The 61784-nt window shown below is 42.4% G+C and overlaps 3 protein-coding genes across 3 annotated transcripts in view; all 3 read right to left on the reverse strand.

Moving 5' to 3' along the window:
• Positions 1-3176: 3176 nt before the first annotated feature.
• LOC104036858 (ovalbumin-related protein X) lies at positions 3177-11594 on the reverse strand. Its single transcript, XM_075706009.1, has 7 exons — positions 11427-11594; positions 10719-10769; positions 9262-9390; positions 8366-8483; positions 7477-7619; positions 7003-7158; positions 3177-3578 (listed from the first exon to the last, which is right to left on the reverse strand). Exons 1-7 carry the CDS (start codon positions 11592-11594, stop codon positions 3177-3179), a joined length of 1167 nt encoding a protein of 388 aa, XP_075562124.1.
• Positions 11595-20061: 8467 nt separating this feature from the next.
• On the reverse strand, positions 20062-24782 carry LOC104036859 (serpin B4). The gene is made up of 7 exons (XM_075706008.1): positions 24615-24782; positions 24117-24179; positions 23417-23545; positions 22021-22138; positions 21545-21687; positions 20625-20792; positions 20062-20466 (listed from the first exon to the last, which is right to left on the reverse strand). Exons 1-7 carry the CDS (start codon positions 24780-24782, stop codon positions 20062-20064), a joined length of 1194 nt encoding a protein of 397 aa, XP_075562123.1.
• A 27199-nt stretch (positions 24783-51981) lies between these two features.
• Positions 51982-61784, reverse strand: part of LOC104036856 (serpin B12) — an 11154-nt gene continuing 1351 nt past the window's right edge. The window contains exons 2-8 of the mRNA XM_009490608.2: positions 58713-58893; positions 56954-57067; positions 56476-56607; positions 55501-55618; positions 54104-54246; positions 52509-52679; positions 51982-52386 (exon numbers count right to left, since the gene is read on the reverse strand). Of these exons, the coding sequence (XP_009488883.2) occupies positions 51982-52386; positions 52509-52679; positions 54104-54246; positions 55501-55618; positions 56476-56607; positions 56954-57067; positions 58713-58893 (1264 nt within the window). The remainder of the gene's footprint in view (positions 52387-52508; positions 52680-54103; positions 54247-55500; positions 55619-56475; positions 56608-56953; positions 57068-58712; positions 58894-61784) is intronic.

A 61784-nucleotide genomic window follows, 5' to 3' on the forward strand; every position in this document is an offset into this window, starting at 1 on the left:
GTTATTGCACATTGATGTGCAAACTACTGTGGTGTACATGAGGCACTTGGAATGGGAGTGTATGGCAAGTCCCACAGAGGAGTACTGTTCCCATGTTATATGGGGAGCAATGTCACCTCATGCTGGGAAGCCCTCGGACCTCTCTTTGTGCTTTCTGGAGGTGTGTTAGTTGCATCAAGAAGAGCAGAAGGTTTCAGACTCTGTCTTGCCCCCCATGTGTTACCTGCCAAATCTTCCGTCTGGTGCTGCACAGCAGTCTGTCAGAGAAACAGGGTCTCAATTCTTCAGAAAACAAAAATGCCAGAAGCCTTTGGAAGGCTATGACAAAAATGCCAGTAGCTATAAGGAGGTTTTCAAGGTTTATTTATTTTTTTCTTTTTTCAAATAAAAAATTTTGGAGCATTTTAATATTGTTAAAATTTTGGCGGTTTTTTTTGTTTGTTTGTTTGTTTTTTTTTTTTTTTTTTGTTTCCCCAAAGCAAATACACTCAGCTGCCTATTGGCGTGAGAGCCAGAACTGTGCCTGGGAAATGAAACCTGCCAGGTGAAAGCACAGAGGTGCTTAGGCAGAGCATGGTGTCCAGCCGTGTTCCTGGAGCACCTGCACATTTCCACTGCATGCTTGCTTGGTGAGCGAGAGCACAGAGAGGCTGAACCACAGACCCTGTCTCTCTGGGGCACAGGAAGGGCTGCTTCTCCCAAATGTCCCCAGGGTTTTGGAGAGCTCAGAGGCCACAGCAGGCATTCATCATCCCACTGGCCAGGTCTACCACCCCCTTCATGGGAAATACTTTTCCACTGCCCTTTAAATATTGTGCCTCCTACCTGGTCTGTGGTGGCCAGGGCCAGGTCCCAGCCATTGCTACGCTGTTGCAGGTTTGGTCCAGTATTTCTGAATTTGCACTTTTTGCTGCCTCCTGTTTCCCCTTTTGAGAAAGGAGAAGCTTTGTACTTGCTTGTAAACCTCACGGCTCCTTTGCTTTTTTTCCATTCCTTCATTTTGACCTTTGTTGTCATTCAGGAAACAACACTGATCACTGAGGCATATCTTTGTACTTTAAGCACTTTCCAGTTTAATAATCATAGGAAGGCTAGTTTGCAAATGTAACCCTTTTCAAGTCTTCTTATTGTTTAAGTGTACAGGCTTTTAAATTTAACAGGCTGGATCAACTGTTTCTGGCCACAAGAGATGCAAAAGGTGAATAAACTGCTTATGATAAACCTTGAGATGTTGAAATTTTTCATCCCTTGGAACTGTTCATATCACTGCTTTCATTTCTAAAGAACAAAAATTAAAGTGTACTTGGTAAAATAGCTGGTTTTACTGCTGAAAACCAGCTGAGTCTGTATCAAAAATATCCTGATGATATTCAAATAATGTGGATGTCAGACCTGTAGCACCAGCTGCTTTCCTCTACAGTTCTGCTTTTATCAATCCACACTATGTGCTAATGTGGAAATAGCTGATATTAATGATAGTTCCTCCTCTCAAGACTCAACAGAGAAATGCTTTGCCTAATAGTTGTCTATCTACTTATTCTTTCTTATGTCTTTTGAGTTATATGATTTTCAGATTATTTCATCATCTAAAATGGCAGAGCTGCTGGAATAGTTGTTCCTTGAAATATTTACCAGAGTAATTGTCAGTGCATCTCTAACACCCATTGGAATTGTATTGAAAAATACATAAGAACAAATTAGTATTCCATTGAGCTATTTCTTGTTAATCTGAAATACAAAGAGGAATCAAACTCTAGCTGTGTGCATTCATCTTCATATCTACATGTTTATTCATTCTAAAAACAGGATTTTGTATAAATCCCATTTTACTCACAACAGTTACCAATGTAATGATATTTTTAAGGGTTTGTGGACCAGAAAATTAATATAATTCTCATGACAAGCATTTGTGATTTTCTTTTATTATGTTAACCAAAAAAACCCCAATTGTATGCATCAAAATCAATAATGTGTGATTAGAAAGAAAACAGGACATAGTATTGAGCCAACATATCCATATTTGCAGATGGCAATGGACACATGGGAAGAAAGAGACAGAGAATATTAGGATTCTCATGTATTTCTTAAAAACAAGGGATGTAGCCTTGAACTATCATAGGAAGGAAGAAGCCCAGCTGCATTAATGGAAGAATAATGTACTCGAGTTTTGAACTTCACCTGAGGGCTTTCCAGGGACTAATTGGAGTTTACTTGCTAACCAAGCTCAACAGAGGCAGGGGTTATTCTGAAAGCTGTGTTTTTTCACAGAACTTCCATGGAGAAATCAGAGTCTTTAATACCACTTGCAGGATTTTTCACAAAAATCAAAATGTTCTCAAATTTGAAGTGTCTTCCAATGTTTTAAACAAGAATTCAGACAGCTTTTTTGCCTGGTGGTTCTCACTGAGTTCTGGATCATCTGGATCATCTGGATCATCCGGATCATCCATGTTTTAGTCTTTGAATCTGCACTCTGTGAGAAGGCATAACTGCACCTACACAAAGTTAGATCTCTTTGCGCTCTCTGAAGGGGAAGGGAGACTCCCCGTGACTTTGGAGAACCTCTGCAAGAAATTCAGAATTAGGTGAGGAACTCATGGTGAGAGGATGACTCTGGTGATAGTGGACACGTACACCATTTCCCAACAGGTAAGTAAAAAAATAAAAATTTACATGGGCACCACTCAATAACCTGCATAACAGAATCTTATCCACAAGCATCTCCTCCAGACTGGAGATCTCAAAACACGTGTTTCAGGAACAACAACATGGGTTTGTCAGCAGGATGCTACCCAGGAATGCAATGAGCACAGCCCATGGCTTTCTATGTGATGGACTCCCAAAGACTTGGAGTCATGCCTGCAACTTGTTCCTCGAGTGAAAATCATTTGGCCCCTTCCTGGCTGGTGGATGCCTCTGTTCTCTGTTGGCTCAGTCTTTGCTCAGCCCAAGCAATGCTGAAACCAGTATGAGAAGGGAAAGGAGTAAACGTGCTTGCTGCTGCTTCCTCACCTGCAGGAGTGTCTTTGCTATGGAAGCTTCCCAAATGGGCATTTCTTAGATTAGGCTTTCCACTTGGAGAAAGTACTGAAGAGATGAGATTATGCTACAGTGTTATGGTAAAGGAGGTCTGTTTCTGAGGGAAAGGCAAGGATTATTTCCAGCTCTTTCTTTCTTTAGGGGGAACAATATCTACCAAAGAAGAGGATGCTGTTGGTTGGATTGTGTTTGATCAAGAAGAGGAAAGGATGGTCAGCCCTAAACTCTGCAAACTCAGGGGAATGTTTGATGTCTCCCATCACCTCCACTGAGCTTGCTATTTCAGTGCCCTCTTCATTGACTTCCATGTACACCTCATGGATGGCCTCAGATATCTTCAGGCTCTCCACTGAAGAGATGCCAGACAGATTGGCCGAAGGACTGAACAGGTCGGTCATACCCAAGGCCATCAAGACAGATGTGAGGTTATATTTTTCCTCAATCTTCATGCGCGGGAGGTACACTTTCACTCTCTTCTTTTCCATCACATTAGGACTGGTCCACTCTGTAAGTTTTTCAAAGCTGATTTTGTTCTCAAGCTGCAAAGAGAGTCAGGGAATTAAATGCCTGGGATGCGAATACAACTTCTTCTTACCATTCATTTTAATCAAGGCTCTCATGAAAAAAAACCAAACCAGAATGGTACCTGAAGTGCATCCTATCAACATCCTTCTTGTAGTTTATTATTTGCCTCTCCAGTACTGCCTGTGTCACTGTCCTTTTATTCCATTCCTTACCCACCTGACACATTCCCTTCTGTTCAACTAATTTTGTGTCTCATGAGGCACAACCCAACAGTTTCACAGCCTAGCAAATTAGTCAGCTTGTCAAAGAGATTGCAAAAAAAGGCCATGAAAATTTACCTACAGTTGATAGTACCTAAAAAATGCAGACTTTTCTACATCTTTAATAACTCTATAACATAATTCCAAAATATTGCTGAAATAAGAATAATGGGTTATATAATGCAGGCTGCCTCACTTTTTCCCTTTCTTGAGTACAGATAGGTAATTTGATAACACATTGCTAACTTTATTTTAAATGACTGAAATTTTAATTCTGATTTTTTTGCTACTTCTTTCAGAAATCCTGCATGAGGATAATCCAGTCCACCTGACTGAAGGAAATTAAGGTTTCCAGTTTTGTTTCTTCCTTGCATCTGTCCATTTTTATGTCCTCTTTGCCATTAGCATCCTGCATTCTCTCAGTTGTTTAGCTTCATTTTCTTCCAAGACCAAGACAAAAGTTTCATTTAATTTTGCACAGTCAATAGACTATATCTGTGTTCTTGCCTCACCGCATACTGTTCTCTTTTTTTCTTTAAAGGAAAAAAACTTTTTTTTAACTAGTTCTCATGCATCTGGCAAAAACTGACTCAACCTGGCTTAAAGCAATTTTGATGCTTTCTTTTACTTTCTATGCTGTTCTCATTTTCTGTCCTTGTATGTTCATGGATTCTTTCTGCTGTTGATGTTCATCCCATTAGACCCAAACCTCTTCTGTTTTCTTTGTTTGATGTGTAATTTCCAAATATCTTCCATGCATTCCCTTTTCATCTCTATATTTAAGAATCTCTGAAGTCTTAACTGATGACGTGTTAATGATCAGGTAGTTGGGCTGGATTGGTTTCACCATTTCAAAATTAATAATATTTTATTAAGAACATGTTTTATCTAACTTTTTCATTCCATGATGACATAGTGTCATGGTTTAGCCCCAGCCAGCAACTAAGCACCACGCAGCCGCTCACTCACTCCCCCTACCCCGATGGGATGAGGGAGAGAATCAGAGGAGTAAGAGTGAGAAAAACTCCTGGGTTAAGATAAGAGCAGTTTAATAATTGAAATAAGGTAAAATATTGGCTGGATGGCCGAGCCCAGAGAGTAGTGGTGAATGGAGTTAAGTCCAGTTGGCAGCCGGTCATGAGCGGTGTTCCCCAGGGCTCTGTTTTGGGGGCAGTCCTGTTTAATATCTTTATCGATGATCTGGATGAGGGGATTGAGCGGATCGAGCAAACTCAGTAAGTTTGCACATGACACCAAATTGGGCAAGATTGTTGATCTGCGCACGGGTAGGATGGCCCTGCAGAGGGACCTGGACAGGCTGGATTGATGGGCCGTGGCCAACTGTATGAGGTTTAACAAGACCAAGTGCTGGGTCCTGCACTTCAGTCACAACAACCCCATGCAACACTACAGGCTTGGGGAAGAGTGGCTGGAAAGCTGCCTGGCAGAAAAGGACCTGGGGGTGTTGGTTGACAGCCGGCTGAACATGAGCCAGCAGTGTGCCCAGGTGGCCAAGAAGGCCAACAGCATCCTGGCTTGTATCAGGAATAGTATGGCCAGCAGGAGCAGGGAGGTGACACTTGGCACTGGTGAGGCCGCATCTTGAATACTGTGTGCAGTTTTGGGCCCCTCAATACAAGGAAGACATTGAGGTGCTGGAGCGTGTCCAGAGAAGGGCAACGAAGCTGGTGAAAGGTCTAGAACACAGGTCTTATGAGGAGCGGCTGAGGGAACTGGGGTTGTTTAGTCTGGAGAAGGGGAGACCTTATCGCTCTCTACAACTACCTGAAAGGAGTTTGTAGTGAGGTGGGTGTTGGTCTCTTCTCCCAAGTAGCTAGCAGTAGGACAAGAGGGAATGGACTCAAGCTGCATCAGGGGAGGTTTAGATTGGATATTAGAAAAAAATTCTTCATGGAAAGGGATTGGAGCATTCAAGCTCAAGGGATTCAAGCATTGGAACAGGCTGCCCAGAGAGGTGGTGGAGTCACCACCCCTGGAAGTGTTCAAAAACCGGGTAGACGTGGCACTTGGGGACATGGTTTTAGTGGGCATGGTGGTGTTGGGTTGACAGTTGGACTGATGATCTTAGAGATCCTTTCCAACCTTAATGATTCCTAGTTTTTACTTTCATTAAAAAATAATCCAGCCACCAAGCCAGGAAACATGAAATTGCTACTCTACCCTGAATTGGTTTGGTGGTGGACTTGGTAATGTTAGGTTAATGGTTGGACTGGATGATCTTAAAGGTCTTTTCCAACCTAAACAATTCTATGATTCTATGATTCTATGAAAACAGTAATGATAATAATAACAAAATAATAATAATAATAATAATAATAATAATAATAATAATAATAAAAAATAATATACAAAGCAAGTGATGCACAATGCAATTGCTCACCACCTGCTGACCAATACCCAGACAGTTCCTGAGCAGCAATTGCTTGTCCCTGGCCAACTCCCCCAGTTTATATACTGAGCATGACGTCATATGGTATGGAATAGCCCTTCAGTCAGTTTGCATCAACCATTCTGGCTGTGCCCTCTCCCAGTTTCTTGTGCACCTGGCAGCGCATGGGAAGCTGAAAAGTCCTTGACTAGCATAAGCAGTACTTAGCAACAACTAAAACATCAGTGTGTTATCATCAACATTATTGTCATACGAAATCCAAAACACAGCACTATGCCTGCTACTAGGAAGAAAATTAACTCTATCCCAGCTGAAACCAGGACACATAGCAATTTTTGAAAGCAGCTCATTTATGATGTTTAATCAGGATTTTCTTAAAAAAAATCATTAGTGATTCCTGCAAAGAATGCCAAATTCTCATTAATTTTAGCAACATTTCCTCAACAGTTTATATGGGGGTGTGGGTGAAATTAACTCTCAAAGAAAAAAAATATCTGCCCATACGTATGTCCTCTTGTGCAGGGCTACAGCAGCACTACGCTCCTCTGCCTTTGTTTTATTAGACTGAGTCCAGAGCTCTCCTAAGAGGCGCGTCTCTGCCTGAGCACCCGGTAGCACCTTGGGGGGGGTGGGGTGGGGTGTGCTCCCCTGCCTGCCCAGCACAGCCTTGGTGTGGGCAGCTGGGGTGTAAATGGACAGCAAAAGGTCTGATGGCAGCCAAGTCCCACTGAAGCGGTAACTCTTCTGCTTCCCCTGCCAGGGCCGTACCTGCTCCAGGCCAGAGATGTCATCAGGCAACAATACCAACATGCTCAGCTCCCCGCTGGCGTACGGAAGCTCCAGGATCTTCATCTTCTCTGCAGCCACCGCTGCCACTTTGAAGGTACTGTTCTGACACATCATTTGCACAGGTCTGCTTTCTTGCTGCAAAAACAGGAACGTGAGACAACGTGACCGGGGAGCAATTTTTCGTTTAGGCAGGCAAATGTATGATCCCTTTGAAAGGGACAGCACTCGATCTTCAGGCGTGTTGCCTTTGAAGAAGAGCTGTGTCTCCATTTTCCTCTCTTGCCTGGTGCTGTGCTCTGGTCAGACACAGGTCTTGCAAACCTGACAGTGAGGGACCCAGCTAAATCACCCAGCCAGTGACCACAGCATATTGTATGTGTAACACCCAGACTGCTGGCTATGTAAGCCAACAGCCTGGCTTCCTGTCCAGAAGCTGTGTCTGTGCCCCCCTACCTTTGTCATGCTGAAGGGAAATTCCCGAGTGTCTTCCTCTTTAAATGCCGTCTTCCATATCCCTTTGAAGTAAATGGCATTCACAAGGACCAGCACAGTATTGAGATCAACAGAACCTGACACAAGGAAATCTTGGATCTGTCCTTTAAGAAAGAAGCAGGGCAGAGAGTGGTGAGTTTCACAGCAGTAGTCTTGCATTTTAGAGGTCAATCGACATGCTGCTGCTTGACTTCCTCTTCTTCAAAGGTCTGCATGTGGAATTCAGGTTCATGAGGATGACTTAATACAGAACAACTGGCACGCGGCCAGACATTTCTGCAAGGTAGGTTCAAGAGTGGTATACATCCCCGGGAATATTTCTAACCAGTGCTTGGAAAAAGCTTTATATAGAAAACAAGGAACAGAAGAGGGAAGCAGCAATATAGATTTTCTGTTTCTCACTGTGCTTTTTTCTCACACTTCACTCTTGTTTTTCCTCCCACCTCAGCATGATAAATGTACACAAGCTCCTGAATCATTCCTTTCCCACCATGAGTCTAGTGTGGGCATCACTTTCTCCCCTGGAAGCCCAATTCTTACCTATCCAGCACATCCTTGTAAAATTATGCCAGTATTCTAGAGAAGCTGGGACTAACCTTGCATGAATTAAGCTCTCCAGACACAAGTGTGCATCTAAAGTGTGCATATGCTGGCACCTCTGCCTTTGGCAGATACGTTTAAAATGCACTGTCACTGCCACACAGGTGAAACAGAGTCATCCCTTTCCACAGGCAATATCCACTAATGGGACAGGAGGAGCGAATTTCTCCTCTAACGTTTAGTCTTTCCAGAAGTTGTTCAAATACAGTAGTGAGAGGGAAGTATATTTCAAAATCTTGTCTGACCTTACCATTTGTCTGATTTTCCACCCAGGAATTAATGAGCTGTCTGGCTTGATCTGATGCTGTCTTGAAGTTGACCATTTCCAGACCTGCTCTGTACAGTTTCTTCACACATTTTAAGTAGATCTGTAAAGACAGAAATTGTAGCCACCAAACTAGTCATATTTTAAAAACAGTATGAAGGTGAAACAAAATATGGCTAAAAGGATTTTTATAGTGATGCCATGGTTAGGCTGTCCTTATTGCTTACTTCCTGGAAGAACCTGCTAAAACTGTGGCAGAAAAATTATTCTGATCCATGACATTTTCAGGTCTGACATTTTTATTACTTGACCAGTTAAGGGTATATGTTGGAAATGTTCAAATATTTTCGTGAAGAAAGCCTGATCCAAAAACACTGTTTCAGGTTCATTTTGGAGTGTTTTATTATCATTATGTCCACTCCTTTTTAAAAAAAAAACATTTTTCCTTATTTTTAAAGAAAAGAAGCTTCTTTGTATATTTGTATGTTTTGTTTTGAAAATGTCAAATGAAAGATTTTGACACTTTCAAAAGTTGTTTTTGAGGTGAGGTTTTAAAGTGAAGAAATGTGCTGAAGTCAAATTATTTCCTGAAAATAAACAAACAACCTATTAAAATGAAAAGGCTTTGGGGGAGCAGGTGGGGAGGGGAGAATTACATTGCCAGTTTTGTTTATTACTCCATTCATTTGTGAATAGGGCCACCTTTTTGCCTGGAATTGCTTTCCATTCAGGCTATTGTCAGGGCTGTGGCAAAGGGAAAAGCTGTGGATGTCCACACCAGTGGGGACCACTGGATGAACACATCACCTACTCTGGGCAGTCCTCCTGGATTACAGGTTTATACAGGGTTTAGCAAGAAATCACTTTAATATGCAACTCACCGGTAGGATTGGACATGTCTTTTCAGCATAGAGTCTGTTGGCAATGTGGAGTGAATAATTGGCTTTTGGTGCAGTGATATCAGAGAGAAGTTCTTTAAACAGTATGTGGATATTCACAGACTTGCCACACTGAGTTGTTGATAAGAAGATAAAAAGATATAGCTGTTAGCTTATTTTACTAGGAAGAGAAGCTTATTTTACTAGGAAGAGAATTATTTAGAAGGTACACATAATATGGGGAAACACAGTGTTTGGACATTTGCAAATGAGCATGTACTACAGTCTAAAAGCTCCATGGGAGACATGTTCAATATAAGCAACTAATGATGTACAATTAATTCATAGCATGTGATGACATTCATTCTAGGTGATAACAAGCAGAAAACCTCAGTGATGAATCTGAAACTGTATGGCTCAGGAGTGAGGTGACAAAAAGAAAAATTCAGGTGTCAATGACTGCAATTGGTGAGTTGTCATAGATATAGAGCCTCTAGTTCCCAGCTTCTTCTTGCATTTTCATGGCACCTTTCTGCTGAAGCTGCAGATGGGAGAAGAGTGCTAGATGACAAGGGAATCAGGAAGTGTCTCATAATATAGTGAAAATATGGATCAACTGTCTAATGCCCCAAGAATAGTGTTCCAGGTGACACAGGCTAGGAGCCTGTAAGAAAAATGCACAATGATACACAGTGGCTGGGACTTCATTTTATGAAAAGGAGAATTAATTGTGTTGAACTGCTCCTTTCTAAATGCTTAACCAGTCACTAAATGCTCTAGCTGATATTACCTTTATTTTTCTTTATTTAAAAAAAAAAAAAAAAAAAAAGTCCTCTTGTTCTTTGAAAGTCCCACCTTGTGCTTGTGGATCCCAAGTGGGTGGGGACAGGCCAGGGAGCATGGCTTGTGTTATCTTTACAGAGGCAGCAGATTAACATGGAGGAAAGCACGCAGGTTGTATCAAGGTACTGGGACCCCCTCATGGTGCTCTTGGGGTAGCAGTGGGAACTGGAGGCTGGAAAAGTCCCTGTAGCTTTTGGAAGAACATGGTTACTTTCCAGCCTTTGAGGCTTCTGGGCTCTTTCCTGCTGAAGCATCTTCCTGCCCCACTTTGGAGTGTCAGCTGCAAGTCTAACTGCTGTACCCTCGCTCCAGGTGCTGAGCCCCTTTCAAGTGCTGTCCTCAAGCAGCACTTGCAGGTGTGCGCACGCTCATCTACACAAGGTGGCCTGGTGCCCAAAGGATCCTATCCTGTCCTGTCACTTGTTCTGGTGCAACATGTGCAGCCTGTCTTCTTTTTCTGGTTTGGGTTGTTTGGTTTTTTTTAACTTACATCTCTTAATTTAAGAGCATTAGCAAAGGTTTGGGAAGGTGTTGAACCTACTTGAAGCACAGTCAGAACAGTCTATTCTCAGGAGAAAAATGTGAAAGAGAAATAAATGTACCTTAGATTTCTGTACCTTGGTCTGAATAGTTCCTCCAAGTCCTGCAATTTTGTCAAAGTGAAGAACCTGCAATTGAAAGTAGCAATGGAAGAAATTAAGTAGGTGAAGTCCACTGAGAGCCACTGATGTTTGTGTTGAAACTATAGGTTTGGACTAACCAGGTCTGATTAGCACATAGATGAACTGAGAAGTTTCATGTGAGCTTTAAATCGTCTTTTTTACTTCATGTGCCACACTGAAAATTTGTGACTGAGATTCTCAGCTTAGATCCCTTCTTTTCCAGTTAATGGTATTCAGTCTATAAACCAGCTACAACCTTACTGTATTGTATTTATAACTGTGAATCTTGTTTTCTGAATATTTCATCTTTTGCATATTGCAAGTTGTTCTTTCTACCTGGAAGGAATCAGGTCTGTGAGATAATATAAGCTGAAGCAAGAGACCTGCCTTAACCATTCTTCAGGACTGCTCTTTCTTAACGGAAATCAAAGGCTGTTCTTGCCCTTCATGGTGAAAAGCAATTGTAAGTGAAAACTCAGCTCCAGATCTAAACCTCACGGTTTAGAATGCCATTCTTTTTCTAGGCAGGTTTGAATCCAGTGCCAAAATATGACTATGTGACTTTCTCCCCTCAGCTGGAGAAATTCCCAAAGATGTAAATGGGTAATCTGTTGCTGTGTTGGATGGGACCAAAAGGAGTTTGTATCCATTTATGTAACTTACCTTCTCCATCTGATACTCAGTGTTACCTCTTGCTCCCAGATAAACCATGGCCAAGGCTGCAATGATGCTCAGGGGAGAATAAAAGATGTTGTCGTTGGCATGGTGGACTTTCAGCTCTTTGAATACATCAAAACAAAATTCTGCATTTGCTGCACTGATGGAGCCCATTGTGAAATCAGTGTTGTCTGAAGCAAACAGAAATATGACTGTATAGTGATGATATGTAGCACTTGTTTTAAAAAGTACTGTCAGTAGCCCAGAAACCGCTAGTTCATTGCTGGTTTTGTGATGCTGAACCAAGGAATGATGTGAAGCCTACAAATTCTGTGATCATTAGAAATATTATAACGCCTGACCCATTTATCTCTGAATGCGTGTTTGGTTTCTTTCAGCAAGATACTAACTCATCATCAAGATGGTATCTTGTACTTGCCTTTTAGGAAATAGATAGTTTCATCCATGCTTCAATATGATAAATATAACACTGAATGGGTGAGTTTCTCTATGGCCATCCAGAGGACTCTGACTGATGTTTGGGCCAATGCAAACTTCATATTTCATTTCTTCTGTGGCTGCTCTGGACCATGTTCTGGATCTTTAAATCAAATCTAGTCAACTCACTATACTCTTAGTGTACTTCTTGCTGTTGCTTAGTACAACCAGCCACAGATTTGGAGGTTGCTCTCTAGTAGTTTATAGGAATAATGGGAGTAAGTTGCTCTGTAAACCCAACCAGTTGCTTAGATGCTGAACCCAACCAGATACTTAGATTTACGGGGGTTCTTTCCTGTAGTCCCATTTTGGACACTTAATCTCTGCTGATGCTTTTTTGTTGAGAAAAAGCACAAGCATATGTATCATAAATACGGGTTTTGCCGGTACAGCTTGAAATAGTGGAGAGCTGCATTCAGTCAGTCAGGTGCAAGTCCTGTACAGGCAAATTAATGTGACATGTTAAGGATATTTATTGAAACCTGCAGTAATTCTCTCTTTTGAATCTGAGACCAAGAAAGTTGCATACTGTTCTTGTATCTCTAAAACAGTTGAAGTTGGAGGAATAGCAGCATATCCATAGTTTGGAGCAGATCTGGTTGATTATGCGACCTGAGAGGCATCTGGTGCTAATGACTGTGGAACCACAGACTCTGTGAATCATCATACTGTACATCACCTATGTTCTTCAGGGACTGAGGCTGAGAAAAGAGAAATGCCTTTATTCCCAAAATAATTACTAACATTTTAAAAGAACAAGTTTTAATGTGACACCAGATTTTCAATGAAAAAGAGGTATTTCTGTTCAAAGATATGGTGTGCAAACATTCATATTTTGCACACCTAAAAGTATTTGGCAGTCAGACAGTATAAGATATATTGATAAGGCAAGGTAAAATTATTATATATGCTGTCTTTTTACATATCTGTCTTATACTTACCTTAAAGTCCTTAAACATAATATAACGGTTTTTTTCCCATATTAAAGAATGCAAATCAGAAACTACATTTTACTTAGGAGAAATACTTACCCCACAAACTTCAAAGATGCACGTAATAATCCAGCTTGCCACGTGAACCCAAACAGATTCTCTGAGCTCTTGGTGATATATATTGTACCACTTGAGACACTCCCACTGTTAGCCTTCAAGGAGTCATCTTCTGAGTCACTACCTTTCATCATGACCTTTTGATTCATTGCACTTTGAAACATTGAGTAGACCAATGTTACACTGGTACTTTATCCGCAGCAAGTCTACCTTTATTTATTGTAGTAAAACCTAACAAAGAAACCTAGTTTTTTAAGCTTTTGCTGTAACTTATAAGACTGTTCCAAAACAATTGGAGTTCAAATCTAGAATTATGTTTCATGCAGTTCTTTTGAACCTACACATTAATGTGATTGAGTCATATTAGGTAACTAGAGTCAAGTGAAAAACAAACACAAAAAGCTGAGGAAAACCAATGTTGAAACTACATCCAGTGAAACATAATACATTTTTAATAAAACTAGCTGTAACATCAGATCAGGTGATTGTCACAGTCAAGTGAAGCTACAGATCTCAAAATATTACAGGAAAATAAGACCTAGTCATAGTGCAGTGATCTGGGAGTGAGGAAACATTTCCCACCACAGTCCATTGTTAGTGAGCATCCACAGATAGAGGTGAGGAAAGAGTCTTGTATTACCAGGGAGTGCAAAAAAGTGCATCAGTCCCTGGAAACCTAGCTGTTTCTCTTCTTCTCACCTATGAGGCACTGTAAGTACAGAAAGCACTATAACACAGTATTCCCACCAAGCCTGAAGGCAAAAGTGGATACAGGGCTAACTGCTGAAGTTTTGATAAATATGCAACCACTCACTACAGCGTCTGTGCAGTAGAACAGAGGGAAGTTCCTCATGGACAGTGACCACCTGATGTTGCCAAAATAATGCAATTCCAAGCAGAGCCAGCTGGAGGGTAGTCGTTCTATTTGGAGGATTTTGAAATGGATTTTTTCCATGTAAGAACAAACCCAAAATTTTCTGTTTATTTTTCAAGACCAAAATAGTACTGCAAGTTGTTATGGTCTGCCAAAAAGTAGAAGTATGTTCCTGGAGACCAAGGACTGGTGTGGTTTATAGCTTGTACTTGTTAAAACACAGCCACATCTATTTCTGTACCTATGTGAAACCGAAGTTTTTTACCTGAGGTCAAATTATAGGGTCTGCAGCATATATGTGGAGGAGGGGAGAAGGGCTCTGAGGAGAAAGCATGTTTTGCTAAAACTTCATTTCAGTGAAAACATTTGGAGCAGCAGTGTTGAGATGAATTAGAGGTCTGAGGGTGGGCATGGCAGAGGAAAAGATTTGAGGAACAGTCAGGAATTACATATTTGCTGGGCTGTAAGTCTGACCCCAGAGTATTCAGATATTCAGAAATGGATTTTAACCAGCCAGTAGGATTTAAAGGATGATTGAGGGTCAGTTTTAATTTTCATTCTCCGCAGGTCATGGCAACAAGGCCCATGGTACATGCACAGGCCATTCTCATAGATCTTCCATACCTACCTTTTTACTATGGCAGGTGAATAAACCACAGAATCTGTCTGCAGGAACATTCATGGTCTGTTAGACAATCATAATGCACAATATCAAATATAATTCAGTTGTAAAAAGCTATTACTCTTTATTGAATAATAGACTTGATGAGCAGTAAAGAAACAAATCTGGCATCCGTAAAGGCCATAGGGGTGGATAATAGAAATCCCAAATTTGTACATATTAAATCACAGAGCATACAGCAGTAGGTGCACCCTCTGTGAATGGGAGAGAGCTACTTTACCCTTAACAGTGTGTTTTGTTTTGCTGAAGTGCAGGCATGTACGTGCAGAGCCTGATAATTGGGGTGGCTTTTAGCTTCCCAACTCAGAATGACCTTTTCGTCTCAGGATGTTATAGCAGTGATGAGAATGGGAAAATCGAAAGACAGTAAGCAGCTTCCCTCTCACCTTGTTCAATGTTCCTTATCCTGTGAGCTGGGCTGCTGTAGCATTTACTTTATCCTATCAAACCATTACTGCCCAAGAGCACAGGTTTTGTGTGGAAAGAGCTCTAGTGTGTCTTCTCTTATTCTCCCATTTTCACATATTCACATTAGACTTCCAGCTACTGGCCATCAGTTTCTCAAACATGCCTTTGGGGCTTCCATGAAGAGCTTTCCTGGGCAGCCACACTCCTTTGTACGCTCTGGTTCAATGTGTTTGTCCTGTGTGGGTATCTGTGAAGCATGCACCTGAAGGACAAAAACGACCCTGCGCAGATGGCCATCTCTTTGCCTAATGTCCAAGGTTTTCTCAACAAACATTTTGTTGCACCAACTCCTCTAGAAGAGGGCATGTAGGTGGTTCTGGTATGTTCTCCCAGCCAATATATTTGCCTTCTTTGTACACTCTACATATCATACCTCTGCACCAGCAAGATCACCACAACAGTTCACCACGCAAGTAAGCTGGTTGAATGTCTGATAACTGCTCAGTTTCTGAATTATGCTAGCTACCCTGATGTGACAAATTACTTTGTCAAGGCAGGCAAGATAGTTTAAAATACCCAAAGTAAATGAACCCATGGAAGGGAAGAAGTCTGGTTCTGCCACTAATCATGGATGGGGCAGTATAACTTCTCCAGAGAGTAGTCTGTCACTACACACCCTTGGGTTTGTTTTGTATTTTTTTCTACACTGAATGTTAGTGCAAAAGTGGTTGCAGAAGCAGCCTGTGAGTAGCTGAAAATTTTTATCAGAACGGGCTATCCATGTGCAGTCATCAGCAGAAAAATGCTCTTTTGTAACTTTAAATAGGGCATTGGACCTGGGGAAATCAGATGCTACTCCTGAAATTCAAAAGCTAAGTAGCGTAGCACTGAAAAGCAAGACAAACAGGTTAAATTCTGTTCCATATCCATGTTTGTCCCAGGAAAGAGGTCAGCAAGGACTCTGCTGCCCTTTATCTGCCAGGTCCATTGTGGAGCTGTTCCTAAACTAATTCATGGGGTTTGCCATTCTTCCCCAATGTTGGCATAATCAAGGAAATACTAAGCAGCAAAGCTCTTTCCAACATTTCTCTGTTCAGATTTTCACATTTCATTCTTATGGTTGCTCAGCAACTAGTTTGCAGTGTTTGGGAGTAATGTTTGCTTATGCTTTGGATGCCCTGTTTATCTGCATCACATTTATCAGAGACTATACCGGCATCTCACAGTGAACTGAGATGCAGCCAGAGAGGTCCCATTTACAGGATTTCAGGTGCTTTTTATTCAGTCATGGTATTTGCTGTGCTGGAGATGATCAGCTCTGTGTGGTGTGCATGCAGTCTGAGGCAGACTGTCACTGGTATTAGTGCTAGCACTTTTAAGACAACTACCAACCTCTCGGAGAGTCAGTGTGTCAGGCCTGGGGTAAAGTTAATGCCTAACATGTCCTTTCCCCTTCAGAGCTCATAGTAGCTAGTACGTCAATGTGTATTGTGTTTGCACAGCAACTCAAGGTAAAAGGAGGCCAAGCACATCCACCAGTCCTCTATGCCCCTTGATTGCTGGTTGGCTCTAGCAAGAACTCTATTTTTTATAATAAAGCAGCAGTAAAATGGTGACTTTTTTCTGCTGCACATGCTTGCCAAAAGAAAGAAAAAGGCTTGCCCAATTTCCACTCCTCAGGTAGCTGGATCTCACCCACTGCAACTGTGTCATGCTTGTGGTGCACTCTGGCAAGCGGTGCTGCTCTTTGCCTGGTGCACGCAGCTGCTGAGTAGCTCATCTGTGTAGCCTCTGAAGGGACCTAAGTTTATCAATGCTTCCTTCTTTTTCTTTATAGTATTGGCTCAAATAAATGGCATTTGAAGTGATACCTTACAGAGTCTGAGTGCTTTTCTTACTGGCATCATAAGGAAGCAGGGGTTCATGGTATAAAACCTTCTACCAGTTACAGTTTGAAGGAAATAAGCACACATATGGGAAAAAAGTATTACTCAGAACCGCTCTCTTTGACTTTTTCATTGAGAACTTCCTCTGCCCTTGTTGTCCATCCATTGCAAATCTTGTGAAGATATAATAACAATTATGTTAGGTACTAAGAAACAGTTTAAATGAAAGCAAAATATCAGAGAAAACTGGGGAGAACTGAAACCATCAGAGAGATCAGAGTCTAGTGGAAAGGTGAATATGTAAATTGAGACTTACTTAGTAATCAGACCGTGGAAAGACACAGATGTCTCTAGTGTGGGACAAATGGGCGTTATCTTTCCACGGATGCTCATGCAAATAGTATTTGACTTCTTTTGCTTTGCTTTTTGGCAGTGTACGTGTTTGTAGGCTGTGAGGTATGCTGGCGTGGTTCAACAGGCTGTGCAGCAACACTCAGCATCAAGCCTGTCCCTGGGGAAGAGGCAGTGGCATCCCCTTCAGGATCGTGTCTGCTCCAGGCACCATTTGGAGTCTCCAGCTTTTCCCTGCTTTGCAAGCTCTGTTGTTTGGCATTGCACATTTACAAGCTACAGTTCCCCCCAGGAAAAGCACTTGTTGCCAGAGTAGAGGGTTTACCTTCTATTTTTAAGTAAACATCTCTGATTTTGTGGGACCACTGCCCTCTACACTAGGAGCTGCTACCACTACACTAGCAGCAGGAGGCTGCTTTCCAGCTCCTGGTTGTTTTCACCACGTTTCTTAGATGTTTTATAAATTAAGATGGCAATTAGAAAAAAGATTGTGAGAAGAGAAAATAGATTTATTTATTTATTTATTTATACTATATTTTGTTCCTGGTTTCAAAATTATCTCAATATCCCTGGAGCAAGTTTAAAAAAAAAATAATACAAAGATCTTAAGTGACTACTTCTGCTGTAGTAAGCTAAGTGACAATCCTTGTTTGAGCCACACCTTCTCTTTTGCTGACACACAGAATTCCTTCTCTTGTTGTGAGACTCATGCTCTTCAGGATGATATTTTACAGCACTTGCCTTTATCACATATGCCATTAATTGTTTTTCTTTTACATTTTATCTGAAAATACATAGTTCTGATTATGCAAGCTAATACAGTCTAACACTGTTCATTTCACGCTTTTTTTTTTTCAACGTAAGTAATTTACATTTGAGACAAATCAGATACACACAAAATACCGATGGCAGTCAATTAAAAACATGCATGGCTATTTTTTGCATACCATATTCCTCAGAAGAGCCCACAGCCTGTGTTTGGTGTTCTCGTCTCTTACCAGCTAGTTGATGTGAAAACTGTGCCTCTACTGATAATTTTACTATTTCAGGCTCTATTTCACACTGAAATTGCAGCCATGTGAGAGAGCTCCACAGACTATCATGAATCTGCTTTATTTAGCAATTGAATTTCTGTTGCATACTGTAATTTATTGTAATTTTTCCTGCACACCTCAGCATTTGGAAGAGCCCTTTGTATCCGCAGTTCTGAAATGGCACTAGTATGCTCCCAGCATTTATCTTCTTCCCATCGTCAAGCAACAGGAAAAAGAGAGTGAGTAACTAAAGCTGTGGAATATTTTTCTTTTAAAAGCAAGTATTTTTCATGTGTCTATGGATTTTGGACATTGCCTGCTGCCAAACTGGGTGGGCTGCTCTGTTCTCCATAAGCCCTCCCTATGCCTTCCCACCATGTACTCTGCAACATCCAGGAGGTGGTTTAGGTCATCAGGAAGCAGATTAACTTTACCAGAAATTTTCCTCTTGATTTAGGTACAAGAGAGCTGCTCATTACCTAGTAAGGCAAGTAATATTGGTGGCGTAAGGGAGGGAGCAGGAACACATGGAAGGAAGGAGACAAGGGAAGCAGCATCCTCCTTTTCAATGGCATTAGACTGGTTCAGCCATGTCCTAAAACTGCACTCTTAATTCCCTGGTAAAATCAAATGCGCGAGAGAAGCAGTAGGTAAGGCTCAGGGTTTACCTATCTTAATGTGGAGTTGTCTTAGCACAATGGATATTTAAAAATAGGAGGTAGACTTCAGTGTCACTTAGACACTTTTCAAAGGATTACCATTATTTTTACCTGCTATATTAGACTATTATTCTGTCCACTTAATTCTGCAGACTACTACATTTAATATTTAGTTTGCAGTGGTTTTATGATGATAAAAGGAAGAAATACAGGCTACCCATTCAAATACAATCACTATAGATGTTTTTATTAGTTTTTTATGCTGATGAGGAATAAAACGGAACAAGAAACTCGTGGTATCGGAGGCACAAAGAAAGAGAGCTGGGGTTTTTTTAAAGGCAAGAATGGCTGATCACAGCTTAAAGTTTTATGTGGGAATTAGTTGTCTAATTCACAGCCATCACAGAGCAGGCCTTATCAGAAAAGGCCTTCCATTATTCTGAAACCCTGTTTTTGTTACGTGGAAGTTTATGAAGCAGTTAGAGAACTTTTTAGCACATACAGGTTTTCTCACAGGAAAAAATAAGGACTGGGTCTGCCCTGCTTGAGAACAAGCAAGATTACACCAGAAAAGTCTTCTGCTTTCTCTGCTTTCTGAGAATAAATCCTGAGCGCCTCATTCCAGCTTGAAACATGACCCCTGGTCAACACTTGAAGGAGGGTTCCCACAGGAATACTTTGCTACTCCCATACAAAGTGGCATTTTCCTTGAGACCTATACAGAGGTTGGGTAGGTAAAGACAAAAGAGACCAAGTACCTAAGTTTATCCTTTTAACGCAGATCCTTATCCTCCTGTCTCCTTCATATGGGAGAACATATCACTCATCTTTAGGGCACTAAAATCATGGGTTTATTGGAGACATGCTACATTAGGAAAGGATCAAAATAAGATTTTCTATGCAGACATCTCCAGAGGCCTACAGCTCTTTGGCAAATATCACACAGTGTATTTTAAGGTAGATGTCATTTTAGTGAGGCCTCCTGAAAGTAAAACATGCCTGAAGTTGATGTTAGAAAGGAAACAGTTAATTTTTTTCAGGTTTTTAATCTCTAATTTGGCTCTTATCAGATAGTCTTTTTTACAGCAAATTAACAAATTAGGATAAAGCCTAGCGAAAATGTGCTCGCTTTTTGTCCTCGGTGCTTACCAATGCAGATGTTAGTGGGGAGAAAGATCTAATTTCCAAAATAAACTCCACTTAAGGGGAGGAGTATCTTCCAAAGAAGAGAATGGTATTGGTTGGGTTGTGTCTGATGAAGAAGAGGAATGGATGGTCAGCTTTGAACTCATAAGAAATTGGGTGACACAGAGGTAGCACAACAAGTCCCATGGCACCACCTGCTTCAGTGCCCTCTTCATTGACTTCCACAAATGACTTCTGGATGGCCTTGGACACAACTAAACCATCTTTCCTAGAGATTCCTGACAAATCAGCTTTTCCCCAGTCAAAAACATTCATCACTCCCATCTCCTGGAGAGTTTTGTTGAGAACGTAACTTTCCTCCATCTTGAACTGGGGCAGGTACACCTTCACTCTCAGCTGTTGCATCCTAGCCGAGCTGGTCCAATCTGCTAGTTTTTCATACGTGAGGGTGCATTCAAGCTATAAGGTGGTATTGATAATAATGATTGACACCATAATGAACGGAAGGAAAAGATAATAAGGTTCATCTTTTCCCGCTTGTCTTCTGGAGCAATGTTCAAGTATTGCTCTGTTTGCAGCCCCTTATGTATGCTACTAGAAAGAAAAAGAAGTATTACCTGTTCTAGGCCAGTAAAGTCCTCACAGACAACTTCAGGAAGAAGAATGAACATGCTCAGTTCATTCGTAAAGTATGGGAGCTCTATCACTTTCATTTTTACTTCCTCTATGATCGCCATGTTAAAATAACCTTCTTGAAACATCATCTGCACTGTCTTTTTCTCGTTCTGGAACACATGAAACATTAAGCAGAAAATACAGAAATACAGAAATGATCACTCTGGTTGTAACTGGCTTCAATATTGAGACTACAGTTCAGTCCAGAAAACATTACTTACACTGGTCATGGGTTTAATGTACTTGTAGCATTGATGTGTTCCTACCTCTTAACTGTAGCTCCAGTGAAGTTATCCATCTGAGAAGCATAAAACCTACTTTTCCATTTCTACTGGTGCCAGATTACTTTATTCACAACTCCCTTGTTATGTCATTCTTTTTTCTGGCATGTCAGATGAGGAAACTGATACATCTGATGCAACGATGAATCTAAATTCTTCATGAATAATGTATACATTCTCCCGAGACAATTTGTCTTTAGCTCATTTTTTCCTGAAAACAAACACTATTGTGTTGGTAAGTAGTAGCAGAGGAACAGAATCCTCAAATTCAGTCCCAAAAGCAGACTGGTTTTGAAACAGCATCCTTAGTTGCAAAATCCCCAACAAAGTTAGTGCATGTGCTCAGTGACTTTGACTCAGCCAGGATCTCAGCTGCACGAGAACACCTTCTGATAGGAAGTGATAGAAACAATTACATATTTGGTTATCAAACTGCAAAGATGTAGCTTTGCATTGTTATAGCTGAAGACCAGTGTTTCATCTTGGGATAACAGAAAGGAGGAAAGCTCCCATCTGTTGTTATAGGAGACTGACATCTGATTTCCATCCCCCAGATGTTTCAGTTCCTGCCCATACTGTACCTTGTTCAGTTGGAAATACGTTTCATTAGTGTCTTCTTTCTTAAATTCTACTGCCCACTTTCCTTTAAAATATATAGCATTGACCAGGACAAGTACAGTGGAGGGATCAATAAACCCAGCAGCAAATAGGTCTTTGATTTTACCTTTAAAAATAATGAATTAAAAAGAATTATTACTTTGTTTAGGGAATCAAGTGCATTTGGCTATTAATAATTACTCCTATAAATCTGAAAAGTAGTATAATGATGTCAGACAAATAACAAAAAGTTTATGTACAGCTTTTGAAGCCAGGAATACAAGGCACTTTTGTACTTCTACATTTATTTCCTACTGAGCAAAAAAAAAAATGCAGTAAGTGTTTAATATATAAATATATTGCCATCTTTGAAAAAAAAAAGGTGGAAACTGAAATTCAGACATGATACTCCTAACTGGTTGGATTGCAAACCAAACAACCTGCGCATATTCTTCTTTACCTTTTGTCTCATTTTCCACCCAGAAGTTAATCTTCTCCCTGGCTGCTTCTTCAGTGTATTTAAAATTGACTGCTTCCAGTTCTGCTCGATAGAATTTCTTTGTGGAATCCAAGTATTGCTGAAAAGTACAAATGACAGAATTTTATCATAACATGATGATTTTTATAAGATTGATAATTTCATGGCTTCAAGGTAATTCCGTGTGGTAGATCAGCAAGAAAGGAATGAGTAAACCAGACATATATAAAAAAATTCATTGAATTAACTCAAGCATTCAGTTTTTAGAGAGACATTATTGATAACAAATCATATTTGCAAATATATTTTTCTGTATTTTCAAGCTGAAATGTCTCATCACAGTAAAAAATATCTAAGACCAAAACTTAGTACCTTTCTTTATATATCATTGTCATGCTGCCTGTCTTCCCCCAACCACCAAATGAAGAAGGTTGCCTTATTTTGAACAAATAACCAGGACTGATAATATCACAATATGTGGGTGTGTGTGTGTGTATATATATGTATTACTCTGAGTAGATATATGTACTGTAAAATTTATAACTTGTATTAAGTACAAAACTTTTCCAGGCTGCTGGTCACCTTTTTCTGCCTCTGAAAATCTCACTTTACCTAGAGTGCAACGTTTTGGAAGCAAGATGAAATCTTGACTTGAAAAGAGAAAGGTGGTTACAGAGATAAAACAGCACTGTTCCTAGCAATATTCTTACAAACTGCTTATGTCTGGTTTCCTGAAGAAATTATTTGTATGCACTCACATTGCCTGCACTGTCAGTGTTCCACAGGAATGTTCTGAGATGGTCAGTTCCACATAAATTAGACTAATTGACAAAAATCTCAAAGATGCTACTTTCTTCTAAGCCTTGTTTGAAAAGGCAGCAGGAATCAGAGTCCCATATTAGCATAGACTCTGAAGGAAAGGTGGAAGAGTGAGTACAATCATTTTATTAGAAACAGAGAAGACACTGGGGGAAAAGAAGTCTCCTGCTGGTCACAGAGCTTTGTTCTTTGGATAGAAATGACGCAGCAAGAGCCAGCTCTGTTAAACGCTGGGTGTGCGTGTCAAGGATATATTGACGTTGATTAATGCTATCACATTTTCTGGAATGCCCAGAGAGAGCTGTTACCATAGATCTGTTTCTTTATATAAAAGATTTTAAGTCATGGCTTCCCAGTGCTCTGCTGTTCCCAGTGTCTAACCGCTGAGCAATTGAGATGGAAAGGCTCCCTGACTGCAAGGGCTGTGGAGTGCAGTCATGTGGCAGCACACCCTGACAGCACCGTTGTGTTTCATTTCCCTTTGTACTTTATGATGGAAGAAATTCTACTGAGCTCGTAACTCCCAGGAGCTATTAAAATGGACACCACGGCTACTTACCTGGAAGAACGGATAAGTAATTTCTCCGAAGAGCCTGTTGGCAATGGTGAGAGAGCAGCCTGGTCTGGGTTCACTGACTGCAGCTAACAGAGCCTGGAACTGGGAATGGACTCCTCCACCTTCTTCGCACTTCAAATGGGAAACCAGAAGTTTCTTAGTAGGCTTCAGCTTTCCTGTGCAAAGCTGGACCTGAGGGTGAAGTGCAGCCTCCCTCTGCATGAGAAGCCTGAGTCCACCCAGCTGATACCACACCAAGACACCACCTCCAGCTCCCCCTCTACCAGATGTACAGAATGACAAAACAATTCCCCTTCAGGCCCACACCAGCCCACCTCCAAATCACATTATATCCTACAGTGATCGCTCTGCGCACACTAAGCTAAAGTCTGCTGGCTTAGAGCCGGGGAGGAGCAAGCTCTGAGGTGCCTTTGCGGGTAGCAATTTAAGCACTTATCACATCTTAGATTGGTACTGCTGTTTTGGTTAGAAACCTGTAATGAGAAGGCTTAGCTGTTGAAATGTGTGACCTCAAAAGGCCCCTTAGATAACTAATAAAAGAACAGTAATAAGCAGGTCTGCAAATCCAGACAGAAAGGGTGCTCAGCCCTGCTGTGCTTTCTGATTAAGTGATGGTTTGCAAGGAAAAAGGCTGACAAACCAGCACTTGTTGCTTCAACTCAGAGCTGTAACTGTGCCTTACCTTCTCAGAAGGGTATTTGTTTCCCTGGCTTGTACTGCTCAGCACTTCACTGAAATGAAATACCTGCAATGTAAATGCTAGGTGAATGCAGCTGAGTGATGGTACCTCAAAGCTAAAACAAATCATTGCAAGCCTATCCCAAAACACAGTCAGACACAGTAAATGTGGAAAGTCCAGTTGTTCTTTATCATGAGATCCTTGCGAGTGAGCAAGAAGTTTTCATAGAGGGTGAGCTCATGAAATCTTTTAAATCTTTCTTCTTGGAGTGATACCTCCAAAACACTTTCTTTAGCAGTGATGTATTCATTGAATGATGAATTACTGTAATAGCGTTTAGTCTGAAAAAGTTTGGTATTAGGAATAGCATAAGAGAGGGGGCTTTTAAAGGTATGCTGGCACATCAGACCTTTGGATATTTAGGAAATATATCAGACGGTACTGTCAGCCTCTTGGCTCATATCTTGCCACCATCACCTTTTCAGAGCAAAGGAAACCCACCTTCTCAATCTGTTTCAGTGTGTTGCCCCTGGCTCCAAGGACAACCATCCCAAAGGTGGCTGAAAGACTTAGTGGGGAGAAGAAGATGTTTTCATTTCTTTTTATTTTGCTCAGCTCTCTGAAAAAGTCAAGACAGAACTTGGCATTGGCTGCGCTGAGAGAGCACATTGTGGCACTGTGATCGCCTGCAACAAGGCAAACAAAGATTTAGTCTTCTCATCCTTATGCCTGCTAAGCTTAGCATGCCTTGGTAGAGCACAGTAAGGTTTTCTGCAGTAGCATGGCTGAATTGTTCAGCACTTCACGGAAGATTCCTGACTTGCCACATCTGGGATTTCACAGTGAACTTCAGATGGAAACAACTCATCTGAAAACCAGCACCCTGAATGGCAGGAGAAACACATTTTCAGAAACAGTATTCTGAGTTCAGCTGTTTCTCCAGCTCAAGCAATATCTATGGCTTTGTCACTTAGTGCTAACCTTATCCTAAGTACAGTCCCAGCTCACTTTATGTCCCAATCTTTCTTGCCTCGAGTCCTCTAGGCATAGCACTTATCAATTACACCCCTTGATCATACCTCACTCTCTGTGTCTCTCTCTAAAAAGTTTGTGGTATTAATCAGCTGTGCCTCACACAGTGTCCTTCAAAGGCTGGTTGCTTAATGAACATTTGACAGAAAATTGAACTGATAGGCTCACTAAGCAAGATTTTCAACAAAAGCACACTGCATATAGGTGGAAAATTCCAGTCATATTTTTTATTTTATCTACAGCTTTAACATTTTTCCCAGATATACTTCAGTTATGATCACAATTATTACTAGTAGATGATCTTGAATGTTCTGCAAAACTCTTCACATCTTACACCTAGGACAGAGTTCTTTTCTTATTAAAGTCTTTTCCCAGTATCTTCATCCAGTAAATTGATGCAGAGGCATCTGATCCCTTAGAAAGTCAGTTCAGTATTTTAGGGTTTCCACTATTCTAAGTCATTTTTGGTTTGATTCCTACTGAGATTGAATAACTTTCTCCACAGATGTGGAAGATACCTTTTCCCCATTACACAAGAAGAATTAAATTATCTGTATAAATATTTAAAATCTGGAATGGTGTATAAAGATTATGTTCTCATAAATGACCAAGCTGGATCATGCAGAAAAAGTGGGAAAAGGTTTGGTTTTAATCTTCTTTTAGAAACACACCTGGTAAAGCCATTGTGCAACCTAAGCACAGCTTCATCACACAGCCCACACATTTTAATGTATTCCAAACCATTGCCCAGCATCTTGAAAATATTCTCACTTCCTCAAAATATGTTATATACAGTATATATATGCTAAGCAGATATGTACTTCACTAATGCACATAGCAATCTTCAGACATTTCATAGTTATGTCATTTGTAACATAAAGGTTAGAATTAAAGGTCAGGGAGATATTTACCTTCTCAGGACTGATGGTGTCAACTTGACTGTTGAGCTTGATGACAGGGCTTCTGGAGCAATGGGATATAAAGCCATTGCCACTCCCAGTGGCAGCATAATTTTCATTCATGATGAATCACATTCCTGTCTGTTGCAAGCAGTTAGCATAATTAGGGGACCTTTTGTGGAATCTTGAATTTTTCCTTATCCCCAGGAGTTCAGAAAGAAGTCACCATTTCAAATGCATACTGAGATGTAAAATAAATCTACCTAGTTACAAAAAAGAAAGCAAACACCTAGAAACAGCAGAGTTTTCAGGTTTTTTACCTGTAAAAAAAATAAACTCTACAAAATTTGATGTGTGTTCCTGTCAGAAATGGCACCAGAGAATGCAAACACATGTGCTTTTGTAATAGAAATGAATTATTAAAACCTCTGCAGGTGGCACAGTAGCAAGGGGGGAAAAAAAAAAAAAAAAGTACCTATTTGGCCAACTGTGACGTGATGCAGTGGTGCCAGAGTGGAGGTAGGGCAATTCCCTTTGACTGCTCCAGTTCTGTGCTTCTGAAGACTTCTGTCTTAAAGATCCCTTCCAGGGAATTTTCCGTACCTGTTTTTTTCCTCAACTGGAAATTTAGTCCTTAACAGAGAAGAGGAATTTAGCCATTTATTCCAGAGTTTGCTGAATATCCAACACCTTGGACATAACAGTAACTTGCTTTCACTTGCATGACATCCTAGAAGAGCGGGCCTGGTGCATGCACAGCACAACTGTGCCAAGTGTGCGCATTGGGTGTGCTGCAGCTGAGCACTCTGCAGTTATTGCAGTGATGTGGCACAGATTGTGTGCATTCATATCAACCACACAGCATGTGCAGACTAACTCTGGTACACCTGGGATGCTATGCTTCCTGCAGAGACACTGTGGTTAGGGGCTCCCCATGCATCATCTGCATTTCCTTAGGATTTCCAGGTGGAAATATGAGAGTCCTGTTCCTCTCCTGGGGTTTCCTGATATTTCTACTGTAAGTGGGGAAGGCATTTGTGGCACAAGAGACAAGACACAGAAAAGCTATCCCTGTCCACGTAGTCTTCTTTCAAAACCTTGCATTCTGCAGATGTGTTTACAAGAAATCTGGACAAGTTTTGACCAGGCTGGCTTTCCACAGGACACTGATGTGTCAGCAAAGTTTAGCCCAGGACTTCTCATTACTCCTCATTTTTATCATTGACTCTGAGGCAGTCTGGTCCTTGCCTTATATTGCTTCAGCAAGGCATAGGCAGCAGGGACAGAGCAACCTAATTATAAGAAGTAGTAAGTTTCTGGGGTTATTTTCCTGAAAAAAAATCTTCCTTCACTTTAGGTTGATATGGTGTGTGGGTGGGCAAGTATTTGCATGAGTGTATGCAAACACAAACACTTATAACACTGTTTTGTAAGAAGTACTTAGTTAACGCTAGTAACATGTTTACATATCAACCCAATCAGATACTAGGCTTCTCTGGTATTTAGGAAGCTCTGAAGGCAGTTTCATATCAGTCATAAGACACTCAAGAATTTATTTCTTTTCTGGTTAGAATTTTCTCATATCTTTTTCCTGGAGGAACTAGAAATTAAAAATGCGCTGTTCATTCAAGCCCTGAGGATAACAGGGCTAGACCTGCACAGATATTGCCTGAAGGGAAGAAAGCCGTGGAGTCTAGTTTTGCTTGCTTTAATGTTCAGGCAAGAAAACTTCCCAAAAAAGGGTCTGTTTTGCTTTCCTGGTTTCTGCTGAGGAAGTGGCTGCTCTCCACACAGTCACTTCAAAACCCAGCTCCTGAGCCTGTTCCTCATGTTGTCACCTAAAGAAAACTGCAGAGGAGAAGTGGGCAGATGCTGTTCCCTTTCTTGCAGTGGTGGGCTGTTCTCTGCATTCTTATTTTTGGCACTAGGCATAGCACAGCTGGAGGAAAAATGTTGTGGAATATAAGAGGGGAAAGTATGCAAGTAGGAGCAGCAAGATGCAACAGCTCTAAGTCAGAGTAACATTCAGTCATCTCCCAGAACAGAAGAAGGGAGATGGTTTTCAAGCAGCAAGACAAGTTTTGTTCAGCACTGTTTACCTGTTTGCAGTCATTTTGGCTGAAAGTCTCAAACTTTTCCTTCACTTGCCAGGGACATTTCTATTACTGTTTCTGATGGCGTTGGGGCCAGGACCAAGGGAACAAAGATTTCTCTGTATGATTTATAAATTGCAAAGAGTTCTGATGACATGGATGAGATAAGCATAGGAAGGCCAAAAATGAGGAACAAGAGATCCACTCAGTGATGTTAATCAACAGGACACAATTTCACATCAAGAAGCAACAACTCACTCTGTACAGAACAGACCATCAGCATGTCCCTTGTGATTATTCTTTGAGGCAAGTGGACACACTGCAGTAAGCCTGGATGGCTATAGTTCTCCCTTGGCTTTTTTCTCACCATTTGCAGCCATATGCTTCCCTTGCTGTCAGTGTCTGCAGGACGCAGCAGGGAAGCAGATTCTTGTTGAGGAACCAGAGGCTGATCTCAAGCTTGACAGCAAAGGCTCTTCTTGTCCCTTTCATCTGACAAAATGCACGTTCTCCTACCACTCTGAGGTTGCTCGGGTGGTAATTACAGAGTACCTGATGTGTCTGTGGTTGCCTGTGAGTAAAGGTACCATTGGATAAGTAGGGTTGCTGAATAGCAAGAACAAAACAAGGACTCCTTTGATTTTCACTGGGCCAAGGACCAAGAGGGCCCACCCTATTTGCCAGACATCTCCTACGTAAACATCACAAAAAACAACAAACCTTACACCTTGTATCAGAGCAAGTAGATTGATAAAGCATCTGTGGTGATCCGCAGCAACTTTAGCATGACAGAAAAATACCTCTTGAGGTTGATGAAGAAGTGGGAGAGACTCTAGATGCTGCTGATGGTCTCAGCTCATTTGGGAAGCACCCTGTGAGCAAAGTCTGATATTAATTCCTGTGATTTTCAGGCTGTATGAGTCAAGAACCTAGTGAAAAGCAAGTATCACCTTCTAAATTGCACTGCTGTCCACTGACTCTCCAATACTGAATTTATTGGCAATAGAGTGCAGGAATTGATGAGCGCCAACTTTGCAGAGACTTGGGCTGCCTAATGCTGGTCATTCAACTTGCTGGGGAAGAAGTGAGCCCAGCACTGTTTTTTTCCACCCGAACTTCTTTCTGCACCAAAAGTCATCTGGTCATCATTGCAATGGACCCCTTCATTCTCCAGGGAGATTTAGACATGATGCAAATGAGCATCCAAAAATTCTTCATCTTTGTTTCACTTATCGGCATCCAAAAAAAGCTCCAGCAATGCAGCCATTTCTGCCTATTGTACCTTCTCTGCCCACACCCTTTCTCACTTGATCATTAGCAATAACTAACAGGAAATTACATTTGTAAGCAAGGATGTCTGCATGTGTCTTCTTAACTGGCTTCCACAGAGTAAGGGATTATGTCTAGACAGATAAATATTTCTGCATGGTGAGCTTATTTTATAAAGCCAGCTGATCAGGCTTTGTGACTGATCTCATTTACGGTATCTCTGGATACCATTCTTTTGTGGCAGATTAAATCATTTTATAAGCCAGGTCTTCTTACCTAAATAAAAAATGCAGCATTTTTTAAAGCTGTGAGATACAGAATGTCCATAAATATTCCTCTGCTAGCTCTGCCTCAAGTAGTTAAACTTCCACCCATCTCAATGCATAGCTTTTCTTGTCAGCCAGCATTGTGGAGTGCAGTGATGAAGATAGTAGAACACTTCCTTTGCATTTCAAAAAAGGGGCTGTTTTTCTATATTGTTTAACCACTGAAAAAGGTAATAGATATTTTCATGCAATGGAGCTGTTGTTTGAGGGTTTCAAAACTGCAAAAGATGTTGATTTGCATTTTGAAGTTCATTCCTACAAAGGTAGTGACTGGCTATATTTTTTTTAGCAATGAAATGCATGCATGAATGAAAATTCTGCTGAGATGAAACATCAGGGTTTCAGCATTTCAGTCTATGCAACAGTCAATAGATGATATTGCAGTGGTCTCTCCAGATACCAGTTCTTATTATTTCATTGCTGAGACCCTGATAATCCTCCAAACCAGTCATTCTGCAGCCCAGAGAATGATGAAAACCCAGAGCACAAATTGAAACTTGTCTCTCATAATTCTGGTACACTTCGGGCTGCTTCAAGTGACAGAAATGGGAGTTAGGCATGTTCATGCACTTGTGAAAAGGAAATTCCTTGGTTTTTATCACTTTAGCATTTCTCCTTAGAATCCTCAAGGTTTTTTCAATGTTTCTGAGGTCATTGGAGAGCAATAAACTCTCATCACAAACATTTATTGTTTCATCACCGATAGAGGCATAGGTAATATCACAGAACAAGGTATGTCTTCAGAGAATTGGGGATTACCACAAGAATTTATAGAGTGCTAATTTAAATAAAACTTGTTGAGGAATTCCCAAACATTTTGGAGAACGCAACATACTCAACATAGATTGGTGTTCATTTTTGCATTGTTCTTGGAGCTGAGTTGTAAAGAACAAAGGACTGCTCGGAAACATTTTATACCTGAAGAAATGGGAGAGATTTACTGCAAAATCTGCATTCAGCCACTGGCCATAATCTACATGGTGTCCAGGCTCCTTCCTCTGGGGCTCTGCTACCCAACCATGGAAAATACAATGGATGGGTGATGGTTTTAGTGTAGAAGAAGCTGATAATAAAATCTGTTGTCCATATGGCAAATGAAGTTTCCAAGAGTAACATATATGAAAAAGGAATGAAAAATCTATTCCCACCAACAGATCTTGTAATAACTCTGAACAGACACATTGAGCAAATCTCTGTTGTTCTTTTGCAACTCTGTGTAGCCATTAATTAGCTTTCACTGGAAATGACAGAAATGTGTGGCTGGAAGGAGCCTTGAGATAGTCTAGTGCATCTGCTGCCCTAAGGCAGGATCAAAGATGTCTAGATTACAGTTGATAGGTGTTTGTTGAACCTGTTTTTAGAAGCTTCTAGAAAAAGAGTTTCCACCTCTGTTATGCTTCAGTGCTTCCTTATCCCCGGAGTTTAACACACTTCTGTCCTAAATCATCCTGACTGTAAATTAGAACAGTTATATCCAGACATCTTTTAACTTTGACATATGCTACCGGCCAAGTCATGCAAATACTTATTAGTCAATTTATTCTTTGCACAAGATGTAGTGTTTGGGAGTGTCTCCCTGGTCATAAAATATAATTATTGTAGATGTACTCATGACCAAGAACTTAGTACTCCACTAATCGCACTACCCAAAACACTGTGGGTATTGTTAGCTACTGAGCTCCTTCAACAAATTATGGACTTGGAAACCTGAAACACCCTTCAGGGCTGCTCAGCCCTGTAGAGCATTGTATAATTTTCACAGTTCTGAGGAGAAAGTTATTGCTTTTGGCCATCAGATTGGATGTTAAAAGTCATTGTTCTTCCTTATTCCTGTGACCATCCTTGTGGTATGATTTCCATAGCTAGTCAAATTATGCAGTTGCTTGGTAGTCTAATATGTTATTAGCATAAAAGCTAGTGTGGGCTTGTTCTTGCTAGTCCTTACAGCTAGTGAAATCAGATGTACTGTGGTCCAGATGTGCAGTGTAAATGATAGCCAATATTGTGTATATATTGTTAGTGACCGAGTTTCTGAAAACAAAATAAAATTTAGAAATACCCTTCCCAAGCTGCCAAGCCCTGTGAGGAACTGGTAGGTGTATAATATGAAAACACAGGATCAAATTTTCAGCCGAAGTGGACTGATTCAGCTCCAGAGGAGGTGTGAAAAGAGAATTTGTTCTCATGGAAAAAGGCTCTTCTTCAGGCCATGGAATAATGTGGACGTGCAAATGGTATGTTTTCCCCATCCTGCCATGGAATTTGTATAATATATCATTTCATCATTCTGCAATTCAAATTCCCTATCTCCATGCCTGGGGCAACCAAGGACTACTGAAATGTCCTGAAAATAAAGTTCTCTACATCTCTCCCCATTTCTGCTTTCTCTCAGTTGCACTGATTTTTACCATTGATAAAGATGTTGCTCTCATCCTGGATAAAATGACAGCCTCTTCATTTCTGGCCTGCTTGTAACCCAGATTCATCACCTTGTGAATACCAGATACTTGTATCCCAGCTGGTTGTAGACATTTATGTGTAATCTAACGTGGAACCTGTGACCAGTATCACTTATCAACAACCTTCATAAAACAAGATACTTTTACTACACAGAACTAGATATTGGAGAAAAGCTGGCTTTAAAGCAATATGTTTCCATGAACCATTATTTCATGCAGAATATACAAAGTAGTCCCTGCTATTTTTGTCTTGTATGCTCATTGCATGTGAACAAGAATGCCTTGACAGAACATGATGTCCCATACCTTTGGTATTTGACCTGGGACACCCATGTGAAATCTACTCACACACAGAAGTGTCTCACACTGTTCCAGATGAAGGCAGGTATCTAACTACAAAATGCTAATGAAGGGACATTAAGGGTGTCCGGGAAATCATGACACAACACTTCCCATGCAACTATCTATTTGTGGGCCAGTGGAACAGTGTCTCCATGGTACAGCAGTACACTCAACTACGGCTGCTGTTGGTGGAAAGTACAACTTGACCCTTTTCCTGAACCTCCATCTTCACCACTAATCCACAGGAGGTAAATAGCAGCTGTAATGCCATGAAATGCTTGTGGGGTGACTTCAAAGCTCTGATCCTGCCAGCAAGCCTCTCACTTGAGAGTGGAGAAAGCCTAGAATCATAGAATCATAGAATCATTTAGGTTGGAAAAGACCTTTAAGATCATCCAGTCCAACCACTAAACCAATTAAGGGTAGAGTAATAATTTCATGTTTCCTGGCTTGGTGGCTGGATTATTTTTTAATGAAAGAAAAAACTAGGAATCATTAAGGTTGGAAAAGATCTCTAAGATCATCAGTCAACCCAACACCACCATGCCCACTAAACCATGTCCCCAAGTGCCATGTCTACCCGTTTTTTGAACACTTCCAGGGATGGTGACTCCACCACCTCTCTGGGCAGCCTGTTCCAATGCTTGACCACCCTTTCCATGAAGAAATTTTTCCTAATATCCAATCTAAACCTCCCCTGATGCAGCTTGAGCCCATTTCCTCTCGTCCTATTACTAACTACTTGGGAGAAGAGACCAACACCCACCTCACTACTACCTCCTTTCAGAGCGATAAGGTCTCCCCTCAGCCTCCTCTTCTCCAGACTAAATAATCCCAATTCCCTCAGCCGCTCCTCATAAGGCCTGTGCTCCAGATCCTTCACCAGCTTCGTTGCCCTTCTCTGGACACGTTTCAGGAACTCAATGTCTTCCTTGTACTGAGGGGCCCAAAACTGGACACAGTATTCCAGGTGCGGCCTCACCAGCGCCGAGTACAGGGGAACAATCACCTCCCTGCTCCTGCTGGCCACACTATTCCTGATACAAGCCAGGATGCTGTTGGCCTTCTTGGCCACCTGGGCACACTGCTGGCTCACGTTCAGCTGGCTGTCAACCAACACCCCCAGGTCCTTCTCCACCAGGCAGCTTTCCAGCCACTCTTCCCCAAGGCTGTAGCGTTGTATGGGGTTGTTGTGACCAAAGTGCAGGACCCGGCACTTGGCCTTGTTGAACCTCATACAGCTGGCCTCGGCCAATCGGTCCAGCCTGTCCAGATCCCTCTGCAGGGCCTTCCTACCCTTGAGCAGATCAACAATCTTGCCCAATTTGGTGTCATCTGCAAACTTACTGAGGGTGCACTCAATCCCCTCATCCAGATTGTTGACAAAGATATTAAACAAGACTGGCCCCAAAACCGAGCCCTGGGGAACACCGCTTGTGACCAGTTGCCAAGAGGATTTAACTCCACCACAACTCTCTGGGCTCAGCCACCCAGCCAGTTTTTTACCCAGCAAAGAGTACACCTACCTAGGTCATGAGCCGCCAGCTTCCTTAGGAGAATGCTGTGGGAGATGGTGTCAAAGGCTTTCCTGAAGTCCAGGTAGATGACATCCACAGCCTTTCCCTCGTCCAGTAGGCAGGTCACCAGGTCATAGAAGGAAATCAGGTTGGTCAAGCAGGACCTGCCTTTCATGAAGCCATGCTGGCTGGGCCCAATCCCCTGGTTGACCTGCACATGCCTGTTGAGCATACTCAAGATGAACCACTCCATAATCTTCCCCAGCACCGAGGTCAGGCTGACAGGCCTGTAGTTCCCCAGATCCTCTTTCTGGCCCTTCTTGTAGGTGGGCGTCACATTGGCAAGCCTCCAGTCATCTGGGACCTCCCCTGTTAACCAGGACTGCTGATAGATGATGGAGAGTGGCTTGGTAAGCTCCTCCACCAGCTCCTTCAGTACTCTTGCATGGATCCAATCCGGCACCATAGACTGCAACTGCTTGTAGCCTGCAACTACTTGTCTTCATTGGCAGAGCTGCAGTTTGCTATATATTTAAGATGTGGTTCATGTTTTTCTCCTGTATTTGGAAACCAACTACAGGATGTGCTCATAAATATATTCTCCCTTTGTCTGCCTTTGTGCTACATGGAGACACACAACAATGTGGCTTCATTTCTAAATTGAGACTTCATGATGGCCCTTCATGATGCACAGGTGTCTGAGCAACTCAGCTGGAGACTTGGGGCTGAATTCTGTTCTCAGGCATGGGTGTAAATCTATCATAACTCCCCTGACATCAGTTCACTGATATTTTAATAGCTTATAAATGCATACTGTGTAAGTGCAGAAAATTGTATAGGCAGAAGAGACCAGAATTAGACCCAATTTAATTTTGCGGTACAGCTCCATTCTCTTTGTCCTAGTTGTGAATCTCTACAACCAGGACTGCAGGTTTCCAAATTCTGGAGATATTAACATTCACTAAAACCTAGATGTATTGCAGTACTTCACTCACTCTTGTAGAAACAGAAAATGAGGTTTGCTATGCAGATGCAAACTGAGTAAACTGCAGAAATACACTTAGATAACAATCTTACCACTGAAAATCAGTAAAGACAAATTTAATGATTGAAGGCCTTACCTGAAGTGGGTTTCAGCATAGAAAAACACTCAGCTCACTATTTCATGCTATATCACAGAATTGATATTAAAACCTACAAATACTACACAAGAAAAATAAAACAAAAAAGATTGCCATGTATTTCCTGTTTTAAAATACTTCCTTTTATAGTACCACATTTGGCAAATTGCAGCTAATCCCTGTGTTGTGGGTTAACCCCAGCCAGCAGCCAAGCACCCACACTTGCTTGCTTACTCCCCTTCATCTTCAAAGGGATGGGGGATAGGATAGGAAGAGCAAAAGGGAAAAAAATGTGAGTTGAGATAAAGGCAATTTAATAGGTAAAAGAAAGAGGAAAAAACCAAGCAATGCAAAAGCAATCACTCACCATCTCACACAAGCAGGCCAATGCCCAGCCAATCTCTGAGCAACAGACACCTTGGAAGCAAAAAAAAAACCCAAAACCCACCACCCCTTCTTCCTCTGCCCCAGTGTCCTGGTTTCAGTTGGGATAGAGTTAATTTTCTTCCTAGTAGCTGGCATAGTGATATGTTTTGAATTTAGTTTGAGAATAACGTTGATAACACACCGATGTTTTAGTTGTTGCTAAGTACTGCTTACACTACTCAAGGACTTTTTCAGCTTCCCATGCTCTGCTAGGTGCTCAGGGAACTGGGAGGGGGCACAGTCAGAATAGTTGATCCAAACTGACCAAAGGGCTATTCCATACCCTATGACATCATGCTCAGTATATAAACTGGGGGGGGGGTTGGCCAGGGGGTTGCGATGACTTCTCAGGAACTGGCTGGGTATCAGTCAGCAGGTGGTGAGCAATTGCATTGTGCATCACTTGTTTTTAATATTATTATTATTGTTGTTGTTGTTGTTATTAGTATTTTCCCTTCCTTTTCTGTCCTATTAAACTGTCTTTATCTCAATCCACAAATTTTACTTTTTTTTGACGATTCTCTCCCCCATCCCACTGGGGAGGGGGAGAGTGAGTGAACGGCTGCGTGGTGTTTAGCTGGCTGCCAGGTTAAACCACAACACCCAGTTTTTATTGCTGACTTGATGTTATATGGCCAACTCAGGTCAGCCTTCCTGGCTGTGTCCCCTCCCAGCTTCTTGTCCACCCCCAAATTACTTGCCGGGGACAGGAGCAGAGTGGGAAAAAGAAAAAGCCTCAGTGCTGTGCAGACACTGTTCAGCAACAGCCAAAATATTAGTGTTATCAACACTGTTTTAGCCAGAAGTCCAAAAGACCACCATACAGGCTGCTATGAAGAAAGTTAACTTCATCCCAGTCACACTCAGTGCACCCCAGTACAGGTATAAGACGATTGCATTAATATATACTGAAAATATGATTTGGAGGATATGGTACTTTAGAGGCACTTTCATCTATTATGAAATTCTGGACTGAGAAAGCCTCTCCCCTCAATGGTCGCCCCTCTAGAAAGATAATTTCCTATTCATCAAGCAGAGGGCTGTAGAACTGGAAGAATGAGAGATTACAGACTTAGAACAACCTTCCTCCAAGGCCAAACATCTTATGGTCTTGAAGGAGTGTGTTTTTTCAGGCACATGTCAACCACCAGAGCTTTGGGGAAGAGTTTTCTTTGAAAGATTTCCCAGTGATACTAAAAAGAAACCTCACCTTTTGCATCCATTATTATTTTTAGAATGGCAAGTCAGAGAAATGCAGGTGGAAGACATTTAAGTTCCTGGTGGTGGAACCTCAGCCCCTCACTGTGCTTTTAGTTCATGGATGAAATACAACAGGCAAGACAAGACATGTGGCAAGATATTCAAAAGCGTTGAGTACCTAAGGCATCTTTCAAATCAGGATTCAAAAAGCCAGACCAGTTAAATGCTTTGAATACCTTTATTGCTACCACACTATATGGTTCAGGAAATTACTACAGTTTAACAGGACTACTATAGTTAAAATGACTTCTAAGCTATAGTTCATTGTTGTAAATGTATCAAGCTTTGGAAAACCACACACACTCATGGCATGCAATGTGTCAGACCATGTGTCTACACATGATCTACAATCTGTCTACACATGATGCTTGCAGCAGGAGAGAAAAAAAGGGATGAAAGCAGTACTCAGCTTTCCCCTGAAACAACATACAGGCATGGCACAGCTGAGGACAAAGAAGGTGCAGCCAACTTTTTGTGGTCAGACAACACGTCACTGCAGAGTTTTGGGGTTCCCCTGAAACCTGCCCAGGCTTTGTCAGACAGACAGTTGGCATCATTGTGAAGGTGTTCATTGCTTGCACTTGCACAGCAGGGAAATGGGACTGGTGCCCTTAGGAGCCCTTTGCGGCACAACACTGATGAGCCTGCAATCCTTCAGAAGGTGCTGCATCACACGGCAAAGGCTTGCTGCCAAATCACAGCCAAGCAAAGAGCATAACCCCCCCAGGGCCCACCAGAATGGAGAAGGACTTCTCTACCTTGTGCTGAATGGGAAGACCAGCTACCTCTGCCCAGGGATAGCTTTTGTGTCTCTACCCCTGTGGCTCTTGACACTTCAGAGGTCCTTCACAAAGAGAACGGCTGGAAAGAATACCTGAGGAGAAGAGTGAGGGACAAATGCACCTACATGTCTCCACACCCAACATCTGTGTGGAGCTGCACTCAGGACATGAACATGACCTGTGGGTTTCACTGCCATCATGGCAGCCAAGAGCCTCCCCTCATGGTGGTGTTAAGGCACTGGAGATGCAGTTGCTGGAGACATGTGGGAGGAAAGCGAGGGGTTCAGCACTCAGCTGTCTCTGGCTTGGAACCTTGCAGCTGGGGAGGAAGGTCTGCAACACCTTCTGGAGGCTGGCCCCACCACCAGCCTTGCTGTACAGCTGAAGAGGGAAGGCATCATTCTGGTCTTCTTATTTATACACCACTTCACACAACTGCTTAGACAACCCAACTCCAGTGAAAGTTTTCATGGCTAAGAATGAAATAAGAATGAAATAAGAATGAAATAAGCTCCATAAGCTCTCTCATTTGAGAAGAGCTCTAAACAGGAAAGGCCCATTATAATTTTTTCCAGTAGTCTTGCCAAAGCAGCTTGGTGGTTTTTTGGGGGATCAAGATTATGGATATCAGGAAATGCAGGTGAGACTTGATAGCAACATCTTGTTTATGCCTTACTCCTTTCTACCACAGTACTGTGCTCTCTTTGGGAAGAAAGAAGTAGAACCTGCTCTACCCTTAGGGGGAACAACATTGGCCAGAGAAGATAATGTTCTTGCTCGGATTGTGTTTGATTGAGAAGAGGAACAGGTGGTCAGTTCTGAACTCGTAAGGAATGTGGAAGCACAACAGTATTATAGTCACCCCTGTAGCAGCTGCCTTGGTGCCTTCTTCATTAACTTCCACAAAGAACTTGTGAATGGCCTTGGAGAGGAACAGCCCAGGCTCTCTTGACAGCCCAGAGAAATCAGCTTGTTGAAGGCCGAAGCCACCCCTCATCCCCAGAGCCTGCAGTGCTGGTATGAGCTCACAGCTCTCCTCCTTTCTGAACTGGGGCAAGTATACCATGATTTTTTGTGGATACACATTCTCCATGTTGGTCCATTCTGCTAGTTTCTCATAGGTGACAGCACTCTCTAGCTGCAAGGAGAAAACACAGGGCATCATGGTCATGAGAAACTAGAACAAAATGCTCACAGCAACACTTTCCTTTAAGAAAAAGCCTGGTTTTCATGACAAAGACAGAACGTGTGTCCTACAGCTACTGAGTATGAAATGAGACAAATTCAGATCCAGCTTTTTCAGAGGGATCCTTCTCATTTGTTCAGACTTTTATCAGACACCAATACAGCATTGTGTCTTGATACTTTTGCAAGGAAGAAGTTCCCTTCCCTAGTGCTACATTTTGTCCACTGAAATAGGCATTAACTCCCTTGGAAAGGCTATGAAGTGTTGCTTTTGAGTAGGTTTACTCAGTCTTTCTCTGCTCTTCTGAAGCAATCTGTATAACCATGAATCTCTCTAATCTTTACACAGGCAACAGCACTGTGCCTGTGGAAAACAAGATAAAACCCATAACAATAAAAGATACAAGCTTCGCCTGCATGGCTGGGAAGCATCTTGTTTATGTACTGGATGGACAGGTAGTTTCTCCTCCCAGGGGCAGACAGGAGTGTTACCTGTTCAAGGCCAGTAAACTCCTCACAGATATTTTTTGGCAGAAGAATGAACATCCTGAGCTCTTCTGCAGTATATGGGAGCTCCAGCACTGTCACTTGCTCTTCTTGTCTCCTGGCTAATTCATATTTTCCTGTCCAACACATCATGGGTACATTTCTGTGCTCTCTTTAAAATACAGAAAGATAATCAATAGTCAGAAAAAAGCCAGGCAAAATAAAGCATGTAATAAACCCCATGGGATCAACCTGCTTGAAATTTCTTGCTCCTTTTCCATGAGCACTCCTCAAACCACTATATATTTTGCTGAGAGCATTGGCAGAGGCTCAAGCTCTGTGAAAGCTGTAACAGTTGCTCTAAGGGTTTCTTGTCCTCTGCACTGTAATTTGTACTGCTCCTCTAATTCTTTCCTCAAGGATAATGCCAACTTCCAGTACCACCCCCAGGAAAGGTTGATGTGCCCTCAGCAAAGTCTCCTCTATAACTTAGCCTCTCCAAGGGGGTTCCAAAGCTTGTCTTCACATGACCTCTGTCGCAGAGGCACTTGGGGAGAGGATGCGGCTTTCCCACTTCACAGGGTGAAGGCTCTTGGCTTGAATAAACTGGGCCCCCACCCCTGAGCCAGGCAGAGACTTGCCCTGCAGACAGCAGAGCACAGGTTACCAGGACTTTCCCCACTTTCCTCTGCTCCCCACAGCTCTTGTCCCAACTATACCCTGTTCAGTCTGAAAGGCATTTCCCTGCTGTTTTTCTCCTCAAATTTTATAGCCCATTGCCCTTTGAAGTGTATAGCATTGACCAGAGCTAACACAGGTGTGTGACCAACAGAACCAGGAGGGAACAGATCTTTAATCTTCCCTTTAAAACAACAAACAAAGGTGAATTGTGCTTTTGTTTTGCCCATTGACTGAGGATGATCCCATTACTTCCTCACGTGGAAGTATTGTCCGTTTGTGGCAAGAATTGATCCACAGCTTTAGCAGAGACAAAGCTCCCAGGAGCTCAGGGCCATTTTATGCCCCAAGCTGCTTTTACAGTAGCTGTGAGTAAAATTAATCACTTCACAGTATTTCTGAATGCTTCTACACTCAGGGAAAGGAAGGAACTCAGACACAAGGTATTGACTTCTCACATGGTCGTGATGCACATTCCCCAGGCAGCCAAGCACAGGCCTTGTCCTTACCACTGGTTTGCTTTTCTACCCAGGAATTCATCTTCCCTCTGAACTATTCAGCAGCAGTAATGAAGTCCACCCCTTCCAGCTCTGCAAGGTACAAGGCTGTTGCAGATTCTAAGTACCACTACAAAACGGGGAAGAGAGGTGCCTCTCATGATGGTAATCAGGGAGCTACTTGACCACAGGTCAAAACAGGAGTTCAAGAAATGGATGCCAACCTGTAGGTCAGAGCTCTGTGTGGGGCTACTTGTTCCAGTATTAATGTCCTGCATATGCACTGTGACTTTCTGGGCATGAGGAAGAGCTGAGCAACCAGTTCCTGGGATGCCTTTCACATAAGCGAGTCCCAGCTCTGCTGTCTTTTACTCTTGCTGTTCTTTGTGAGAGGGTGTTTTGCTTTTTCACCATGACAACGATGTCAGCAAGAGAGCTGTCAGGGAGGGCAAGGCGTGACCCTGCCAACCTGGCCATCACCCATGGTCCCCGCTCCCCTGTCCTTGCGGAGCAGCCTCCTCACTGCTGCTCCCTGGCCCTGGTTGGAAGCTGGCCCTCCCTTCTCATCCCACTGTGTGTGGAGACCCATCCACTTCAAAGTGCCAGCAAATGAAAAATAACACGGAAGGGCTTCATCTCCCCCATTGCACACAGCTCAAATGAGCAGAACGAATGCTCTGGGATCAGGCCATTAAAGTCAGGTCTCAGTATATACATACGTGTGCAGAGAGAGATTAAAAATGACGTGAACTCTTTCCCCAGGATCCCAGTTTGCAGCCTGGGCAAACTGGATTTTTTTTCCCTTGTCTGGAACGATGATTTCTATGGAAATGCTCTGCACTACACCGCTTCTCAAAGATGCAAATGTGCTGCAGCATTTAAAAAAATGTAGATGAAGGGTGGCAATTCCATCTATATCAAAGCATGAAGAAAGATAATTTTGGTGAAAATTTCTACCCAGGGCTTTCAAAAGTATTCTTATATCCTCATCAGGAAATGCAGGCCCTTTTTCTTGACTTTCCACAAAGCCTATTTAATCTCATAAATTGTTCTCTTTATACTTTGCTCATTCTGTGTTTCATCCATCAGCGAGAACTCACTTTTCTGTCACAACAGCAGCAATACAGAAACATGCAACTTGATGTCCTTAGCAGAAGTTCAAAGTGTAGTACAAAAGTTTTTCAAAACCACAAAACCTGTAAGCATTTCTCACTTACCTGAAGGAACTGAAAACTCACTTCTCCAAAAAGCTTATTGGCAACACGGAGGGAACACGTGGCACCAGCTTTGCCAAGAGCAGACAGAAGCTCCTGGAACTGAGAATGGGCTCCTCTGGCTTCTTCACACTGCGAGCAGCAAGGGAAGGATTTTTTAATCAAGATGCTCTCTCCTGGACCCCCACCCTCAGGCTGAAATCATAGTCACTCTCCCTAAATGCACTTGTGGGGCCAAGGGGCCTGCAAAGATCCACAAACACATGTCTGGGCTTCCTGACCATCCAAAGTCACACACTTGTCTCCCTCCCCTCCTGTAATTTCCAGCTTGAAAAAGGATCACCCTGTTATTAGCACCATGCTCTAACCAACTGAGCTAACCCAGCTGGTCATGCAGCAAAGCAATGGGGTCTCTTCTGCACGTGCACACAGGTTTCAGAGCTTGATGAGATGAGAACAGGGATGAACTCTGCTCTTACTCTGCTTTTGGATGAAGTGCTGCCATTTACCAGGTAGCTCTGCCTTGCCCTGCTTCGTTTCATGCGAAGATCAATGTTATCACACAGTTCAGATGCTATCTCCTCTTTCCAGTGGTGCTCTTGGTTCTTGGACTTGCCATGCTCAGCACCTCTTGAATATGAAGTACCTGTGATATAAATGCAATATAAATCTATGTAAATAGATTAACAAAGACACAAAGAATGCATTGAGGCTGCACTGGAGTCTCACAGGCACCGCAAGCCAGATGAGCATGTTTGGAAAGGAGAGCTTTGAGACTTGTTGCTGCCACCTCTTTCAGTTTGCTGTTTGTGAAGAACATGGCCTGGACTGCCAGAAGGTTCCTGCCTCTTTTCCATTTCCAAAAGTAAGCCTCTACTAGCAGTTCCCAGGAAAAGGGGAAGAAACTCACCTTTTCCATCTCTTCAGCTGTGTTTTCTCCAGCACCCAGCTGGACCATGCTCAGGGCAGCTGAGATGCTCAGTGGGGAGAAGAAGATATTTTCATTTCTTTTTACTTTGCTCTGCTCTTTGAAGAAGTCCAGGCAGAACTTGGTGTTTGCTGAACTGAGGGAGCCCGTCCTGGTATGGCCAAGGCCTGCAACAGGACAACTATGTAATCCATCTCACAAACATTGCTATGGTCAGAGCACCAGTGTGGAGAGAGTTGGAAATGCAGAGCCTTTCTCAGGAAACTCAGCACCCCACGCACCAACTCGCTCCCCGGAGAAGGTTTCAGACCACGCTTAGCACTTCATAGCAAAGTGCACCCCAAAACCTGACCCAAACAACCACCTCTGGGCAAATCACCCCTGTAGTCATACTCTTGCTGTTCCCCTCTCTGCTCCAGCTAGCTCCACACTCACTTTCATGCCCTTGTTTTTTTTTTTTTTTTTCTAAAGGCTGTATACTATGTAAATAAGGTCATGTAGTCAACATCCTGTTTTTCCTGCAAGAACTGCTACATGGTTTAAAAGCATTGGTCAACCTTCAGACACTGTGCTTCACTGCAATATATAAAAAAAAAAACAACCCTTGTTTTGTTTGTATATTGTGTAAAACATGAAGTAAATTGTATGAAAACAACCAAGAGAGAGACCAGCAAATTGGATTGCGAAGTCATACCCAAACAACAATGTGGAAAGGCCTTCCTCTACCTCCTGATTTTGAGGTAGCGAGTTCATGCATGTCCCAGCACTTCTAAGATAACTGCCTTGCCATTTATCTCCTTTTGCCTTTTAAAGGAATTACCAAATTCCCTCCTGCAGTTGAGAGAGCTTGTTCACTCAAGCAAAGAATTTGGCTACATACTTCCTACATCCTGGGATTGTCACATCCATGAAATGTGGAAGTCAGCCCTGTAGGTAGAAACACCGCAGCCTGCCTTTGTGCATGGCTGCAATACTCTTTGCTCCCCTCCAGCTTCTTTTTCCAGCAGTATTCCTACCCTGAGGAAAGCTAAAGCTGGGGAAGTTAACCTTCTCCTGGGAAGAGCTGGCTCTGACAGCTTCTTTGCTGATGGAGGGAGGTGTCCTGCCCCATCTTAAATTGAACCAACCGCTATGTAGTCTGGTTCCCTGCCCAGTTTATTTCTGAAGAAGGAGTGTGCCTGGGGAAATCAAGGGCCAACAGACAAAGTACCAGGAGAATGGCTTTTCACGTCCTGCAGCAAAGTGGGAGGCACAATCCAGTCTCTTCTGGTTTTCACTCTCTGAAACAAGCAGTGAAAGAAGGAAATGTGTCTTTTTCCCTTCCCAGAGAGGAGGCATCCTGTTGATGCTGCTGCATCTCATTAGCTTGCTCTGCTGAATCATCTCAAAGACGTGGCAAGCATCTGCAGAAAGTATACAGTAACAGCAAGAGGGAAACAGAAACAAATCAGAAAGTAAGTCTGATACGCAGCATTCAGAGAAGCACCTCTCCCTCTCCCTGAATTACTTAGGTGCATCTGAAAACCTCTGTAGGGAGCTCTGATAGTCCTGCAGCAGATGATAGAGCTGGACCCATAACCACAACGGTAATTTCTTCTTTAACCCAGGCCTTCCCAGAGAGGTGCAATGATCCACACTGTGCCCCAGCAGCTTCTCTGCCTGAGGGCTACGCTTAGATGGGGCTGCCTCAGCCTGGGCACTTTGTCTTGGAGACCTCAGCGTGGTTTTCTTCCTGTGTCAGCAAGAGCCAGCAAGTGGAGGGAGCACACGGTGGCCTTCAGCAGCACATCCCAACCTGAGTTTTAAGCATCTCCCAGACTGTGGGTCAGGAGGTGGCAGGCCTAACCAGGTGCTGCAGGACCTGGTCCAGAAAGCAGGAGTCCCAGTTACGCAGCTTTGGGAACAGATCCTGGCACCAGGATGCTCCCATATGGCAAGAATTTTAGGGAACAGCTTTTTCCATTGACCTCATGCAGGAAAAGGGCAAGAAGAGGTGAAGTAGAGCCATCAACAGCCCCACTTAGGAGACCTCAGTATGGCCAGCACTGCTGGTCATGTGCAGGGAAGACCACTGAGCTGGAGAAGCTCCTTCATTCAGACTCGTGCTCCTTGCCCCTCCAAGGCTGGATGTGGATTTTCCCCATGACACCACAGAGAGTTAGACACTGCAATAGGAGCACTTTCAGCTGAGGTGCTTACTCTGAATATTTGCTGCTGTACTCCAGCTATGGATCTGGTTTCCTAACCCCTAGGTCTAGCCCATATGTTTCAGCAGAACTGTGTGGGGAGCTTGAAGGCATCAATGGTTTTGGCTTGAAATGCATGTGGGGCTCATGAGGCTTTTGCTGAGCTCCATGGTCATTGTCAGTTTGCATCTCTCGACAGCTTGCACAAAACAAGCAAAAAAGGCAGCGAGGTGGAGTTACTCCTGCCTGGGGGCACAGGACATACACCAAAGTCCCCTGGGTATGTCTTCCAGGATCCTTCATATTCATCATCATTCATGAACAAGGAAATGGGCACCACGCTGCCAAAGCACTTACTCGTTTTTTGACCTTGGAGGCTGTTCTGCTTCACAAGCAGCAGTCAGCTTTGTCACAACGTTTTCCCCTGGTGTTTCCAGTCTGGTTGTGGGCTGAGTACTGTGTTTATTTTAGGCCAACAGGCACTGTGCTCAGCACTGCTCTGGGCAGAATATCATATTTCTCACAGAAGACCAGCAGCTGACTATTGAGCAAAATGCAGCTAAGCCCCCATATAGTTATCACATAATGATTGCATTAACTTAAGCTGAAAATATTATTTGGGGGACTTTCCCCTATTATGAAACTCCAGATTGAGCAAGCCTTTCCCTTCAGTGGTTGCCCCTCTATTGTTTAGTAGATAATTTCTCACCCAGCAGGCTGAGGGCTGTGGAAAAAGCAGGACTGGTCATTGCTGGCCTGTGTTTGGAACTGCCTCATGCTGACAGACAGATTGCAGGGGAGAGAAGTGACAGGCAACAGAGCGGGCTGCAGTGGGGGTGTCTTGGAAAAGGAGCTGTCAGGGGTGCGAGCGGAGGCAGGGCTGCAGCTGGTGCTGCGAGGTTGCAGGCTGCAACAAGTGCTGTGCCAAAAGCTAGGTGCCTCGCGAGGCATTGTGCAGGAAAAGAAGACATCCATCAGGATATGCAAGAGAGGTCCTTCAGTAGTGCTTTTCCAGCGTGTTTAAAACTGTCAGTAAGCGTATAGAGAAGCTGGACCCTGTTTCCAAACTGTAGCAGTCCAGTGAGGGAGTAATGCGAAACAATCTTGCGGCTGTGGAGGTGGCAGTGCTCTTACACAAAAGCTGTGGCACACGATCTCATAATTAAGAATATGTAATTTCATGCCTGAGGATTCAGACGAAAAAGCTGCACAGCAGCACCCTCTGAAGAGCTGAAAGGAAGCTCACAACTGAAGTACTTTATTCACTACTTTCTTTTCTAGGCAGATATTAAGAAAGCGAGGAAAAATTCATGCTATTAGAAAGATATAGACCAAAATACTTCTATATCATTATTGTTAGGATACTCGCCCACATATAGATACTTTTTTTCTGTGTTACTGGATTAAAACAAGAATAGTCCTGGGAGCAGAGACTGGAAACCCGAACTCATCTACAATACAGTTATTGACCTGCAAAGTTATCAGTCCTTGAGTTCTCTTCTTGGGTCATTAAGCCACATTCATTTGAGTAAGGGCTTCAGAAGGAAGGTGGGCATTTTTCCCACCCACCCTATGCTAAAACCTAGTGCCTTATAGTGCCTGGTGCTTTCTCCTGGGAGATGAGGGCTTGAATTCCAGCAAGGGTATGGGATACACTGAAGACGGGCCCTTCACCTCCTAAGCCACATGAATTTCTCCACTACAGAAGTTATGTACCGTTTTCACTTAAAAAAATGAAGTCACTCTAATGGCATTTTCAGGGAGCCCTATTTGAATAGCTTGCACAAGGTCTGCTTTGAGCGCATTCACTAGGTGTTCTCCAGGGACTTGCGTCTCATTCCACCTCGTTCCTGAATTTCAGCATGGGCAAAGCACCTCATTGCTCATGTCAAGGCAGTTCAGAGCAAGCAAAGAAAAATGCTAGCTGCTAGAGAATTTACAAAAGGTGAAAATAAAATGCCTACGAATTTTGGATGCTTCCACGTGCATTGGAAAAGAGAAATTTTCTTTCAGATGGCTTTTTCGATGTACATGCTTAAAGCCAGCCTATGTTCTGTTTAGGAGAGCCACATCATTATTTTAGTGTTGCTTCTCCTTTCTGAAGCCATCTATAATTCTGTGCATCAAACATGTTATTCACTGATCCTCTATTACATACACACAGAAAAACACAATTAGGAAGTGCAACTTCTGAATCTGGTTTTCACAAAGCCTATGAATACGATGATGTAGTACCCGCTAGAAGTGGTTATAATTCCATACAGAAAATGAGCGTACTTAACCAAGAAAATAAAATCAAGTATTTACTAAGAGACCATTTTTAATAAATACGGAAATTAAAAGTCTAGATTATCCTGATGCTGTTACAGTGAGACTGACAGTACAGCTGGAGTAGAATAGCACCTTGTACAGTACAGAAGGCATGAAACTGCTTACATTACCATCAGTCAAGGCCAGCCTTTGCTGTGTGGTAATTTTTAATTGTATCAAATATTACATTATTATAATTAATAGTAATAAATTATAACTGAATAAAAGTTAACCTGTTTATAATAAATTGATAATAAATCAATGTAATAAATTATGTACAATTTATATTGTATATCATACCATGGTTGAACTTTGAATTTTAGTCCTGATAATCTGTTTATAATACCTTGTGCAGATCTTAGCCAGAAGATGCTAACCAGTAGCACTGCTGCCCAGCTACCCTTCAGTCAGATTGCATATTTCCTCCCTTGCTGCTCTGTCCAAGGGGAACAAGCCCTGGTATTATCTGAATATAGACAGACACTACTATACCTTTACCCTGCTAAGCTGACTCTAGTGGGCTAATGGAATAAAATATGGTATAACATGGAAGTTGAAAAAAAAAGTGAATTCAAAGCATTACTTCTGGATGATTTTCTGAAACCGTCCAAGAAAGTGAACTGGCACTTCCATATGTGTGTTGGAAATATGGGAGGGATGGTCCATCAGAAAGGTGATGGAAAGTGGATAAATACTGGAAGGAAGACTGAAAACTAGAAGTTTTGTGATGCATCAGACTTTTCTTTTGTAGGGTTGGAGACATAAGAATATTTGTAAGAAATCAGTGACAAGAGTGTTTCTGAACATCATTTGATTACTGTTAGTATTTTTACTAATGATACTGCTATGTTCAGTCTTAAGATCAGAAGGAATTACTATACTTACCTGAGTTTCTGTCTAAAATAGATTAGTCTCTAGCAATCCATAACACCAAGGCCAAACCAAAAAATGACTGAGCACCAAATTCTGAGAAGTTCACAGGACAACTTAGGAAATAACAGGTCAAATCGATGCTGCAAAGTAGCCTCTCTTGAAGGCTACTACCAGTTGAACCTTTTCTGCTTTATTTTTTAGCCTTTGGGGGTAAAGCTTTCCTCAAGAGTCAAATCAGTGTTTAAGCTTTCTACAGCAGTACCTTTGCAGGTCTTGACTCCTCTGGAAGTTTAAGTATGCTGTCTTTATTAGATTTGAAATACGTTGAACTGGTTTCTAAAGTAAAGTTGAACTCTTTTTGAAGATAAGTGAATAATACAAATAGTTGCATACAGGGTAGGCATTTCACTTTACTGCTTATAAGGTACCGACTGATTTTGTGATTTAAGGGCCAAACTGTGGCCCTTCCCTCAGTTGATACTAGGGAAGAAGTGAGTACCTAATTCAGTGAGACGATGAGCGCCACATGACAGAGCATCCACAGCTGCTAATGAATCCTCTAAAAAGGGCTGTGGTCCCACAACTTGGAGAAGCAAGCTGAAACACTGTGCAACCGGAACGCACCACGCCAAGTTTCAAGCGGAGCAGCAGAGACTTGCTGTGTAAATTTCTACTGCCACCACTTGCCTCGCGCAGAGAGGAAACCACCTGCAAAGTTAGTTCAGACTGAACACAAACATTAAAAGCGATACTGTGAGAGTGAAACTTTCAGCAGTGATCATGCCTCTAAATCCAGTCTCAGGCCATGAGCACTGAAAAGTAGTATTCCTTCACCTTATAGCTTAAAAGCTATGTATTTTGCCAATAACCATTATTCCAATCACAGTCAAGTTTCTCCCACTTCCAGTTCCAGACAGGAGTAGAAAAACAAGGCAGATCCTACACAGTTCAGTAAGTATAACACAGAATATTAAAGTCAGGAGATTTTGAGATTTTAAAAGTGCATGTATGTTTTGGGTCTGAGACACAACACCTCATAACTCTTCTGGTTTTTACTGACTCAGATATTTTGTGACACAACATGATTACTATAAACTAGTTTGACCAGCTGTAAATCAGTAACCGACTGGAGCTGAGTGGGGTTAGCCAAATCCAGCTAACCAGTGTGCAAGATGCAGAACCATAGACTGGGGTTTGGGGTGAGGGGGACCTTTAAAGATCACCTAGTCCAAATCTGGGGGTTTGGGGCAGGGCAGCAAACGCATCTGAACCTTGCCATTTGCAAAGGGGATGCCTGCTCCCCTGGCGAGCTGCTCGCTGTGGGGAGAGAAGAGGCATTGGACCTTGTTTACACGGGTGGGGATTGGTGGAGTACCCTACCCTTCGGTAGAGTTTGCGCCGAGGGGAAAAAGAAATGTAAAAAACCTATGTTGCATAGACGTTGGGTTTTTTTCCTTCATGACATTAGTCTTCTTTTCATAGTTCATGAGATTGTGACAGTAGTAAAAACCACTGCCATGGCACGTACCAGAAATGGCCCGGCCGCATCTCTTAAGCCGTGCAGGGCTCACCACACTTCTTCACGCCTCCTGTGCTCTGGCGGCAGAGGAACGGCCCAGCTTAGCTGGTGCTAAACAGAAACTTTTATTGCAAACCTCCGCCTCTATTTCTTGCACTTTCAGGATTAAGCAAGTGCAAATCCATCCCCCTGCTAACCCACAGTGTCGTCACAAGCTCCTATTTTAACTCAAGGGTGCTGAAAAAGGATATGCTGGGGGTTGGGGACGGTATACTCATTTCTGAGAAAAGACGGGAATAAAGGGAAGGGGTTTTTTTCCCCTGTGGCATTCGCCACTTCATCACAGGAATTCCCATCCCTGCATTTTCAGAAATATTGTTGATTTTTGAGGTTACAGTGCTCAGAGCTTCCCAGAATGTAAACACTGTATGATGACAGCTTTAGGTAACAAAAACACTGTCTAATAGGCAAACTGGTCTTCCAGCCTCCAGAAGGGAAACATGGACACAGCCTGGACAACTACTGCTGCAGCTGTACTGCACCTTCAGATTAGACAGTCAAGAGTAGTTTGTCTGTTTGACCCTTTTATTGTCCTGCTCCTGTCTGCTCTTGCTCAGTTACCATTCACTCTTATTTCCTAGACTTTCTTGTCCAAAGGGCCCCAGGTAACTTATGGCACATAAGCTATGGTAATCATGAATGCAGAACATGAGGCTGCTGTGTGCATAATTATATGGCAAACAGCTAATGTATATTTTCCTTTTCATGGGTCATAAAGCACGTTACAAGCGTTAATTTGTTAAAGCCTATGCAGAATCCCTCTGAGGAAGATGTTACTTATGTTAAACCAGCAAATTATCAGTAGTGTCTCTCCATGTGTCAGCACCAAGTTTTATTTTTCTCCCACAGACTAAAAACCTTCCCAGGTTATGTTTAACTGTGATTTCCATGATTTACACTGCCCTTACAAAACATTTCTTCGTTTCTCAGAGCATGGAGAGAGCCCTGTCTTCCAGATCTGCATCTCAGATCATTAAAATTCACCAGACAGCAGCATGAGAGGAAGAAAACACATTTCTTGGAAGTTCATGGCTACAGTTTTCCATGTCAGTAACTTGAATAGGGTGCTTTAGACCATTTTCCTCCTATTCCTTGAGAATGAAATTACTTGATTTATCCTCATATAAAGGGCAGCCACCTTTATTATGCAAATAATTAACCCTCTTTAGAAATGTGTGTTTTCGTATCCTGTTCCTGCAGACACCGTGCATCCAAAATACTCTTTGGAGTCATTTGAGAACTTTGTGTGGGGACTTAGGGAAGGTTGTCCAGAGAGGTGGTGCAGTCTCCGTCCTTGGAGATATCGAAAAGCCGTCTGGACATGGTTCGGGGCAACCAGCTGTAGGTGGCCCTGCTTGAGCAGGGGAGGTGGACCGGATGACCTCCAGAGGTCCCTTCTGACCTCAACAGTACCGTGAGCTTTTATTTAAAAAATGAATGCAGAAAAAGTCCAGTAGAAATAGGGCCCAAATCCTCCCCTGTTGTATACATAATTACCATTGTAATCAACTCCCTTTCTAGAGGTGTCCATGAGGGCAAAATCCTGTCCTTTTCCCTGACTGAATATTCCTACTGTTATTACCATGAAAACCAATGTTACTAATAAAAACTCATACGAAAAGATCCAGGGCTCATGAAAGGAGTACATGTCACATCATTCTTCCAATTGGTAATATGACACTTTATATGTAGACGTACATCTAAATAAATAAATGAAGCCAAAGCTGCTTCTAGCATAAGCTTTTTATATAATGCAGAATAGCACAACGGCAGATCCAGTACACATCACTGGGGAGAAAGTGGTACAGTTATCAGTAAATAGGACTATTTGCTGTAAATAAGTATCTCCTACTTGGCAGTTGCTACAGGAAAGGGAATTATCATGGCCAGTATCCACTGCACAAAGGATTTGCCACAGCAACAGAACGCAGATAAGGAAAAGGTGTCTCTAAAGCACCTCACTGCTGACCAGGACCCAGCTGGCCAGGAATCAAAAAATACAGAGCAGGGGCTACTCTGTTTTTACAGGCAGTTACTGGAAATTGTTGTAGACTATTCTTCTCAGACATCAGCATACCAATTCTACTTTTGCAAGCCCAGGAAGGTGCTACATGGCTGGGCTGCCAAACTGTAAGGAATACAGAAGCATATGTGGGCACTGCAGAAACAAAACGCTATTCCTATCCAGTGAAGTAAAGGCAAAGTTTACTCCTATTCTGGGTTCAGATCAGTATTCGCAATTCAAGGAGCAGAGCATCCAATTGATGGGTTCTAAGCTAAACTGCTTGCAGTGATTACTTCGAAATGCAAACTAGCTGTCAAAGGATTAAGAATGCATTGGGAAAAAAATACTATTTCTGATTTTCATCCAGGTGTTTCTCACAATGTTAGAAAATGGCCTTGATTTTAAGGTGAGCAGAGTTTGCCAAAGAAAAGAATAGTATTGGTAGGATTGTGTCTAATAAAGAATAAGAAAGGGTGGTCAGCCATAAACACCTCTGTGAGAGGAAGAGACCTCCCCACAACGACAGCTCCTGTACCAGCTGCTGCTATGGTGCCTTCCTCATTGACTTCCACGTACGTCTTATGGACAACATTTGACAGCACCAAAGATTTTGAAAACGACATTGCAGAAAGATCAGCTTTTGAATCACTGAAGATGTCAGTCATCCCCAGCTCTTGTAATACCTCATTGAGCTTAAACATGCCTTCCAGCTTGAATCGGGGGAGGTATACCTCCACTGTTGTCTCAAACATGTGCTCTGAAGAGGCCCACAGCATTAAATTTTCATAGGTCATTGTGCTTTCAATCTAGAAGACGGGGGAAAAAAGAGCTTAAAATAGGTGGGCAGCTTTGAAAACTTCAGATCTTTACCCAGCCTTAATTCAGACAACCAACTTTCAGCCATAGTCCATAATATATACTGCCTTACCTGCTCCAGCCCACTGGTAGATCCATCAGCCATGTCACTTGGCAGCAGGATGATCATGCTCAGTGACTTCTGAGCGTAAGGGAGTTCAAGGACCTGAGCACTTATCTCCTCAATGTAGCCTAATTTAAACATGCCTTTCTGATACATCATCTGCACAGGTTTTTTCTCATTCTGTTTAAAAGAAAATTATACAGTCACTTAAGCAATAGAGCTCTTAAAATTTAAACTTATTATAGGTGTAATATCAGCAGTCAGGGTTTCAGCAGTAATTGTTTTACGCACATTTTTCTTTATTTTGTTGCATCTACAGTGACACACAAAACACCAGCTTTGCCATGCATAAATAAAGGGGATAATTCTCAGGAAAAAAAAAAAAAAAACCAACAATTTCCATGCAACTGATCAGATGGTGAAGTTGCTTAATAGTGTTACACTTCCAAACAGGCTGATGCTGGTTAGATTTGCAAGTCCTAACTTGGACTGGGATAAAGAAGAAATAGCACTGCAAGAATCAGGCTGTCATTTATCAGACTGATTGTTTAGACAGGAAGCCATAAACAGGTTAAGAGCAAAATCATAGCCTTTCTCAGGCATAGTCTTCTAGGTCTTGTTATCTTGAGGTTTTTTGTGATGGGGTTGTTTGAAAGCTGTGTAAAGATTCAAGTTCCCTTTTACAGTTAGCTAACTTCTTAGATAACTTCTAAAGCAGTGAAAGAAGAATTCTGGTAGATGATATATTTTCAGAAAAAAATCCTGCTAGTATGGATTAGCATATGAAGAAAAATCTATATAGCTTCTCCCTATCTCATAGTTTCTCCTACTGCAGCAGTGCACCAGATGTTCTCAGCTATAGACCATTGTCAATATCCATATTCAAAAATATATTTAAAGTCACAAATATAAGTACTCAATATAACAGTTTCTTACCGGTGTCTTAACAATGGAATGCAACATGATAACTAGAAATATATGTTTTTCTGACCTTTTTTTTTGATCTATGGGGAACACTCAAAAGAGACTTTTTCCCATACAAAGCTCTGCAAGTTATCAGACCTAAATCTGTTGGTTTTTTTTTTTCTTTTGTTATGGATAAGAACTAACAGAATATTGACAAAAGACATGGGAAGAAGACAAAACTGAATTAAATTAAAGTCTTTTCTGACAACAACTGTTAGGCTTAAATGGCACACACAATACTTGGAGGAATGTGCTTGTTAAAGAACTAACTTTGCAACCATATTGACAATACCTTAGTACCTTAGTTAAATAATGAAGGCTTTGGTGATACCCCTACGGCAGGACAAAAGGTCTAAAAATTAAAATACATTTAAAATAAACCCTCAAGTGTTGCAAATACTACAAATAAACCAAAATAGCATATAAGAAATTTTCCTTTTTCAAATTGCAACTGTATATTTGTAGTTTATTACTATCTGACCGAGTTTGTTTGGCCTGTTTGTTTTAATCTCTCAGATGCATAGCTAATGTTAAAATGTATTGAACATACAAACACCAGGTGCTTCTATGTTATGCTTGCTTCATTGCTCACAGTATCTAGGGTAAATAATGTTAAGATTTACAGAATGCAGATGTACCTGATTCAGTTTAAAATCTCTCTGTACTGTTTTTTGTTCCTCAAACTTGTGTTCCCAGGATGCTTTGAAGTAGATTACATTCACCAGCACCAGCACTGCATCTATGTTGATCACACCAGGAGCGAAGAGGTCCTTGATTTTACCTAAAGGCAATTTTGCAACACATGAGTATTTGCTAGTTGTCATTAAGACTCTGGACTGAGAATCAATTACTTGTCTGTGAACTGGGTTTTGGAGAAACTTAGAAATCCAATTCTTTGTTTATTCAAAGAACAAGGACAATATAGGCAAACAAACGGTAGATTCCTCTGCACTGTTACCAGCCAGGGAGGCCAGGGGGGATTGGGTTCACCAAATTAGCCAGCTGTTGGAGTCAGTGACGATACATATGTGCCAGGTGACATTAACCATAGGGAAGGAGGCAACACCATTAATCACATATTTCAATTTACATGAGGGCATCTTTCCCTTTGCACCAAGCGCAGCAGTTAACCAGCTGTGGAGCTTTTGACTTTCTACACAGAGGCTGTAGCAGGAGTTAGCAGGTCCATGGGCTTCATATGAGCACACAGAGCAATGATGGCTCCTAACCCTGTGCAAGGTGGCTCCTGAACCTTCAGCCCTCTTACTGGGAGCCAGCTGGGATTAACAGATCTTTCTCACACCAGTCACAGGCCACTCTGCCAGTACAAGGACAGTCTTGGTCAGGAGATGGGCAACTGAGAAATTACAGAAGCCTTCAAATCTATTTGCCTGTCCCCCCCGTAAGTTCTGGTTTATGTTCAGCCAGAAGATTTAGAAAATTGTCATCCTGCTGCTACTGCAGCTCTGGCAAAACTAAAGGAAAATGGCATATATCATATTTAGTCTAATCAGCAAGAGCCAATGGCCCCTGCTAGCCTGTTAAGCGCAAGAGCTGATTGATTGTCTCTTGTGATAGTGAGTCTCACTGGTGGTCATATCTCTTGTCTTTGTGGGCATCACTCTACATATAACCAGGTCCTCGGTCATTCTCCCTCCTCCCCCAGATTATCCACAGTCTCACCATGAAGCTCACAGCTTCCATCCCCTGCTGTCCTGTATCTGCATTTGCAGCTGTTCGCAGAAGCAATTTGTCTGGTCAAGCCTCATATATATACTGCAATTATCATGCCAGGCATAAGGGTGGGAATACAAAAGTATTTGTTGACAAACACATTTTTAATTCAGAAATAATTTAGCTGATAACTTACTCTAATATTTCATGAGTGGATGGGAAGACAAACCATCCTTAAACAGCATAAGACTGAACACCCAGAAACGTGAACAAGTCTTTGCTTTTCATACCCTGGAATTTCTTTTGTTGAAGCAGTGGAAGAAGGCAGTGATAGTATGGCTATGGTTTTGCTTTGTTTTACCTTGTGTCTCACTTTCAACCCAACTGTTAATTTTTATTCTGGTGGCTTCAAGAGCACCTTGAAAGTCCACTATTTCCAGCATTGCTCCATACAGTTCTTTAGCGCACATTAGAAATTGCTGTAAAGCAAAATAAAGATTATGAATTTGTCAAATCTGTTAAACATTTATTCCCTTCCGAAAGAAAACAAGGGTTCAGAACTATTTTAGAAATGGTAAGGGATCTGTTGACTCCATAAAGCAAAATTTCATTTTGGAAACATCAACTACCTTAAGCTTATTCAGAGAATCTTTGAAGAAGAGATAATTATTCTACTGCATAGGCAAAAAAAGTAAATAAGTAAAAAGAAAGCCACAAGAGTTTTCCCATGCAGAACTGCATACTTGAGGTCCAGATAAAAATAAAATATTAGAGAAGATGCAAGGTGTGTTGTTTATGCTTAAATCTCCAAATCATTCAACAGAAATAATTGACAGCAAAGCAAAGATGTGACTAGGAAGATACCCATACTAGGTAATCTAGAGACCACTCTGTCATTCAGTAAGAAAGGAGTAAGAAGTTCAGCCCAGCAGCTCTACGCATGATACTATATAACATCTCAGGTGATAAGCCCTCTCCAAGCTTACTGCTGCCCCAGTCGTGCCACTTGCAAGCCCAGAAGCAGCTTACAGACAGCTCAAATAGACCATTTTTGGCTGTAGTCACACCTCTGGCTGAGTGTAGACATATGCCAAAAGTGAACAGACTCCTGCGTTATTTTCGCTCTATAGCCATTGATATCCACAGGGTGGAGGTTTTTTAAGCAAATGAATTGAAGCTGACACTCTTGTCTCTTTTCCACCAGGCCCAGGAGATACAGCTCTAAGAAGCACATCAAGGGCTCCAAAATAGACACGAGGAGGGCAACAGCGATGCTCACAGATACAGGGAAGCTTGAGGTCAGGGCCACAGGAGTTAGCAGACAAAGGTACACTACCTGCCGGAACTCAAATCCTTGTTGTAGAAAGAGATTGTTGGCCAGGGTTAAAACATAGCTTTCACCAAGGTTTTGTAGTTGTAAAAGCAGTGCCTGGAATGCTTTATGGTTAAGGTCCCCATCCTTGTTACACTAGAAATATTAAAAACACAACAATTATAACCATTCCTCCACATAGCTTTGGTTGTTAATTTGCATCCTAATTAGATTACATTATAGGGCTAATTCCTGTTGTACTGATTTTTTAAATCCAGCCTGATCCTCCTTCAGATGAGATCACTGAAAGCTTTGGCATTGACTTGATGGAAGACTTGGCCCTTAATAAGGTAACACCTTGTACCAGGCATTTCCTAGAGGATTAGGCAGGCTTTGTGTGTGTGATCTTGACTCCCTCCAGTGGTAGAATCTAGTGCTTTGTAACTGGTAACCTACCCTACGGTGAAGAAAAGGCTCCTGTGCTCCCCACCCAAGGACGTACCTGTGAGAGGGATGACTGTCTTTCCTGGCTTCGTTCTGGCTCCATTTCTGGGGCTGCACTCTCAAGGTCAGATCCAAGGCTCATTCTTCCTGCAGCTTTCCTGACATGGAGCACCTACAGTTGAAGATGCCAAATTACGGCAATTGTAACTGGGATAAGAGCATTTTCCTTGTTTAACAGATTTGTTATGCTGTCCTGGATAAATGGTGTAGATTTATGAAAGCTATTTTCTCAGCTTCAGTCAGGCTGAAATGAGAGACTTTAAATTGTTCATATATTCATGTTCAAATTCACATTTCTATACTAGCAAGCCAAGAAGAACTTGCACTTAATACCTCAAAACATTACTCTCTACTACCTCAAAATGTTTATATTTGATTTGTATTTTCATTGCTACAGTTACCTTAAATTTCAAAACAAAAAGTTGCCTCAGGCAAAGATGTAAAAATAATTTTCTTTGAAAACATCAAAACTCGCTTTTTGCAATCGTTCTCAATCTTTGCATCAGCTTAGGAAATATATCAAAACCACAGTGCTCTTAATGGAAACCAGTTCTTGTTGCTAGTGTGCAATGATCTCACTGAAAAATTTCCAGCAGCTTCTCCACTATAATAATGTCGCATCATACATAGACTTAATCTTTTTTTATTGAGGATACTGGATCCCCATTGCTTTCCTAAAGTAGGCAAGAGTCCCTGTGTATTGGGCTTATGTGGCAAGGTTATGATAGCTAGGGGGCTGCAGGGGCGGCCTCTGTGCGAAGAGATCGACCCCCATGTCAAACAGAGCTGGTTCCAGCCGGCTCCAAAACGAGCTGAGTCTGTTTTGCTGTGACAGTAATTGGTGAGTGATCTCCCTGTCCTTATCTCATCCCACAGGCTTTTTCATCTTGTTTTCCCTCCCTGTCCTTGCTGAAGAGGGGGAGTGACAGAGCGGCTGGGTGGGCACCTGGCAGCCACCAGCCAAGGTCAACCCACCACACCCTGGGAACCTCATGAGGAGGGTTCACGTCTCCCTTGGCTGCGGGTGACCCAGCAGTCAGACTGTGCACATGGCAGCGTTAGGACATGATGGATGAAGATCTACCAGTACAGAGACAGCTACTGACAAGAACCTCTGCCTTAGGATTATCGGTCTTTTACCGCTCCTGGGCACAAACAAGAAAAGAGAAGAAAGATTGTAGAAAGCAGAACTCGCACTGCGGGGATTAAAGGCACAGCGATCGGAGGGGTGGCTTTCTTCACCCCCAGCCCCCCCACCTGGGTCCCTGTGAGCTTTGCAGGTGAGACATTTTGACTCTTGAATGTCATAAGTGGTAAGTGAGCTAATGCTTCCAGCCACCCAGGCACAATCAGTTCAGGTTTCTGCAACTCTCCCCGCTACCCACCCAGACTCACACTTTCAGGATTCTCATAGCAACCATGAGAGGAAGTGCCTGCCTGTAATTTTGAAACAAAGTCCGATATTCTGGCAGCAGTCTGGGGGAAAGCCAGAGTCCCCCACTGTGGTGTATTGCATCCTCTCATTCAGCTCTTGCTCCGTGCTCCCAAGCCTGCATGGGGGCATGGTGCGACTCACACAAACAGGTGGCAAGGATCGTAGCGCACCAAGCACAACTGTGAAGGCAGCACCTGTGCTTGTGTTCGTGCTTGTTTCCTACAAGACCCTCGCACACCTGTTCCGATGGGATGTCCAACATTTCCATTAAGGGAACAGCAAGCAATGTGGAAGCATCTCAGCATGTTTCATTAATACTTACTTCCTCTATCTGAGCAGCAGTGTTGTTTTTTGCACCTAGATGGAGCAGGGCCAGGGTAACAGAGATGCTTGTTGGAGAGAAGACGATGTTTGTGTCCGCTGCATTTTCATTGAGCTTATTGTAGAGATCAAGGCAAAACTCAGTAATTGGTTTAGAAATGGAGCCCATCATGGAGCAGCTGCTGACTGGGAGCACAAAAGAAAGAAGAAATTTAATGCAGCTTGCTGTCTAGCTAGATCACACTGTGAAGCATCTGTCTGCCCTGAGATTGTCCCATAGCTGGTTGCTAAATAATAGAAGTTTGCTAAATTCTGAGAGTTTGAAACAGCTAACCTTGCACACATCTGTCAGTCTATGCTACACAGCAGGAGCAAGGACACCGCAGGTCTGGAAAAGGGACCCATGCTCACAACATATGTGAATTCCTCAGAAAGAACCATTTTTCTGTCCTGCCCCATGGTGTATCTTATTTCAGGTCATGGTATTGAAATCAGTCAGCTGTAGATTAACATTTTCCTTCTCCAAACTGGTTTGATGTATACAGTTAGATCAACTCTTTACTCTTGTAACAACATAGGATTAGTGACAGAAACTTGCATACAACCATGCCTGGTAACCAGAGCTGTGGTATGAGGGTTTCAAACAACAGGTTTACAAAAATAAAATCACTATTAATTAAATGTTTTCATATATGAAAAAGGGTCATTAACAGCTATGGAGACTGAAGTATGTATGGAAACATGAACAGTTGGAAACACTCTTTTTCCCTCCCCATGAGTTTTCCAGGAACCACAAAATCAGGCAGGATACACAATTAAAATTTCCAAAGCAATAGCTCAACAGCCCTGAAAAGAAGTCTGTAAGTTCCTGCTCAATGATATGACAAGATCTGTGTCACTCTTTTCTTTTGTACTAGAAACATAACAGTCTGATACCTCTCCCATGGGTCATTTACATTAAATACACCCTGCTAAGAACAAGTTGGGACCAAGTTCCAGTTTGGTCCTTGCAAGCCAGAGGCCATCTGAAAAAAAGGGGGTTAGAAACTCCTTTCCTGTCCCTAAGGAGAAGAATTGTGAAGCTGTGGTGTGGACACCAGTGGAATCACACAAGCTTTTCTGGAATCATTATACCCAAAAAACCCCAAATCACTTTCAGTGCCAAACAAATAATATTTTGGACAGTGCATCAGAAGAATGTGTGAAAAGCAAAGCATGCGCTCCTGCCTGCTTGCAGACATAGAGATGAGTAGCTGTGGCCTGTGTTCCAGAAAGATACTTTATTTAGGGGACAATACACAGCCACAGTATGGAGAGAAGGCCCTCATGTCTCCCACAGCACAGATCTGGCTGGCTCCAGCTTTCAGCATGCATGGAGACAAGCATGGGTCAGGTCCATTGCAAGCTGCCAGAGCTCCTCTGCATTGAAAAGATGGGTGAGTGCACAGCTGGGTGGCTGCTCCCACTGCCCCCAGAAAGCCATGGCACAGCAGGGGCTCTTTCTCAGCCCTGTGCCCCCCGGCTGCTGCAGCCCGCAAGGCCAAGTTACCTGAGGAGCTCCAGCCTGTGTCACCAGAAGGCTAAGGGTGGGAAAAGGCTGGTACAAAGCTGAAGTTCAGGATTTTTCATCAGCAGAGGCCTTGTATGGCCTGTCCTCGGCTGTCAGTGTCCAGCAGCCACTTTGAGACGAGTCTAGACACTTCTTGGGAAGGGGCTGCCTGTTGTTGGGGACCCCCATCCCCTCCCAGCCAATGCTCCCCTGCCATCCCGTTCACCCACTGAGGTCCCAGCTCTTCTGCCACAGCCACAGCTCACACACACACACAGAGCCTGCCCTTCACAGAGCTTTCTTTACTCCAAGAACTACTCAAAATGTCTTGTGTTGTCCTCAAGGATGCAGAGCACATGCTGCCTCTTGCTCAGCCGTGAACCAGACACAAACCTTGCCTGAGAAGCTGGGACTCAGGTGCCAGAAGTTACCAGGACGTAGGGAGTTGATGTGGCTCAGCTGAGATGCAGCATTTGTCTGTGCAAACTGTCTTAGCCCGCAGCAAGTGCCAGACAATGGGAATGAACTCAGCCCACAGGAAAACAGACGTAGCCTCAGATAGATTGCTGCAGTGGCTTGGAAGAGCTGAAAAGTCAAGTTGCTGAATAGCTGAAGGTGCCAGGTGTGGCAAATGCAGACGTTTCTTGCCTTTTGACTAGTTTGAAAAGCACAGCAATAGTCAGTGCTTCATGATGTTTCTGACTGATGCTCTGTGGAAAGAACCTGCGATGCTGAAAGAAAATGTTCATGTTTGTTTCATACTGAGATGTTTGTTTTACCCTGGAGTCCAGAAGTTCTTCACATAAAGACCTAATACAGATGGGCAAAACAGAGGAGAAATACCCCAAAGATTCTCTGACCAAACAAATTAAAGATGGGTTATATATCATTAATTCTGAAAACAGCTGTTGCAGCTCTGCTGTTTGTGTCTTTGTATTTTTGTGTCTTTCATTTTCCTTTTAATAACACAGTCATCTTACCACAAGAAAAAGACATTGCACTAAATAATCATTTCTCTTTTCTTCCATCTTCATTACCTACCATCCAGAACCACCTGGAAAACAAAACTCAGCACTTCTTTAGCGCTGAAGTTTGTATTGCTCCACACCTCTTGAAAGATCTGAAATGGAGCTGTGAAATTGTTCATGGCAAAGGTAGGTCACAAGGCATATTGTAGGTGTGCCCAGACCTCAGAACGAGTCAAGGAGAAAAAAAGAGTTAATAAACTTCCTCAGCAGGAAGGAAGCACCTCCACCCCACCCTGCAGGGAGAGGACGCGGAGGGAGAGCCCAGGAGCTGGGAACAGGTTTTAAAAGCCAGTGCCTGGCATACGGAGGTGGCCACTCCTTTAGACAAAGCAGCAGGCTGTCCTCAGGGTGATGTCCAGGTGCAAACACTGCAGCCAACTCCGTGGTTTTGTGAGTGGGAACTACTTAGAGAGCTGCCCTGGAAACCCAAAGCAAGGGAGGGGAGGTGTGGGCTGGTGGAGGAACTTTCTTACTGCAGAATGAAAGGATTTAGTGA

Source organism: Pelecanus crispus, chromosome 2 (genome assembly GCF_030463565.1).
Source record: "Pelecanus crispus isolate bPelCri1 chromosome 2, bPelCri1.pri, whole genome shotgun sequence".
Classification (NCBI taxonomy): domain Eukaryota; kingdom Metazoa; phylum Chordata; class Aves; order Pelecaniformes; family Pelecanidae; genus Pelecanus; species Pelecanus crispus.

What these genes read in the sequence shown, in the direction of transcription:
- LOC104036858 (XM_075706009.1), bottom strand. Translation starts at nt 11,594, where the DNA reads ATGGGCTCCATCAGTGCAGCAAATGCAGAATTTTGTTTTGATGTATTC. An exon ending in GAGGAACTATTCAGACCAAG is followed by an intron (nt 9,391 to 10,718) that starts GTACAGAAATCT and finishes TCAACAACTCAG; the next exon opens with TGTGGCAAGTCTGTGAATAT. An exon ending in GGTGGAAAATCAGACAAATG is followed by an intron (nt 7,620 to 8,365) that starts GTAAGGTCAGAC and finishes TCTTTCTTAAAG; the next exon opens with GACAGATCCAAGATTTCCTT.
- LOC104036859 (XM_075706008.1), bottom strand. Translation starts at nt 24,782, where the DNA reads ATGTGCTCTCTCAGCGCAGCCAATGCCAAGTTCTGTCTTGACTTTTTC. An exon ending in CACTGAAACAGATTGAGAAG is followed by an intron (nt 24,180 to 24,614) that starts GTGGGTTTCCTT and finishes TTTACATTGCAG; the next exon opens with GTATTTCATTTCAGTGAAGT. An exon ending in TTACTTATCCGTTCTTCCAG is followed by an intron (nt 22,139 to 23,416) that starts GTAAGTAGCCGT and finishes TGTACTTTTCAG; the next exon opens with CAATACTTGGATTCCACAAA.